Source organism: Oncorhynchus gorbuscha, linkage group LG12, assembly GCF_021184085.1.
Source record: "Oncorhynchus gorbuscha isolate QuinsamMale2020 ecotype Even-year linkage group LG12, OgorEven_v1.0, whole genome shotgun sequence".
Classification (NCBI taxonomy): domain Eukaryota; kingdom Metazoa; phylum Chordata; class Actinopteri; order Salmoniformes; family Salmonidae; genus Oncorhynchus; species Oncorhynchus gorbuscha.
The window spans coordinates 84,856,499-84,928,587 of record NC_060184.1 but is presented as its reverse complement, the minus strand read 5'-3'; the positions used below and the strand labels follow the sequence as shown (position 1 = coordinate 84,928,587).

General features: G+C 43.1%; 2 protein-coding genes and 1 long non-coding RNA gene across 3 annotated transcripts; 1 reads left to right on the top strand and 2 right to left on the bottom strand.

The window, feature by feature from the left end:
• Nucleotides 1–5,532: 5,532 nt before the first annotated feature.
• On the bottom strand, nt 5,533–11,714 carry LOC123991457. The gene is made up of 3 exons (XR_006830801.1): nt 11,653–11,714; nt 7,378–7,452; nt 5,533–5,618 (listed from the first exon to the last, which is right to left on the bottom strand). It is a non-coding gene; the product is annotated as an uncharacterized LOC123991457 (long non-coding RNA).
• A 32,689-nt stretch (nt 11,715–44,403) lies between these two features.
• On the bottom strand, nt 44,404–59,122 carry fam162a (family with sequence similarity 162 member A). The gene is made up of 5 exons (XM_046293067.1): nt 58,929–59,122; nt 55,583–55,720; nt 51,556–51,667; nt 48,667–48,775; nt 44,404–45,061 (listed from the first exon to the last, which is right to left on the bottom strand). The coding sequence occupies exons 1-5, from the start codon at nt 58,969–58,971 to the stop codon at nt 44,948–44,950; spliced, it is 516 nt and encodes a 171-aa protein (XP_046149023.1). The 5' UTR covers nt 58,972–59,122; the 3' UTR covers nt 44,404–44,947.
• Nucleotides 59,123–59,434: 312 nt separating this feature from the next.
• mix23 (mitochondrial matrix import factor 23) lies at nt 59,435–70,758 on the top strand. The gene is made up of 6 exons (XM_046290908.1): nt 59,435–59,506; nt 60,061–60,180; nt 64,612–64,737; nt 67,684–67,830; nt 70,265–70,324; nt 70,449–70,758. The coding sequence occupies exons 2-6, from the start codon at nt 60,130–60,132 to the stop codon at nt 70,497–70,499; spliced, it is 435 nt and encodes a 144-aa protein (XP_046146864.1). The 5' UTR covers nt 59,435–59,506; nt 60,061–60,129; the 3' UTR covers nt 70,500–70,758.
• Nucleotides 70,759–72,089: the final 1,331 nt, after the last annotated feature.

Sequence of the window (72,089 nt, the reverse complement as noted above, 5' to 3'; positions counted from 1 at the left end):
TTAGAGATACTTTTGTAACCCTTTCTAACTTTATGCAAGTGAGCAATTCTTGATCTTAGGTCTTCTGAGATCTCTTTTGTTTGAAGCATGGTTCACATCAGGCAATGCTTCTTGTAAATAGAAAACTCAAATTTTTTTTTTGAGTGTTTTGTATGGGGCAGGGAAACTCTAACCAACATCTCCAATCTCATCTCAATGATTGGACTCCAGGTTAGCTGACTCCAATTATCTTTTGGAGAAGTCATTAGCCTAGGTGTTCACATACTTTTTCAAACCTACGCTGTGAATGTTTAAATGTATTCAATATAGACAAGAAAACTACAATAATTAGGGTGTTTTTAGTTTAAGCACACTGTCTGTCTATTATTGAGACTTGGATCAAGTTCAGTTCAAGTTTTATAACCAATTTATGTAGAAATCCAGGTAATTCCAAAGGGTTCACATAATTTTTCTTGCCACTGTGGCTGTCTACGTACCATCACAGACCGATGCTGGCACTAAGACCGTACTCAATGAGCTGAAAACCGCCATAAGCAAACAAGAAACCGCTCTTCCAGAGGCGGCACTCCTAGTGGCCGGGGATTTTAACGCAGGGAAACTTAAATCCTTTTTAACAAAAGTCCACCAGCACGTAAAAAAAAAAAACTCAACCACCTCCACACACAGAGACTTGTACAAAGCTCTCCCTCACCCTCCATTTGGCAAATCTGACCATAATTACATCATCCTGATTCCTGCTTTCACGCAAAAAATTACAGCAGGAAGCACCAGTGATAAATAAAGAGATAAATAAAAATGTGGTGTGTGATGAAGCAGATGCGAAGCTACAGGCCTGTTTTGCTACCACAGAATATGTTCCGGGATTCCTCCGGTGGCATTGACACCACATCAGTCACTGGCTTCATCAATAAGTGCATCAATGTCGTCGTCCCTACAGTGACTGTACAAACACCCCAACCAGAAGTCATGAATTCCAGGCAACATCTGCACTGAGCTAAAAGGGTAGAGTTGCAGCATTCAAGGAGCGGGACTCTAGCCCAGAAGCTTATAAGAAATCCCGCAATGCCCTCCGACGAACCATCCAACAAGCAAAACATCAATACAGGACTAAGATCTAATCGTACTACAATGGCTCCGATGCTCATTGAATGTGGCAGGGCTTGCAAACCATTACAGACTACAAAAGGGAAGCACAGCCGAGAGCTGCCCAGTAACACGAGCCCAAAAGATGAGCTACATTACTTATGCTCACTTCGAGGCAAGTAACACTGAATCATGCATGAGAACATGAGAACATCAGCTGTTCCGGACGACTGTGTGACCACGCTCTCCGCAGCCGATGTGAGCAAGACCTTTAAACAGGTCAACATCCACAAGGCCTCAGGGCGAGACGGATTGCCAGGACATGTACTCAGAGCATGCGCTGACCAACTGGCAAGTTTTTTCACTGACATTTTCAACCTCTCCCTGTCTTAGTCTGCAATACCATGTTTCAAGCAGACCACCATAGTCCCTGGGCCCAAGAACACTATGGTAACCTGCCTAAATGACTACCATCCCGTAGCACTCACATCGGTAGCCATAAAGGCAGGTCATGGCTCACAACAACAACATTATCCCAGAAACACTAGACTCACTCAAATTTGCATACCACCCCAACAGATCCACAGACGATGCAATCTCTATTGCACTCCACACTGCCCTTTCACACCTGGACAAAAAGAACACCTATGTGAGATTGCTATTCTTTCACATTAGCTTTGCATGCCCTCAAAGCTCATCACTAACCTAAGGACCCTGGGCCACCCCCAGGTGGTAAGGGTAGGTAACAACACATCCGCCACACTGATCCTCAACATGGGGGCCCCTCAGGGGTGCGTGCTCAGTCCCCTCCTGTACTCCCTGTTCATCCATGACTGCACGGCCAGGCAAGATTCCAAACCATCATGAACTTCTTGGTGACAGGGGGCAGTATTTTCACGTCCGGATGAAATGCATGCCCAAATTCAACTGCCTGCTACTCATCCCCAGAAGATAAGATGTGCATATTAGTAGTAGATTTGGATAGAAAACACTCTGAAGTTTTCTAAAACTGTTTGAATCATGCCTGTGAGTATAACAGAACTTATGTAGCAGGCGAAACCCAGAGGAAAAACCATTCGGATCTTTTTTGAGGTCACTCTTTTTTCAATGGGATTTCATTGGGAATCCAGATTTCTAAGGGACCTTCTTGCAGTTCCTACAGCTTCCACTGGATGTCACCAGTCTTTAGAAATTGGTTGAGGTTTTCCCTTTGTGTAATGAAGAAGTACAGCCATCCAGAACGAAGGTAACTTGAAGTGTACTGTTTGATAGAGGCGCGTGACCAGAAAGCTAGTTTGTTTTCTTCCTGTATTGAACACAGATCCTCCAGTCTTCAATTTTATTGATTATTTACGTTAAAAAATACCTAAAGCTGCATTACAAAAGTAGTTTGAAATGTTTTGGCAAAGTTCACAGGTAACTTTTGAGATATTTTGTCGTGACGTTGAGCAAGTTGGAACTGGTGTTTTTCTGGATCAAACGCAAAAACAAGACATGGACATTTTGGATATATATGGACGGAATCAATCAAACAAAAAGGACCAATTGTGATGTTTATGGGACATATTGGAGTGCCAACAAAAGAAGCTCGTCAAAGGTAAGGCATGATTTATATTTTTATTTCTGCGTTTTGTGTCGCGCCTGCAGGGTTGAAATATGTTCTCTCTCTTTGTTTACAAAGGTGCTATCCTCAGATAATAGCATTGTTTGCTTTCGCCAAAAAGCCTTTTTGAAATCTGACATGTTGGCTGGATTCACAACACGTGTAGTTTAATTTGGTATCTTACATGTGTGATTTCATGAAAGTTTGATTTTTATAGTAATTTATTTGAATTTAGCACTCTGCATTTTCACTGGCTTTTGGCCAGGTGGGACGCTAGCGCCACACATATCCCAGAGAGGTTTAAGTTTGCCAATGACAACAGTCCGACAATGACGAGACAGCTTACAGGGAGGCGGTCAGAGAACTGGCGTGTGGTGCCAGGACATCAACCTCTCCCTCAACGTGATCAAGACAAAGGAGATAATTGTGGACTACAGGAACAGGAGGACCAAGCACGCCCCCATTCTCATCAACGGGAATGTTGTGGAGCAGGTTGAGAGCTTCAAGTTCCTTGGTGTCCACATGACCAACAAGCAAACATGGTCCAAGCACACCAAGACAGTTGTGAAGAGGGCACTACAAAACCTATTCCCCCTCAGGAGATTGAAAAGATTTGGCATGGGTCCTCAGATCCTCAAAAGGTTCTACAGCTGCACCATTGAGAGCATCCTGACTGGTTGCTTCACTGCCTGGTATGGCAACTGCTCAGCCTCCGACCACAAGACACTACAGAGGGTAGTGCATACGGCCCAGTACATCACTGGGGCCAAACTTCCTGCCATCCAGGACTTCTATACCAGGCAGTGTCAGAGGAAGGCCCTAAAAATTGTCAAAGACTCCAGCCACCCTAGTCATAGACTGTTCTCTCTGCTACCGCACGGCAAGCGGTACCGGAGTGCCAAGTCTTGGTCCAAGAGACTTCTAAACAGCTTCTACCCCCAAGCCATAAGACTCCTGAACATCTACTCAAATGGCTACCCAGACTATTTGCATTGTGTCCTGCCACCCACCAACCCCTCTTTTATGCTGCTGCTACTCTCTGCTTATCATATCAGCATAGTCACTTTAACCATATCTAAATGTACACCTACTATTTGCATTTCACCCCCCCCCTCTCTTTTACACTGCTGCTGCTGGTACTACTACTCTGTTATTATCTATGTATAGTCACTTTAATAACTCTACCTACATATACATGTTACCTAAATAAACACGACTAACCGGTTTCCTGCACATTGACTCTGTACCGGTACCCCCTGTATATGGCCTCGCTATTGTTATTTTACTGCTGCTCTTTAATTGTTACTTTTTCTTATTTTTTTTAACTGCATTGTTGGTTAGGACTTGTGAGTAAGCATTTCACGGTTGTATTTGGTGCATGTGAAAAAATGTAATTTGATTTGAATAAGACTATATTTTTGGGTGACCTGGAGACTCAGTTGAGGCTGAAACTGCAAATGACCTTGACTCTCCTCTCAGCCTTGAAGAAATGATTCCGTCTATTAAGTCAATGCAGAGCAGCAAGCCTCCAGGGCCTGATGGGTTTCCAACTGAGTTCTTTAAGAAATGATGTGCTTTTATCTATGTATAATAATTCACTTGAACATGGCTCATTCACACCTACCCTAAAACAGGCTTCAATAGCGCTTCTCCATATGAAGGGGAAAGACCGTGTTCTTCATTTAGGCCCTAAGCCTCCTTAATGTGGATGTCAAGGTGCTGGCGAAGGCGTCTGAAAGTAGTCTAACCAGGACTCATATCACAAGAACAAACCGGCTTCATAAAAAGGACAGATATTCATTTTTTAATATTCGGACGACAAATGTAGCTGATGAATCTGTTTCTTGCATACACCTCTCCAGTGTCTATACCGTTGGGATTATTCTGCACTGGTACGTGGGACACGCAGAGACTGTCCCCTTTATTATTTACAGCCGCCATTGAGCCCCGTCCAGTAGCTTTACAGGCAGAGACTGTCCCCTTTATTATTTACAGCCGCCATTGAGCCCCGTCCAGTAGCTTTACAGACAGACTGTCCTCTTTATTATTTACAGCCGCCATTGAGCCCCGTCCAGTAGCTTTACAGGCAGAGACTGTCCTCTTTATTATTTACAGCCGCCATTGAGCCCCGTCCAGTAGCTTTACAGGCAGAGACTGTCCTCTTTATTATTTACAGCCGCCATTGAGCCCCGTCCAGTAGCTTTACAGGCAGAGACTGTCCTCTTTATTATTTACAGCCGCCATTGAGCCCCGTCCAGTAGCTTTACAGGCAGAGACTGTCCTCTTTATTATTTACAGCCGCCATTGAGCCCCGTCCAGTAGCTTTACAGGCAGAGACTGTCCCCTTTATTATTTACAGCCGCCATTGAGCCCCGTCCAGTAGCTTTACAGACAGACTGTCCTCTTTATTATTTACAGCCGCCATTGAGCCCCGTCCAGTAGCTTTACAGGCAGAGACTGTCCCCTTTATTATTTACAGCCGCCATTGAGCCCCGTCCAGTAGCTTTACAGACAGACTGTCCTCTTTATTATTTACAGCCGCCATTGAGCCCCGTCCAGTAGCTTTACAGACAGACTGTCCTCTTTATTATTTACAGCCGCCATTGAGCCCCGTCCAGTAGCTTTACAGACAGACTGTCCTCTTTATTATTTACAGCCGCCATTGAGCCCCGTTCAGTAGCTTTACAGGCATCCTCCTCTTTCCAAGATGTAACAATGGAAGGAGTTGAACATAGGTTATCATTGTATGCAAATGATTTGTTACTCAATGTAAATAAGCCTGTAACCTGTTTACCTTCTATCCTTTCTATTCTGGAGAACTTTGGCTCCTTCTCCGGTTACAAGATGAATCTCCAGAATAGTGAGTGCTTTCCAATCAATACAGCAGCGCTAGAGATCCAGCAGACAGTCCTTTCAGCCGCTCTGGTTTCTCCTTGGAGTGAACATACCTCATTCATTACATGCACTCTTTTCTGAAAATTTCGCTCCCCTTCTTGCGCAAATGAAAACTAATTTAAAAAATTACGCTGTAAAAATGAACAGTTTACCCAAATTCCTTTATCTATTTCTATCTATCCTATTGTTTTTACCAGTGTTATTTTAAGTCAATCAGGCTGTTACCACATTTATCTGGAGAGGAAAGATAGATCTTTTGTTTAGTGGAGGGCTGGCACTACCCAAATTTTTATACTATTACTGGCCAGCCAAGTGGCAATTGCTGAAATTCTGGTTACATGCTCCAGATACCCCATGGTGCCACGTAAAGGCACACTCTTGTATTCCTGCTTTACTCTGCTCTTCTCCCCCAGCATCCCCCTCTCGCAATACTAGCAATCGTGTAGTGGTCACCACACTTAAGATCTGGTACCGGTTTCGACTGCGTTTTAAAATCTCCTCTGCTTCTACTATGGGACCTACTGATAAGTATCACTTATTTCCTGCTTCCTTAGTAGATCATTCTTTCCCTCACTGGACAAGGAAATGTATTAAGTTCTTCCAATACATATGTAAATTGTATTTTTCTACATTTCCCAACCAGGCCCCTAAATACTCTGTCTCCATCTTGTTTATTTGTTGTGATATAGATGTATAATTTTTGTTTTCTAGGAAGGCATTTAGGGAGGGTGTGGGGTGGGTATATGGGGTGAGTGGGAGGGAATCGAGGTGGGTGGACTGAGGTAGGGCGGAGGTAGGTAACGGACTTGGGGGGGTTGGGTGGAGGTGTGGGAGGGCAGTTGGGGTCAAATCTTTGTACATTGATGTAAATTTTGTCAAACTTGAATAAAATATATACAATAAAAAGTAGGGAAATATCCACGAGCTGCAGATTTGGAATAATAAATGTCTAGTTGAGGCTCCAATCTCCCTAAACCTAGGCAGGTTCCAACCCCTCTCCCTCCCTAAACTTAGGCAGGTTCCAACCCCTCTCCCTCCCTAAACTTAGGCAGGTTCCAACCCCTCTCCCTCCCTAAACTTAGGCAACCTCCACACTGAAATATGGAACAAAAACATTGTTTTGATGAAAGCAAACGGCATCTTCATTAGTCCAGGGGCATTCTTTGTTTCATGTTAACTAAAACCTGCCAACGAAAATTAAGCTCCCAAAATCAAGCAGGGAAAAGAAAACTTGTAGATATTTGGCCCAGGTTAACAAGGAGGTGAAGTGTCTCAAGTCCCATTATAAAGGGAATACCACCCTTTTAAAACAGGAGTAAATGAAGAGATGGGAAAGAGGAGTCCCGGCTAAAATGGTGCTTTTGTTTTGTATAAACGTTCACACCACCAGCCATGCCTGGTACATAAGTGAAAAATACACATGCCTAATACATACATTATACATGTAACTCAGACTGGTATGCCTTCATCCCGAAACACTATCTCAGATAGGGTCAGACTGTATGGCCATATCCTGCAGCAGCTCTTCCAACAGGGAGAGGTACTGTAGCTGTTACTGTCTCAGTACAGTGATGTTTCACCACATCCTGCAGCAGCTCTTCCTCCAGGGAGAGACGTCTTCATGGGATTGGAGGTAATGTCTAACTGGATGTTCATTATAGACTAGGTACATTTAATACATCTCATACGTGGAGGTTAAGATCGGCTTCATGTAATACTGTGTTGGAACTCTTCTCTGTGGGGGATACATAGACAGGATGAAACATCCAGACCTGCTGTGTCTGGTCAATACTCACCAGTGCACAAACTGAGGAAGTTTTTGCTAGTCTTGGGACAGACATCGGAGAACAGTTGATAGACTATACGTCCAACTGAAAAAGACAGAACAATTTGTTAGGCCTGACTGAGGAATCAATCTGAAACATATCGTGGGCTGACAGGTCTCTCTGGCCAATAAATATTTCTAATGGCAGTATGGCACCTGACCAATCATCTCAACATCGCAGTTATCACTAGGGCTGGGACGATACCAGTATCACACAATTTTTTCCATGGCAAAACTGAATACATAAAACCACTCTTTGGTCCTTAAAAACCTGCTGTATGTAAAATATTGTATATGCTATAGCTTGGAAAATGAATACATTTGACTCTGGGTGACAACCTGCTAGTTTCTACCATTGGGGCTGCTTTCCAAAAAAGTTCAATCCGCTTCCTGTTTTATTTCTTTGCTATGATACTAACGAGTATGGCGATACTGGTATGGTCCCGGACCTAGTTGTCACTGCCATTCTCGACACCTTGGAGCGCAAGTCGACACCTTGGAGCGCAAGTCGACACCTTGGAGCACAAGTCGACACCTTGGACCGCAAGTCGACACCTTGGACCGCAAGTCGACACCTTGGAGCGCAAGTCGACACCTTGGAGCGCAAGTCGACACCTTGGACCGCAAGTCGACACCTTGGACCGCAAGTCGACACCCTGGACATCATGTCGACACCCTGGACACCATGTCGACACCCTGGACACCATGTCGACACCCTGGACACCATGTCGACACCCTGGACACCATGTCGACACCCTGGACACCATGTCGACACCCTGGACACCATGTCGACACCCTGGACACCATGTCGACACCCTGGACATCATGTCGACACCCTGGACACAATGGCGACACCCTGGACACCATGGCGACACCCTGGAGACACCCTGGACACCATGGCGACACCCTGGAGACACCCTGGACACCATGTCGACACCCTGGACACCATGTCAACACCCTGGACATCATGTCAACACCATGTCAACACCCTGGACATCATGTCAACACCCTGGACATCATGTCAACACCCTGGACATCATGTCAACACCATGTCGACACCCTGGACATCATGTCGACACCCTGGACACCATGTCAACACCCTGGACACCATGTCAACACCATGTCAACACCCTGGACATCATGTCAACACCCTGGACATCATGTCAACACCCTGGACATCATGTCAGGACACCATGATGACACCCTGGACATCATGCTGCTGCTCCAGTTTCACCCTGGACACCATGTCCCAGGACACCCTGGACACCATGTCCCCAGTCCACACCCTGCTCAGTTTCAACACAACCTGGAACATCCATGTCACCCGGCACCCTGGACATCATGTCTCTCTACCCTGAGCCCTAGACACTACCTGACATGATGGCTCCTTGCTGTCCCCAGTCCACCTGACTGGACATCATGTGTTCTGCCACCTGGTGGAACATCTTGGTCATTTTCTGTTATAATCTCTACCCGGCACACCCTGGACATCATGTCGGTTCACCCTGGACACCATTTTGGCCTTTCTAGGGAGTTTTTCACCCTGGACACCATTGTTTGCTGTTTGGGGTTTTAGGCTGGGTTTCTGTACCCTGGACATCATGTCGACTACCCTGGACATCATGTCGACACCCTGGACACCATGTCGACACCCTGGACATCATGTCGACACCCTGGACACCATGTCGACACCCTGGACATCATGTCGACACCCTGGACATCATGTCGACACCCTGGACACCATGTCGACACCCTGGACATCATGTCGACACCCTGGACATCATGTCGACACCCTGGACATCATGTCGACACCCTGGACATCATGTCGACACCATGTCGACACCCTGGACACCATGTCGACACCCTGGACACCATGTCGACACCCTGGACATCATGTCGACACCCTGGACATCATGTCGACACCCTGGACACCATGTCGACACCCTGGACACCATGTCGACACCCTGGACACCATGTCGACACCCTGGACACCATGTCATCATGTCGACACCCTGACACCCTGGACACCATGTCGACACCCTGGACACCATGTCGACACCCTGGACACCATGTCGACACCCTGGACACCATGTCGACACCCTGGACACCATGTCGACACCCTGGACACCATGTCGACACCCTGGACACCATGTCGACACCCTGGACACCATGTCGACACCCTGGACACCATGTCGACACCCTGGACACCATGTCGACACCCTGGACACCATGTCGACACCCTGGACACCATGTCGACACCCTGGACACCATGTCGACACCCTGGACACCATGTCGACACCCTGGACACCATGTCGACACCCTGGACACCATGTCGACACCCTGGACACCATGTCGACACCCTGGACACCATGTCGACACCCTGGACACCATGTCGACACCCTGGACATCATGTCGACACCCTGGACACCATGTCGACACCCTGGACATCATGTCGACACCCTGGACACCATGTCGACACCCTGGACACCATGTCGACACCCTGGACATCATGTCGACACCCTGGACATCATGTCGACACCCTGGACATCATGTCGACACCATGGCGACACCCTGGACACCATGTCGACACCCTGGACACCACGTCGACACCCTGGACACCACGTCGACACCCTGGACACCACGTCGACACCCTGGACATCACGTCGACACCCTGGACATCACGTCGACACCCTGGACATCACGTCGACACCCTGGACATCACGTCGACACCCTGGACACCACGGTGACACCCTGGACACCATGTCGACACCCTGGACACCATGTCGACACCCTGGACACCATGTCGACACCCTGGACACCATGTCGACACCCTGGACACCCTGGAGACACCCTGGAAACACCCTGGACATCATGTCGACACCCTGGACCCCATGGCGACACCCTGGACATCATGTCAATACCCTGGACATCATGTCGACACCCTGGACACCATGTCGACACCCTGGACACCATGTCGACACCCTGGACACCATGTCGACACCCTGGACACCATGTCGACACCCTGGACACCATGTCGACACCCTGGACACCATGTCGACACCCTGGACACCATGTCGACACCCTGGACACCATGTCGACACCCTGGACACCATGTCGACACCCTGGACACCATGTCGACACCCTGGAGACACCCTGGAAACACCCTGGACACCATGTCGACACCCTGGACACAATGTCGACACCCTGGACACAATGTCGACACCCTGGACATCATGTCGACACCCTGGACATCATGGCGACACCCTGGACCCCATGGCGACACCCTGGACCCCATGGCGACACCCTGGACCCCATGGCGACACCCTGGACATCATGTCAATACCCTGGACATCATGTCGACACCCTGGACACCATGTCGACACCCCGGACACCATGTCGACACCCCGGACACCATGGCGACACCCCGGACACCATGGCGACACCCCGGACACCATGGCGACACCCTGGACACTATGTCAACACCCTGGACATCATGTCAACACCCTGGACATCATGTCAACACCCTGGACATCATGTCAACACCCTGGACATCATGTCAACACCCTGGACATCATGTCAACACCCTGGACACCATGGCAACACCCTGGACACCATGGCAACACCCTGGACACCATGGCAACACCCTGGACACCATGGCAACACCCTGGACATCATGTCGACACCCTGGACACCATGTCGACACCCTGGACACCATGGCGACACCCTGGACACCATGGCGACACCCTGGACATCATGTCGACACCCTGGACACCATGTCGACACCCTGGACACCATGTCGACACCCTGGACACCATGTCGACACCCTGGACACCATGTCGACACGCTGGACATCATGTTGACACCTGCCTAGCATGCTCCCCAGAGTATGGAAACACCCACCCAGCTCGCCCTGTATATATAGTGTTACTGTATGCAGTAAACGGTAAATGGGGCATCCAATCTGGAGCACAATAAAACAGTTACTGTTGATATTTAAAGCTCTGGCTTTATGATTTAATATCCTGTTGCATTTCAAATAAGAGTGTTGGGCCTGTCACCGAAAGACTGTTGGTTGAAATCCCAGAGCAGACTTGGTAAAAAAAAATCTGGTCTCAGCTTTCAATAGTGCAACAAGCCCAGGCTATAAGTAAAACGTGAATGAGAATGTCAGAGCAGCAAGGTCCTGTCTCAGCATTTTCTTAGTCTGGCAGTGAGCCATCACCGGGTGGTTGTTGACGAGTCTTACCTGGTTCTCTGTTGATCTCCACATCAAAGTAGCACTGAGGACGCTCCTTTACCCCCATCCTGACCACAGAGCAGACTGGGACACCTGCAAGGCAGAGAGCGAGAGAAGGGGGGAGTGAGAGCGAGCGAGAAAAGGGCATTACTACTATAGGCAGACCTTTACGTCAATAATATTTTTGCCACATTTGCACAGTTGAGGGAAATGTACGATCTCCCCGCATCTAACTTTCTTTGACATCTTCTGAAACTATGTGCCACTGAGGCAATTACACCTGCACGTGAATTGTATATTTTCATGTACCTCGCCCCTAGCTCCAAGAGTTTGATCTCTTTACAGCATATGACTCTGTATCCATACAACATTTGAAGGAGACCTGGGAGGAAGACCATGGTATGGAGATTACTGATGACTGTTGGGCTGATTGCCTTCGAGATATTCACTTGTGCTCCCGACACCAACTTATTCAATACAAAGTGACTCACAGACTCCTGTCATGTCTCTGGAATCATTAACCTGAAAACGTATTTTTATCAAAAGTTCTCTGTAGTTATTATTACGTGATTAAACTAACTTATGTAATTGTAATTAACTAGGAAGTCGGGGCACCAAAGAAAATATTCAGATTAAAGTTATAATTTTTCTAATATAACTTTCAGCTTTTTTAATATCAATCAATTAGTCTTCTAATTAATTAATTATTCTTTACCTCACGTTAGTCTCATTCGTAAATTGTTGGTTATCTGCACGAACCCAGTCTTCACTATGAGTTAGGGGAGTGGGGGGGGGGTCGACTGAGATACAAGACACTACCACGTGATAATTATAACAATTGAATGCTAATCCTTTGTACATGAACGCTCAATCATTCAGGAATAATTGCAATCAATCAATATATTTATGCTCAGTGTGTCGTCGTGATCTCTGTTGGAGAGTTTGTCCGCCCTCTAGCTCTCTGCCGTGGTTAGAATGGATAGTTCAGAGTAACATTCAGCAATGTTGTTATAGAATAGATGTTTCGGCGGTTGTTGGTCTTCGCGTTCAATGATACCGAATTCCTAGCTGCAGACTAGTAATTAGTATAAAGGATTTGTTCTTATTCTGTCGGTTCGATAGTCTAGTGTTTAACCACGTGGTATGGTTAGGAATTCAGCAATCGTCTGAAACCTTAGCCCTCTCGTAATTGAGAGAAGCATGGTCTCCAGATAAATTCCCATGGTGGGGGTTATATTCAGAAGAGCAGAAAGGGGCTTTCCCATGACGCCAGATCAATGTCTGTGCTCATGGGGCGGACCTATGATTTAGTTAAACTCCAAAGGGAAGTGGAGTTTCCTTCATTAAACAGTTTAAAATCACATTACATCATTTCACAAATATTTTAATTAATTAATTTTTCATTCATTCATTTTTATACAACAATTAGATGCGATCCTCACAACTGAGACGCATGTATAAACAGGGTTTTGGTAATGTGGCTGTACTGTCTCTGAGTTTCACAAAATTGTACCAAACGGACAAGTTCGTAGCTGGCTACTTCACCGACCGTTTATACATTCTCCAAAACATGAATATTGTTCAGTTCAACCATTTCTGTGAGGTGGAAGAAGTTACTTTGTTCGCTCTATGAAAACTCTCTCTCTAGACTGTCTGGCCATGAGGAAGAATCTCCTCCAGGAATGTATGACCTGCCTAACAGAGTCTGGTGTAGGGTGAAAGAGAGAGAGGGGTGGTGCAGAGAGAGGGGGATGGTGCTCACTGTACCCAAAGAGGGAAATGTCATGACACTCCACTATTCCTCTACCAAATTACACACGTTCTACTGAAAATCTGCAGAGGGTACCCTGGATCAACTCTTCTGGTCATGCCCCAAACTGCACACATTCTGGCAGGATATTTATATAAGTGTTTCTTATTAGTATACAGCTGTAACCTCATACCAGCCCCGGATACTGCTGTTTTAGGAAGGTCACAGCACCTAACAACTTTAACCAACTGAGAACAGAAAACATTACAATATGGCATGTTTATTGGAAAAATAACCATTTTGAGCCTTTGGAATAAGGAGACTGTACCGGTTTTTAATACCTGGTTAGCTGAAGTCACTAGCTTGCTACATGTAGAAAGGATTCGACATGGCAGATCTAATACATTTGTTAACTTCTCTAGGATAGGGAGCAGCATTCAGAATTTTGGATGAAAAGCAGCGGGCGGTTTTTTCACATCCGGATGAAAAGCATGCCCAAATTCAACTGCCTGCTACTCATCCCCAGAAGATAAGATATGCATATTATTAGTAGATTTGGATAGAAAACACTCTTTAGTTTCTAAAACTGTTTGAATCATGTCTGTGAGTATAACAGAACTTATGTAGCAGGCGAAACCCAGAGGACAAACCATTCAGATGTTTTTGTTTTTGAGGTCACTCTCTTTTCAATGGGAATCCAAATTTCTAAGGGATCTTCTTGCAGTTCCTACTGCTTCCACTGGATGTCAACAGTCTTTAGAAATTGGTTAAGAAAGCTAGAAACCAGAAAGCTAGCTACAGTTTGTTTTCTTCCTGTATAGAACACAAATAATCGATAAAATTGAAGACTGGAGGATCTACGTTAAAACATACCTAAAGTTGAATTACAAAAGTAGCTTGAAATGTTTTGGCAAAGTTTACAGGTAACTTTTGAGATATTTTGTAGTGACGTTGAGCAAGTTGGAACCGGTGTTTTTCTGGATCAATCGCACCAAATAAATGGACATTTTGGATATATATGGATGGAATTAATCAAACAAAAGGACCATTTGTGATGTTTATGGGACATATTGGAGTGCCAACAGAAGAAGCTCGTCAAAGGTAAGGCATGATTTATATTTTTATTTCTGCGTTTTGTGTCGCGCCTGCAGGGTTGAAATATGTTCTCTCTCTTTGTTTACAAAGGTGCTATCCTCAGATAATAGCATTGTTTGCTTTCGCCAAAAAGCCTTTTTGAAATCTGACAAGTTGGCTAGATTCACAACAAGTGCAGCTTTAATTTGGTATCTTGCATGTGTGATTTCATGAATGTTTGATTTTTATAGTAATTTATTTTAATTTGGCACTCTGCATTTTCACTGGCTTTTGGCCAGGTGCTAGCGTCCCACATATCCCAGAGAGGTTAAGAAATGGCAGCCGTTTATCACGCATCTTTCACGTGATGATGGGAAACAACATACAACCAACCCTGATCCACAGTAATTATTTTTAATGCAGAGCATAGTCCTTACACTATCAAATATCAATGAAGCAAGGTGCCAATCCCTTAATGCAGGCAAACTTAAATCAGTTTTACTAATAATTGAGACAGTAGATCTAGCTGGTCTGTCATTATATAATAGAGACAGTAGATCTAGCTGTCATATTACAGTTCGTAGAAACATGTCAAACGATGTATAGAATCAATCTTTAGGGTGTTTTATCATAAATCTTCAATAATGTTCCAACCAGATTTCCTTTGTCTTCAGAAATGCAATGGAACACAAGCTAACTCTCTCGTGAACGCGCGTGACCAGCTCATGCCACTCTGGCAGACCACTGACTCATTCAGCTCCCATTCCCCCCTTCTTCACAGTAGAAGCATCAAACAAAGTTCTAAAGACTGTTGACATCTAGTGGAAGCCGTATGTAGTGCAATTTGACCCCATAGACACTGTATTTGTGATAGAAATTAGTTGAAAAACTACAAACCTCAGATTTCCCACTTCCTGGTTTGATTTTTCTCAGGTTTTCGCTTGCAATATGAGTTCTGTTATACTCACAGACATCATTCAGTCTTAGAAACTTCAGTGTTTTCTACCCAAATCTACTAATAATATGCATATTTTAGCAACGGTGCCTGAATAGCAGGCATTTTACTCTGGGCACGCTTTTCATCCAAACGTGAAAATGCTGCCCCCTATCCCAAACAGGTTAAAGTCCCCGGCCACTAGACACGCCGCTTCTGGGTGAGCATTTTCGTCTTTGCTTATGGCCTTATAAAGTTGGTTGAGAGTGGTCTTAGTGCCAGCTTCGTTCTGTGGTGGTAAATAGACAACTACGAATAATATAGATGAGAGCACTTGGTAGATAGTGTGGTCTACAGCTTATCATACGGTACTCTACCTCAGTATGTCAAGAGTTCTTTAATATTAGATAACGCGCACGGGCTGTTATGACAAATAGACACACACCCCCACCCCTCATCTTACCAGAGGTAGTGTCTCTGTTCTGCCGGTGCATGGAAAATACTGCTAGCTCTATATTGTTCGTATCGTCGTTCAGCCACATCTCGGTAAAACATAAGACATTACAATTTTTGATGTCCCGTTGGTAGGATAATCTTAATCATAGGGCATCAACTTTATTTTCCAATGATTGCACGTTAGCAAGAAGAACTGATGGCAGTGCGAGCTTACTCTACGGATTCTCAGAAGGCTGTCCCATCTGTGGCCCCTTTTCCTGCGTATTTTCTTCACACAAAAGGTGTGGATCTGGGCCTGTTCCAGTGAAAGCAGGATATCTTTCTCGTCGGACTCATTAAAGGAAACAGTTTAATCCTAAATGACTTAAATGTAAATCCAGTCCGCAGTTGAAACCAATGCATTGAACGGTATTTTTTGCAAAACAGTGATTGCGTTAGGGTTAGTCTAAATCATGACTATCCAATCTACTCATCACAGTATGAATAGTAGGCTATCTTACATAGGTCTGCAAATGCAATGATGCATGGACTGCTTTATTATAAAGGTGCATTGTTATGGTGAAAATGTGCTTCCCCAAACTTGAAACTCACACACAGCCTATGCATAGGTTAGTGATTTTGCCATTTGTTACTTTTCTTATTGGCCGAAGAAAATTAAATGTGGGGGACCCCCACTGTAAGGGACACAGAACACAACACCAGCTTGGCTGTTTAGCTCACATTTTTTAACATGATTGACTGGGACACAGAGTGACACCCCACCCAAAATGGGCAGGGTTTGAGGACAAGGAAATTGATTTGAATACCAGGGAGGACCCACAGTGTCTACTAACTAGTCCATAGCCTATTGAAAGTCTGCTAGATTGGTAGGGAAAACACTTTGCCAAGTTACATGACACCATAGGCCCCTTTTGAACTGGGCAAATGTTTTTGATCAAATTGTCGACCCTAGCCCAATTAAGGAGTAACATTAGGCTCCTTTGGCAGCCAAAAACCCCATCTAAACACAAATGAATTCTCAATTGCTTTAAGGTTCATGAAGCCCTCTACTTTCATATTGTAGCAAAAAATAATTTCACAAACGCAAAATACATTTACTGTACATGGTTTTAACATTTGCAGCAGACGGTACATCAGTGACAACGCATTTGTGGCATCCATATTCCGCTTACACACATGTGTTCAGAGATGCAAGATGGTAATTGCCGTCTGTTTTCCGTGAACAAGCGCTGTAACATGAAAATATGGCCGTGTGGGAACCCCAACCCCGTAAAAAGCTGCAATAACCGAACCTTGTTTTTATTAGTTCTCGCTAATATCAACCACATGTTCCTTGTTTCCAAAACCGTAACGCGAGCGATGCGTTTAGATTTAGAGCAAACGTTGAGGCACTCAACGACCGGAAAATACCATCTTCATTAAACACTAAAGATAGTTACAGCCAAGCCCATTGTTGACCTACTTTCACTTTCAGTTAGGATATTGTCTGTAGCTACTGCTAAGTACTGAGCCATGGTTGCGAGGTTCATTTGTGTTGGAGTTTGAACAATTATAGTAACAGCACATAGTATGCCTGCTAAATCGACATATCCGCCGTGACGCACACATGACTGTAAGTCGCTTTGGATAAAAGCGTCTGCTAAATGGCATATTTTACATTACATTTAAGTCATTTAGCAGACGCTCTTATCCAGAGCGACTTACAAATTGGTGCATATATTATTATTATTATATTACTTGATATGCAATGTTTACTTGGCTGTGATCTGGCTGCTGTTGTTGACTGATCTGGCTGCTGTTGTTGACTGATCTGGCTGCTGCTGTTGTTGTTGACTGATCTGGCTGCTGCTGTTGTTGTTGACTGATCTGGCTGCTGTTGTTGACTGATCTGGCTGCTGTTGTTGACTGATCTGGCTGCTGTTGTTGTTGACTGATCTGGCTGTTGTTGTTGACTGATCTGGCTGCTGCTGTTGTTGTTGACTGATCTGGCTGCTGTTGTTGACTGATCTGGCTGCTGCTGTTGTTGTTGACTGATCTGGCTGCTGCTGTTGTTGTTGACTGATCTGGCTGCTGCTGTTGTTGACTGATCTGGCTGCTGTTGTTGACTGATCTGGCTGCTGTTGTTGACTGATCTGGCTGCTGTTGTTGACTGATCTGGCTGTTGTTGTTGACTGATCTGGCTGTTGTTGTTGACTGATCTGGCTGCTGTTGTTGACTGATCTGGCTGCTGTTGTTGACTGATCTGGCTGCTGTTGTTGACTGATCTGGCTGCTGTTGTTGACTGATCTGGCTGCTGTTGTTGACTGATCTGGCTGCTGTTGTTGACTGATCTGGCTGTTGTTGTTGACTGATCTGGCTGTTGTTGTTGACTGATCTGGCTGTTGTTGTTGACTGATCTGGCTGTTGTTGTTGACTGACTCCATGGCGTTTGTCACAGTTTGTTACCATCTAGCTCTCTTGGAAAGGCACAATACATATAATAATAATAATATATGCCATTTAGCAGACGCTTTTATCCAAAGCGACTTACAGTCATGTGTGCATACGTATGGGTGGTCCCCGGGATTGAACCTACTACCCTGGCGTTACAAGCGCCATGCTCTACCAACTGAGCTACAGTTGGTAGCTCAGTTGGTAGAATGTGTTTTATCAAGCTGCTTTTATACGCCAACAAGCTAAAGACTCCGTAGTAGGCTACTAGCACACGTTCATTAACTAGCTAACGTTAGCAATCTCAATTTAACACGTTAGTTAGCAAGCCAGCTAACCTTGCGATGTCCAGGCCGTTTGTTGAGCTAAACAAACAGCATCGGTTGTTTATTGATTCCCAGAGGTTGACAAGATGCCACCATTAATAAAAATAATTACAAAAATAATAACAATAATAAACAATATCGTTTCGATGAAGCAACCTACGCAGGCTTTACCTACCTGTGATCTTCGCACGGTAGCTGGGCGCTGTATGAATGCAACAGCCGTGTGCGAGGATCAAAACTGCAATGTATCATGGGTAATTTGTCTGACTTGATCAACAAATAATGAGCTGTTATTTGATGCAAGGTGATTTGTAGATCGACCGTCGCCTGTGTCATGTTAAAAAGGTCCGTGCTAAAAATCTTCCCAGCGTGAAATTAGTTCCGAGGCGTTCTGATCGTGACGGCATGTTGTAAACTTTTTACATGACAGCCGTTTCGATGCTTTCTAACACTGTATGGTGAATGCAGCTAAAATAAGATGTATTTCCCGCTCGAGTTCATTAGGGATGAGCCTTTCTAGTATTTTCTGTGAGCCGGCTCATTTGGTTAGTTCACATTAAAGAGCAGGGTCTTAGTTCAAAATGCTTCAAAATCGACCTAGAACAATGAACAAAATTGCAAATCTCCAATGTTAAACACAGAAGGTGGGCTACCATGATGTCAGATCATGAAAAAATACAAATACATTTTTACCTGGCCAAATTAATATAAAATAATAATACAGAAACGCACACACAAAAAAAGAATCAGCGTGGACGAGATTGAGGTGTTCTCCCCACCATTTATTCTTTCTTTAGATAGTTACTGTGTAACTTATCTGCAGAAAAACGTTGTTCTGAACTCAGAAAGCAGTACTAGCGGTATGCAAATCAGGGAGCCAAATGAACGGCTATTTGACCGACGAAATTCGGTTCCCGACTTTAACCAAAAATATCATTTAAAAAAGAGCCGTTCGTTCGCCATCAATAGATCCCGTAGGAACCCAACTCTTCACAGTTGAAAATAACAAATCAATCAAAGCGGCTACCAGCCTTTGGAATAAAAGTCTCAGAGGAAGCACTGTAAACTACTGAAGTACAGTATAAAAATAACTGAATAATGCGTCCAAGATGTCTGACCATTGTTTAAGGTGATCCACGCTCGCATACACCATTCATGTCTACATCCAGGTTGCAGCCGGTGTAAACATGCCAACTTCACATGTGTACTCAGGGAGCAGCGATGACGTCGTCCAAAAACATGGCAAACATTGGTTGAATATAAAATGTTAATATCCTCCTAACTGTGAGTCATTAAATAAATAAAAATAATCTGCTTCGCAGCAATTATGTGAATAATTTAATTTATGTTTTGAACACAAAGGTGATGACTAAAGTGTGTTAATAGGAACGATCCAAATCTGACTTCTCACCCATTACATTAGGAAAACTGTTGTAATGAACACTTATGAGAATAGTGGACTGAATTTTCTGGATTTTACTACTTTAAATAATACTTTCAAGATCAATTGGATAAAACAATTCCTAAGAAGACCCACTTCTATCTGGAATTTTATTCCTCATCATGTCTTCTCTACTTTTGGTGGCCTTAACTTTATGTTGTTTTGCAATTATAATATTGACAAAGTTCCAGTGAAACTTTCTGCTTTTCATCGGCAGGTTTTCTTGTCATGGTTCTTAATTTATAAAGACAATTTTTCTCCACACAGATATTATATATGTAATAATCGGGATATATTGTATAAAAATACCTCTCTGTTTTTAGAATATTGGTTCAGAAATAATATTCTATTGGTGAGCCAACTGGTAAATGCAGAGGGTCTTTTACTCAGCTATAAAGAATTCTTATCACTTTACAAGGTCCCTGTAACACCTAAAGATTTTGCAATTGTTTTAGATGACATTCCCTCAGGTGTTGCTCTGTTATTCAGGAACATGTCAAGACCTGACCCTCAGAGCCTACCTTCTATTGACCCTGTTGACTCATCAGTAGGAAAGATTTGTTTCTCTTTTGGTCCATTCAACAACAGAGTGATGCGAACCTTGTTTCAGCAGGATGCTGTATCTATACCTTATGTCATGCCTTATTGGAATGGATTTATTGATAATATATGTTGGAAAAAAGTTTGGATGTTGCCACACACATACCTACTTGTAAACAAAATGAAGGAAGTTTCCTTTAAAATGATTCATAAATATTATCCTGCCAACCACTATATGAAGAAGTTTAAGGAAAACATCAACTCAAATGGCTCCTTTTGTAATGACCACCCAGTAACAGTTGTGCATCTTTTTTTGGCATTGTATGCATGTAAGAAAACTGTGGCAAGACATCAGTAGGTTTATAATTGAACGCATTTATGAAGAATTTACACTATTGTGGAGAGATGTACTGTTTGGATTCTTTACATACAATAGAAATAAGCGGAATCATTTTTATGTAATTAATTTCATTATTCTTTTGGCCAAATTTCATATACACAAATGTAAATTTACAAACAGAAAACCACATTTTCGTATCCTACAAAAAGAAATTGAACTGTATTTTAAGACGGTTAAATGCTCCACTAACAAAAAAGCTGTTAGAATTGTAAGTATATACATGTCCCTTAAGGTCCTTGTGTAATTGTAATGTGATATTGTACCCCCTAGCTCGATTGTCTATTGTTTGTAATCTATGTATGCTTGTGTTCCCCCATGTGCTTTCTGTATTGATTTGTTGTTAATAAAAATTAAAATTAAAAATAAAAAAAATAATAATAATCATTTAAAAAATCTGACTTCTCTATGGAAATTGTCTTTCTGGGCCGGGCGTCAGTTAAACGGCAGTACCAAAGCAAAACTATAGGATCAGTCGAAACGGTGTTTGCTTGGAGACTGAAACCCTGGCCCCTTGCTGTAAAATCATTTATATACACACTAGATGACAAATAGGGAGTGCTATGTTGAAGCTGTAATGCCTCCATCTTGGCACTCCCCTCACCGTTGTAAATCATATTTTGGAAGCTATAGAAATTCATTTATTAATGTCTACATTTGTTTTATACCATGTGTATTATATTAATGCATAGTGTACTGAAACAGCAGGGAGCAGAACCCTCCACCTTCTAGCTTGAGGTCCGGCGCGCTATCGACTCTGCCGCAAAAGCGTGCTCGTGCGGCAGGGTCGATTTCCACGCTTATAAACCCAGGGTCGTTACAATACTTTGACATATTATGTGAGCTAAAAATAAAATACATCAAAACATTTTCTTAACATTTTTTTGACATTAGTAATGTTACTGGCCCCACTACAAAAAAAAATTAAATACATGTAATTTTGTCATTGAAACATTTAATTGAAATACTGTAGAATTCCATTCATTCCTATGGGGAGTGCCAATATGGCCGACATGTGGGTTCAAAGCCTCTCAATGGCCAATACATAGCATCAGCAATACAGGGTTTATATTCTGTATCATTTGTGTAAACATTGAAGCATTGAGTTTATAAAGAAGAGAAGGCTGGTAGCAGCAGCCAGAGTGTGGGTGAGTGGGTGAGTGGGTGTGTCGAACAGAAAATAGTGAGCGTGTGAAAAGTTGTGGGTGTGTGGAACAGGCTCTAGCAGTCAAACAAGGAAATGCTTCCAATCGTTTTTCCACCATTCATTTTTTTCCATAGGGGATTTTAGAAACATTAAATAAAAGGGTTAAATAAAAGCTGTGTTTTGTGTACACTAGGCAAAAGGTAATCTCTGGATTCACTAATGTTAGCTAAATTTAGTAATGAATAAATTGACTAAATGTCTTTGAATCGACAATTCTATGAACTGTATTGTGCTTTAAATTGCCACAATACCTGTTAGGTGTCAGCTAGAGATAACATGCAGGAGCATGCTGGGATTTGTAGTCTTGCATGATGCCTACTTTTCATTAGTATTTTCGAATCAGAGTAGAGCCTACACAAAACACAGCCCTTGTTTTAAGTGTTTCTAACATTTCCTATGGGAAAAACGATTGGAACAATTTCCCTGTTTGACCGCTAGGTTTTATGACACCTTCACTGTGGGGCTCTAGATGGTGTTGATCGAGCAGTGTTTTTTTATTTATTTTATTTACCACCCGACTACCACAGAGTTTATAAACCCAGAGGCGAAAAGTCACAAAACCTCCGGGAACGCTTGTGAAACAGACCAAGCAGACCAGGCTGAGGTTTGGGAAGTCAATGTGTTTGAGAGCATCAAATACATGATGCATTGTGGGCAAATGACTGAAGGATCGATCTACAAATAATAATAAAAATTTATGATCCAAAGTTATATGTAGATCGTCAGTCGCCTGCAATGTCGGCTGTAATGTCGAGCAAGCCCATTGAGAGAAGTAAAAAAAATAATCTGAAAATGTAAATGCATAACATAGATTTGAGCCAATTGGCGTGTGACTGACTGATCTACAAATAATATTGAGTAGTTATTTAGGAAGCAAGGTCATTTGAATATCAGTGAGTCTCAACTCGCCTTTGAAGTCAGGTGCAATGTCAAATGCGTCAAATGTCTTAAGTAGTTGAACATGTTATTACTCCAACCTAGTGAAAGTGACAAACTGACACTTTTTTAGTTGTTGTTAATAACAACTTTATACTTTATATCGGAGTGCCTTTGATTTGACGGCCCATACATTCGCAACTCGGTGCGAGATGACTGTTTCTGTGCATGAGTTTAGCTAGCCGTTGCCACATTCAAAACAACTGGGAACTCTGAAATCTTCAACTTCCAACTTTTGGACAATTGGGAACTTGAGGGGAAAAATAGTTTTGAACAGTCACCCAACTCAACTCGTTTTTTTCCCCAGTTGTCTTGAAAGCACCATTAGGCAAGGTTGGATAGCTAATCTCATGTGCAGAAACACATCATCGGGTCTAACGGTCATCTCACACCAAACTGCGCATGTGCAGGCCATCAAAATCACTTGTTCCAAATCAAGTCGTTTTTGACAAATTAAAACGTGTCAGTTTATCTCTTTCACGATGTTAGAATAATAACATGTTTAACTTCTTAAGACATTGGGCTCGTTTGAATAGTGAGGTAAAAGCAACCGACTGTTGACGAAAGTCTAGGTGAGAAGTTGGGGCTAGAGCAATATGACTAGGTCCCTGGTATACAGAAAAAAACCCGAGCCCTGAAGCTTGTCTTCATGCCTGCTTCACTGACTTGCCATATCGTTGCCGCTCTGCTTTAGCTGCCTCCAGTTCCTCCCTTGGACGGCGATACTCCCCAGCCTGTCTCCAGAGTCCCTTTCACCACGCTGCTTGGTGGTGGGAAGTTCTGTCACGGCCGTCGAAAGCAGTGTGGTGAGCGTACATTTTTCCTTAATTTAAAATGACGCCAATTAAACAATAAACCATACAAAAAGACGTGAAGCTTAAGGGCAAAAGTGACACAAACAAAGACAACTTCCCACACAGAAAGGAGGGAAAAGGGCTACCTAAGTATGGTTCCCAATCAGAGACAACGATAGACAGCTGTCCCTGATTGAGAACCATACCCGGCCAAAACAGAGAAATACAAAAACATAGAAAATAGAACATAGAATGCCCACCCAAATCACACCCTGACCAACCCCAAAATAGAGACATAAAAAGCTCTAAGGTCAGGGTGTGACAGTTACTGACTTTCCATTTGCATTCATTATCCAAAGTTGTTCTAACAAATGGTCTTGGTAGGGGTCATATTGCATTGTGCAGTGGTACTCTGATTTTGCTCTGCCAGCTTGAGGTATATGAGCCTGAATAAACCTACCCCACTTCCCTATGGTTCTATTCACTTCTTTCTCAATGTTCCCTAACTAATACCCATTTGCTGTCTCTCCTGTCATTATCTCCACCTACCGAAGGACGTCAGAGTACAAAAATCAGTTAACCACCTAACGGAGGAACTCAATTTAACCTTGCGCAATACTGTAGGTGCAGTCGCACCCCTAAAAACAAAAAAACATTTGTTATAAGAAACTAGCTCCCTGGTAAACAGAAAATACCCTAGCTCTGAAGCAAGCTTCCAGAAAATTGAAACAGAAATGGAGCTACACCAAACTGGAAGTCTTCCGACGATCTTGGAAAGACAGTACCATGCAGTATCGAAGATACTGCTGCTCGCTCATCCTATTTTCCCAACTTAGTTGAGGAGAATAAAGAACATTACAACATTTTATTTTTGATACTGTCGCAAAGCTAACTAAAAAGCAGCATTCCCCAAGAGAGGATGGTTTTCACTTCAACAGTGATAAATTCACGAAATTCTTTGACGGAAAGATCATGATCATTAGAAAGCAAATTACGGACTCCTCTTTAAATCTGCATATTTCTCCAAAGCTTAGCACAACACTGCCAGGACCTAGGATCAAGGGTGACACTCAAGTTTTGAAATACTAGATCACATTGATGAAAACAGTCTTAGCCTCTAAACCTTCAATCTGCATACGAGAGCTTATTCCAACTAAACTACTGAAAGAGCTGCTTCCTGTGACTGGCCCTCCTATGTTGAACAAAAATAAACGGCTCCCTATCCACTGGATGTGTGCCAAACTCACTAAAAGTGTCAGTAATAAAGCCTCTCTTGAAGAAGCCAAACATTGAAAATATTTTTTTTTAACTATTGGCCTATATCAAATCTCCCATTTCTCTCAAAATTCTTTGAAAAAGCTGTTGCTTCAGTCTGGTTTTAGACGCCCATCATAGTACTGAGACTGTACTCGTGAAGGTGGTAAATTACCTTTTAATGGCGTCAGACCGAGGCTCTGCATCTGTCCTCGTGCTCCTAGATCTTAGCGCTGCTTTTGATACCATCAATCACCACACTCTTTTGGAGAGATTGGAAGCCCAAATTGGTTGACACGGACAAGTTCTGGTCTGGTATAGATCTTATCTGTCAGAAAGATATCAGTTTGTCTCTATGGATGGTTTGTTCTCTGACAAATCAACTGTAAATTTCGGTGTTCCTCAAGGTTCCGTTTTAGGACCATTATTCTACTTCCCGCGCCGACAGAGATGGCCGCCTCGCTTCGCGTTTCTAGGAAACTATGCAGTTTTTTTTACGTGTTATTTCTTACATTAGTACCCCAGGTCATCTTAGGTTTCATTACATACAGTCGAGAAGAACTACTGAATATAAGATCAGCGTCAACTCACCATCAGTACGACCAAGAATATGATTTTCGCGAAGCGGATCCTGAGTTCTGCCTTTCAACCAGGACAACGGAATGGATCCCAGCCGGCGACCCAAAAAAACGACTCTGTAAAAGAGGGAAATGAGGCGGTCTTCTGGTCAGACTCCGGAGACGGGCACATTGTGCACCACTCCCTAGCATTCTTCTCACCAATGTCCAGTCTCTTGACAACAAGGTGGATGAAATCCGAGCAAGGGTAGCATTCCAGAGGGACATCAGAGACTGTAACATTCTTTGCTTCACGGAAACATGGCTCACTGGAGAGACGCTATCGGAGGCGGTGCAGCCAGCGGGTTTCTCCACGCATCGCGCCGACAGAAACAAACATCTTTCTGGTAAAAAGAGGGGCGGGGGCGTATGCCTTATGGCTAACGAGACGTGATCACAGAAACATACAGGAACTCAAATCCTTCTGTTCACCTGATTTAGAATTCCTCACAATCAAATTTCGACCGCATTATCTACCAAGAGAATTCTCTTCGATTATAATCACAGCCGTATATATTCCCCCCAAGCAGACACATCGATGGCTCTGAACGAACTTTATTTGACTCTTCGCAAACTGGAATCCATACATCCAGAGGCTGCATTCATTGTAGCTGGGGATTTTAACAAGGCTAATCTGAAAACAAGACTCCCTAAATTGTATCAGCATATCGATTGCGCAACCAGGGCTGGAAAAACCTTGGATCATTGTTATTCTAACTTCCGCGACGCATATAAGGCCCTGCCCCGCCCTCCTTTCGGAAAAGCTGACCACGACTCCATTTTGATGATCCCTGCCTACAGACAGAAACTAAAACAAGAAGCTCCCACGCTGAGGTCTGTCCAACACTGGTCCGACCAATCTGATTCCACACTCCAAAACTGCTTCCATCACGTGGACTGGGATATGTTTCGTATTGCGTCAGATAACAACATTGACGAATACGCTGATTCGGTGTGCGAGTTCATTAGAACATCGTTGAAGATGTCGTTCCCATAGCAACGATTAAAACATTCCCTAACCAGAAACCGTGGATTGATGGCAGCATTCGCGTGAAACTGAAAGCGCGAACCACTGCTTTTAATTAGGGCAAGGTTACTGGTAACATGACCGAATACAAACAGTGCAGCTGTTCCCTCCGCAAGGCTATCAGTTGGTAGAGCATGGCGCTTGTAACGCCAGGGTAGTGGGTTCGATCCCCGGGACCACCCATACGTAGAATGTATGCACACATGACTGTAAGTCGCTTTGGATAAAAGCGTCTGCTAAATGGCATATATTATTATTATATTATTATTATTATATATTAAACAAGCTAAGCGTCAGTATAGCGACAAAGTAGAATCTCAATTCAACGGCTCGGACACAAGAGGTATGTGGCAGGGTCTACAGTCAATCACGGACAACAAGAAGAAAACCAGCCCAGTCACGGACCAGGATGTCTTGCTCCCAGGCAGACTAAATAACTTTTTTGCCCGCTTTGAGGACAATACAGTGCCACTGACACGGCCTGCAACGAAAACATGTGGACTCTGCTTCACTGCAGCCGAGGTGAGTAAAACATTTAAACGTGTTAACCCTCGCAAGGCTGCAGGCCCAGACGGCATCCCCAGCCGTGCCCTCAGAGCATGCGCAGACCAGCTGGCCGGTGTGTTTACGGACATATTCAATCAATCCCTATACCAGTCTGCTGTTCCCACATGCTTCAAGAGGGCCACCATTGTTCCTGTTCCCAAGAAAGCTAAGGTAACTGAGCTAAACGACTACAGCCCCGTAGCACTCACTTCCGTCATCATGAAGTGCTTTGAGAGACTAGTCAAGGACCACATCACCTCCACCCTACCTGACACCCTAGACCCACTCCAATTTGCTTACCGCCCAAATAGGTCCACAGACGATGCAATCTCAACCACACTGCACACTGCCCTAACCCACCTGGACAAGAGGAATACCTATGTGAGAATGCTGTTCATCGACTACAGCTCGGCATTTAACACCATAGTACCCTCCAAGCTCGTCATCAAGCTCGAGACCCTGGGTCTCGACCCCGCCCTGTGCAACTGGGTACTGGACTTCCTGACGGGCCGCCCCCCCAGGTGGTGAGGGTAGGCAACAACATCTCCACCCCGCTGATCCTCAACACTGGGGCCCCACAAGGGTGCGTTCTGAGCCCTCTCCTGTACTCCCTGTTCACCCACGACTGCGTGGCCACGCACGCCTCCAACAGGCAAACTTAAATCAGTTTTACCAAATGTTTACCAGCATGTCACATGTGCAACCAGGAAAAATCCTAGACCATCTTTACTCCACACACAGAGATGCATACAAAGCTTTCCTCCTACCTCCATTTGTCTGATCATAATTATATCCTCCTGATTCCTGCTTACAATCCGGACGCTTATAAGAAATTCCCTCAGACTAACCATCATAAAAGCGTAAACCTCCTGTATTCCCTGTTCACCCACGACTGTGTGGCCAAACACGACTCCAACACCATCATTAAGTTTGCCGATGACACAACAGTGGTAGGCCTGATCACTGACTGGTGGTGCCAGGACCAACAACCTCACCTTCAATGTGAGCAAGAGAAAGGAGCTGATCGTGGACTACAGGAAAAGGCGGGCCAAACAGGCCCCCATTAACATCAACGGGCTGTAGTGGAGCGGGCCGAGAGTTTCAAGTTCCTTGGTGTCCACATCAACGAACTCTCGTGGTCCAAACATACCAAGACCGTATTGAAGAGAGCACAACAAAACCCCTTCCCCCTTCAGGAGACTGAAAATATTTGGCATGGGTCCTCAGAAGGTTCTACATCTGCACCATCGAGAGCATCCTGACCGGTTGCATCACCACCTGGTATGGCAACTGCTCGGCATCTGACCGTAAACCGCTACAGAGGGTATTGCGAATGGCCCAGTATATCACTGGGGCCAAGCTTCCTGCCATCCAAGACCTACAGTTGAAGTCGGAGGTTTACATACACTTAGGTTGGAGTCATTAAAACTCGTTTTTCAACCAATCCACATATTTCTTGTTGTTAAACTATAGTTTAGGCAAGTCGGTTAGGACATTTACTTTGTGCATGACACAAGTAACTTTTCCAACAATTGTTTACAGACAGATTATTTCACTGTATCACAATTTCAGCAGGTCAGAAGTTTACGTACAATCAGTTGACTGCGCCTTTAAACAGCTTGGAAAATTCCAAAAAATGATGTCATTGCATTAGAAGCTTCTGATAGGCTAATTGACATCATTTGAGTCAATAGGAAGTGTAACTGTGGATGTATTTCAAGGCCTACCTTCAAACTCAGTGCCTCTTTGCTTGACATCATGGGAAAATCAAAAGAAATCAGCCAAGACCTCAGAAAAAAAATTGTAGACCTCCACAAGTCTGGTTCATCCTTGGGAGTAATTTCGAAACTCCTGAAGGTACCACTTTCATCTGTACAAACAATAGTACGCAAGTATAAACACCATGGGACCACGCTACCGCTCAGGAAGGAGACGTGTTCGGTCTCCTAGAGATGAACCTACTTTGGTGCAAAAAGTGCATATCAATCCCAGAACAACAGCAAAGGACCTTGTGAAGATGCTGGAGGAAACGGGTACAAAAGTAGCTATATCCACAGTAAAACGAGTCCTATATCAAAATCAAATCAAATCAAATTGTATTTGTCACATACACATGGTTAGCAGATGTTAATGCGAGTGTAGCGAAATGCTTGTGCTTCTAGTTCCGACAATGCAGTAATAACCAACAAATAATCTAGCTAACAATTCCAAAACGACTACATTATAGACACAAGTGTAAGGGGATAAAGATATGTACATAAAGATATATGAATGAGTGCTGGTACAGAGCGGCATAGGCAAGATACAGTAGATGGTATTGAGTACAGTATATACATTTGAGATGAGTATGTAAACAAAGTGGCATAGTTAAAGTGGCTAGTGATAAATGTATTACAGAAAGATGCAGTAGATGATATAGAGTACAGTATATACGTATACATATGAGATGAATAATGTAGGGTATGTAAACATTACATTAGGTATCATTGTTTAAAGTGGCTAGTGATATATTTTACATCATTTCCCATCAATTCCCATATCGACATCATCATCATGAATCAAGTTGCCAATCTACTGGCAAATTATTTTCAATCCTTGTCATATATAGAGAAAATATAGATAAAACGTACCGGTGCTCATGTCGTGGAATTATCAGAATTTGTTGGTAACATTTGTAAGATGTTTAATATTCATCAAATGTGTGTAAGTTACTTCTCATAAGAATGTATTTTGTTGTACTATAGTGGTGGCCATTGGCAGTTATCTGTTCTATGTCAGGACTAAGTTGCATGGGCCACATGAGAGGGGAGAGGTCAAAGTGTCATCATGTGTAAACATATCTTATACTCCCTACCTTTCCCAAATCAAATCAAATCAAATTTATTTATATAGCCCTTCGTACATCAGCTGATATCTCAAAGTGCTGTACAGAAGCCCAGCCTAAAACCCCAAACAGCAAACAATGCAGGTGTAAAAGCACGGTGGCTAGGAAAAACTCCCTAGAAAGGCCAAAACCTAGGAAGAAACCTAGAGAGGAACCGGGCTATGTGGGGTGGCCAGTCCTCTTCTGGCTGTGCCGGGTAGAGATTATAACAGAACATGACCAAGATGTTCAAATGTTCATAAATGACCAGCATGGTCAAATAATAATAAGGCAGAACAGTTGAAACTGGAGCAGCAGCACAGTCAGGTGGACTGGGGACAGCAAGGAGCCATCATGTCAGGTAGTCCTGGGGCACGGTCCTAGGGCTCAGGTCCTCCGAGAGAGAGAAAGAAAGAGAGAATTAGAGAGAGCATATGTGGGGTGGCCAGTCCTCTTCTGGCTGTGCCGGGTGGAGATTATAACAGAACGTGGCCAGTGGGGAAAGGAGGGGTTGCAGTGTCTGGAATCATTCTATGCTCCCTCTTATTGTTGTTTCTATTTTAACCTATAGCCTAACCTCCTATCCGTGAATTTGTCCAGGAGTTTGTATTTAGAGTGGTTGTATCTAAATGACAATTTGATATATGTCTGTTGATTTGGAGGATTGGTTTATGGTTCTGGGGTTTTGGGAAAGGAGACAAAGATGAACGATGAATTATGTCTATGCTGTCTGACTATGGGTGTCTTTGCTATTAAAGGAACTCAGTTGCATTGTAAGGGACTCTCAGAGAATTCACTGGGGAGACACTGAATTTATCTGAGAGTCACAGGATTGTGATAAGAGCTCATATAATTAAAGATGGACTTTTATAACTAACTCTGACGTGTGTGTGTGTGGTTTGCTCCCATGATTTGGTAAATAGAGGAAATTTCCACGACACTCATCAGCCATAAACATTACACAAGTTGGAAATTGCAAATACAACAATAAGTGGTTTGGATGGAATCAGTGGCTAACTGCAAGCATTGCAATGCAAGCACTAGCCTGCTATTCAGTGGAGTGGGTGTGTGGTCCAAGTCTGCGTTTAAAGGTTTATTTTCCAAGCTTAAAAAGGATAGACAATCAACATTGGCCATGCTGTCAATCCAGCATGACTTCTGTGGTGGAAATTCAGAAATGGGAAATCTCAGACTTCAGTGAGTTCTTGACAAGTGGAAACTCCGAACAAAACAAGTTCCGAAAATACGTTTTGAATGGTCATCCAACTCAGAATTCCAAGTAAGGAACTTGGACAACCAAGCAGTGAAATTATATTTAAAAAACAGATAAAAAACAAAAACACCTGTGAAGCTGTGAAGCAACACAAACATTGGCACAGACACACGCGATAACATACGCACAATACATAGAGATGGATTTAGTTCTGTAGATCTGTGTTAGTGGTGGAGTAGGGGCCTGAAGGCACACAGTGAGCTGTAAATCTCTGAATGTATTGAAATGTTTTAAAATTGTATAACCTAATTTTGCTGGACACCAGGAAGAGTAGTTGCTGCTTTGGCAGCAGCTAATGAGGATCCAGAATAAATACAAATGAGGCTGAATTAACTGTTTCATTGCGATGCGGTAGCACAAAAAGGACTCTGAGGACACCTCCTTTGCCGGGTCCGTACACACCTTCACCACCGGCTCCGCCTCTTAAGTGGTTCGATGAGATACATTACGTTCACGTACCCAGATGAGAAAGAAGGCGAGTCATCGACAAAACAAGAAAAAGCTAAACCAAGAGTAGAATATGATTTGATGCAAGATTTGGGCTTAAAGGATGCATAGACACTGTCACTGTTGATAGTTTCACAGTGACATTTTCCCAGTGACAGCTTGCCGCATCTAAAAATGTGTCGGTGTGATGTGCCAGTGACATGTCAAACTGACCCTTTTCCAGGAAGAGCTAGCCGCAAGATTAGAATGTGCCTCAGAGCATTGGGTTGACTTGGTCCTGAAGAAAGAGTATATAGGAAGCATGCTTTCAATGGAAAGGTGTGATAGTGCTACTTGACTTATCACTGGCAGACAGCTCGTGATACTTCAACTATCATCAACCTAAAAGGTCATATTTGACTTTCATACTCTAGAACAATCGTAACTTTTGATTTCTGGATCTTGTAAAAGAGACGAACAGAGCCCATTACCCAGTACATTCCTATTGTCATGTTTTGTCTTATTTTATCTTGTCATTTTGCTTTTCCCTCTGTTCGTTTTCCCCCTGCTGGTCTTTTTAGGTTCGTTCCCCTCTTTCTCTCTTCCTCCCTCTCTCTCTTCTCTCTATCGCTCCGTTCCTGCTCCCAGCTGTTCCTATTCCCCTAATCAATCATTTAGTCTTCCCACACCTGTTCCCTATCTTTCCCCCTGATTAGAGTCCCTATTTCTCCCCTTGTTTTCCGTTTCTGCCCTGTCGGATCATTGTCTATTGTTCACCGTGCTGTGTCTGTGTATCGCCCTGTCGTGTCGTGTTTCCCTCAGATGCTGCGTGGTGAGCAGGTGTCTGAGTCTGCTACGTTCAAGTGCCTTCCCGAGGCAACCTGCAGTTCATGATCGAGTCTCCAGTCTGTTCTCGTCATTACGAGTGGAATTATGCTTTATGATTGTAGATTTACTTTACTGGATTAAAGACTCTGTTTTCGCCAAGTTGCTTTTGGGTCCTCATTCACCTGCATAACACCTATTGCCTACATAATCCACCCCGTAACTGGAGGAGATACACAGCATCAGTGGAGATACAAAGGGTATTGATCTCGACACAGAATTTTAACAAGATTCAGCGAATCATAGTTCAACTTCTAGTCGGAGAAACAGATACTGAGTGATTGGATAAGCCTCTGGAGAAACAGATACTGAGTGATTGGATAAGCCTCTGGAGAAACAGATACTGAGTGATTGGATAAGCCTCTGGAGAAACAGATACTGAGTGATTGGATAAGCCTCTGGAGAAACAGATACTGAGTGATTGGATAAGCCTCTGGAGAAACAGATACTGAGTGATTGGATAAGCCTCTGGAGAAACAGATACTGAGTGATTGGATAAGCCTCTGGAGAAACAGATACTGAGTGATTGGATAAGCCTCTGGAGAAATTGTGAGTGGAAGACCATACTCTGGGGACCAACCAGGTCAACCTGCGCTAAGGTAATTAACCGCTTGTTGTAATACGGCATTAATAGTAGTAAGTGTTTTGATGATTGTTGATGTTATAGATTAAGGACAAAGAGGAAACTGTAATAACGTGTACAACTATGTCAAATCAAATCAAATCAAATTTATTTATATAGCCTTTCGTACATCAGCTGATATCTCAAAGTGCTGTACAGAAGCCCAGCCTAAAACCCCAAACAGCAAACAATGCAGGTGTAAAAGCACGGTGGCTAGGAAAAACTCCCTAGAAAGGCCAAAACCTAGGAAGAAACCTAGAGAGGAACCGGGCTATGTGGGGTGGCCAGTCCTCTTCTGGCTGTGCCGGGTAGAGATTATAACAGAACATGACCAAGATGTTCAAATGTTCATAAATGACCAGCATGGTCAAATAATAATAAGGCAGAACAGTTGAAACTGGAGCAGCAGCACAGTCAGGTGGACTGGGGACAGCAAGGAGCCATCATGTCAGGTAGTCCTGGGGTACGGTCCTAGGGCTCAGGTCCTCCGAGAGAGAGAAAGAAAGAGAGAATTAGAGAGAGCATATGTGGGGTGGCCAGTCCTCTTCTGGCTGTGCCGGGTGGAGATTATAACAGAACGTGGCCAAGATGTTCAAATGTTCATAAATGACCAGCATGGTTGAATAATAGTAAGGCAGAACAGTTGAAACTGGAGCAGGAGCATGGCCAGGTGGACTGGGGACAGCAAGGAGTCCTCATGTCAGGTAGTCCTGGGACATGGTCCTAGGGCCCAGGCCAGTTGAAACTGGAGCAGCAGCATGGCCAGGTGGACTGGGGACAGCAAGGAGTCATCATGTCAGGTAGTCCTGGGGCATGGTCCTAGGGCTCAGGTCCTCCGAGAGAGAGAAAGAAAGAGAGAAGGAGAGAATTAGAGAACGCACACTTAGATTTACACAGGACACCGAATAGGACAGGAGAAGTACTCCAGATAAACAAACTGACCCTAGCCCCCGACACATAAACTACTGCAGCATAAATACTGGAGGCTGAAACAGGAGGGGTCAGGAGACACTGTGGCCCCATCCGAGGACACCCCCGGATAGGGCCAAACAGGAAGGATATAACCCCACCCACTTTGCCAAAGCACAGCCCCCACACCACTAGAGGGAAATCTTCAACCACCAACTTACCATCCTGAGACAAGGCCGAGTATAGCCCACAAAGATCTCCGACACGGTACAACCCAAGGGGGGAGGAAACCCAGACAGGCCGACCACAACAGTGAATCAACCCACCCAGGTGACGCACCCCCCAGGGACGGCACGAGAGAGCCCCAGCAAGCCAGTGACTCAGCCCCCGTAACAGGGTTAGAGGCAGAGAATCCCAGTGGAAAAAGGGGAACCGGCCAGGCAGAGACAGCAAGGGCGGTTCGTTGCTCCAGAGCCTTTCCGTTCACCTTCCCACTCCTGGGCCAGACTACACTCAATCATATGACCCACTGAAGAGATGAGTCTTCAGTAAAGACTTAAAGGTTGAGACCGAGTTTGCGTCTCTGACATGGGTAGGCAGACCGTTCCATAAAAATGGAGCTCTATAGGAGAAAGCCCTGCCTCCAGCTGTTTGCTTAGAAATTCTAGGGACAATTAGGAGGCCTGCGTCTTGTGACCGTAGCGTACGTGTAGGTATGTACGGCAGGACCAAATCAGAGAGGTAGGTAGGAGCAAGCCCATGTAATGCTTTGTAGGTTAGCAGTAAAACCTTGAAATCAGCCCTTGCTTTGACAGGAAGCCAGTGTAGAGAGGCTAGCACTGGAGTAATATGATCAAATTTTTTGGTTCTAGTCAGGATTCTAGCAGCCGTATTTAGCACTAACTGAAGTTTATTTAGTGCTTTATCCGGGTAGCCGGAAAATAGAGCATTGCAGTAGTCTAACCTAGAAGTGACAAAAGCATGGATTAATTTTTCTGCATCATTTTTGGACAGAAAGTTTCTGATTTTTGCAATGTTACGTAGATGGAAAAAAGCTGTCCTCGAAATGGTCTTGATATGTTCTTCAAAAGAGAGATCAGGGTCCAGAGTAACGCCGAGGTCCTTCACAGTTTTATTTGAGACGACTGTACAACCATTAAGATTAATTGTCAGATTCAACAGAAGATCTCTTTGTTTCTTGGGACCTAGAACAAGCATCTCTGTTTTGTCCGAGTTTAATAGTAGAAAGTTTGCAGCCATCCACTTCCTTATGTCTGAAACACATGCTTCTAGCGAGGGCAATTTTGGTGCTTCACCATGTTTCATTGAAATGTACAGCTGTGTGTCATCCGCATAGCAGTGAAAGTTTACATTATGTTTTCGAATAACATCCCCAAGAGGTAAAATATATAGTGAAAACAATAGTGGTCCTAAAACAGAACCTTGAGGAACACCGAAATGTACAGTTGATTTGTCAGAGGACAAACCATTCACAGAGACAAACTGATATCTTTCCGACAGATAAGACCTAAACCAGGCCAGAACATGTCCGTGTAGACCAATTTGGGTTTCCAATCTCTCCAAAAGAATGTGGTGATCGATGGTATCAAAAGCAGCACTAAGGTCTAGGAGCACGAGGACAGATGCAGAGCCTCGGTCCGATGCCATCAAAATGTCATTTACCACCTTCACAAGTGCCGTCTCAGTGCTATGATGGGGTCTAAAACCAGACTGAAGCATTTCGTATACATTGTTTGTCTTCAGGTAGGCAGTGAGTTGCTGCGCAACAGCCTTCTCTAAAATCTTTGAGAGGAATGGAAGATTCGATATAGGCCGATAGTTTTTTGGCTTCCATATTTTCTGGGTCAAGGTTTGGCTTTTCAAGAGAGGCTTTATTACTGCCACTTTTAGTGAGAGAGGCTTTATTACTGCCACTTTTAGTGAGTTTGGTACACATCCAGTGGATAGAGAGCCGTTTATTATGTTCAACATAGGAGGGCCAAGCACAGGAAGCAGCTCTTTCAGTAGTTTAGTTGGAATAGGGTCCAGTATACAGCTTGAAGGTTTAGAGGCCATGATTATTTTCATCATTGTGTCAAGAGATATAAATGTAAATGTAAATGTAAATGTAAACTAAAACACTCTTTCAGTAGTTTAGTTGGAATAGGGTCCAGTCTTGAAGGTTTAGAGGCCATGATTATTTTCCTTGTGTCAGGTCCTGGCAGAGTCCTGTGCAGACTCAGGACAACTGAGGTTTGGAGGAATACGCAGGTTTAAAGAGGAGTCCGTCATTTGCTTTCTAATAATCATCTTTTCCTCAAAGAAGTTCATGAATTTATCACTGCTAAAGTGCAAGTCATCCTCTCTTGGGGAATGCTGCTTTTTAGTTAGCTTTGCCACAGTATCAAAAAGGAATTTCGGATTGTTCTTATTCTCCTCAATTAAGTTAGAAAAATAGGACGATCGAGCAGCAGTAAGGGCTCTTCGGTACTGCACGGTACCATCCTTCCAAGCTAGTCGAAGACTTCCAGTTTGGTGTGGCGCCATTTCCGTTCCAATTTTCTGGAAGCTTGCTTCAGAGCTCGGGTATTTTCTGTGTACCAGGGAGCTAGTTTCTTATGAGACATTTTTTTAGTTTTTAGGGGTGCAACTGCATCTAGGGTATTGCGCAAGGTTAAATTGAGATCCTCAGTTAGGTGGTTAACGGATTTTTGTCCTCTGGCGTCCTTGGGTAGGCAGAGGGAGTCTGGAAGGGCATCAAGGAATCTTTGTGTTGTCTGTGAATTTATAGCACGACTTTTGATGTTCCTTGGTTGGGGTCTGAGCAGATTATTTGTTGCAATTGCAAACGTAATAAAATGGTGGTCTGATAGTCCAGGATTATGAGGAAAAACATTAAGATCCACAACATTTATTCCATGGGACAAAACTAGGTCCAGCGTATGACTGTGAGAGTGAGTGGGTCCAGAGACATGTTGGACAAAACCCACTGAGTCGATGATGGCTCCAAAAGCCTTTTGGAGTGGGTCTGTGGACTTTTCCATGTGAATATTAAAGTCACCAAAGATTAGAATATTATCTGCAATGACTACAAGGTCTGATAGGAATTCAGGGAACTCAGTGAGAAACGCTGTATATGGCCCAGGAGGCCTGTAAACAGTAGCTATAAAAAGTGATTGAGTAGGCTGCATAGATTTCATGACTAGAAGCTCAAAAGACGAAAACGTCATTTTTTTTTTTTGTAAATTGAAATTTGCTATCGTAAATGTTAGCAACACCTCCGCCTTTGCGGGATGCACGGGGATATGGTCACTAGTGTAGCCAGGAGGTGAGGCCTCATTTAACACAGTAAATTCATCAGGCTTAAGCCATGTTTCAGTCAGGCCAATCACATCAAGATTATGATCAGTGATTAGTTCATTGACTATAATTGCCTTTGAAGTAAGGGATCTAACATTAAGTAGCCCTATTTTGAGATGTGAGGTATCATGATCTCTTTCAGTAATGACAGGAATGGAGGTGGTCTTTATCCTAGTGAGATTGCTAAGGCGAACACCGCCATGTTTAGTTTTGCCCAACCCAGGTCGAGGCACAGACACGGTCTCAATGGTGATAGCTGAGCTGACTACACTAACTATGCTAGTGGCAGACTCCACTATGCTGGCAGGCTGGCTAATAGCCTGCTGCCTGGCCTGCACCCTATTTCATTGTGGAGCTAGAGGAGTTAGAGCCCTGTCTATGTTGGCAGATAAGATGAGAGCACCCCTCCAGCTAGGATGGAGTCCGTCACTCCTCAGCAGGTCAGGCTTGGTCCTGTTTGTGGGCGAGTCCCAGAAAGAGGGCCAATTATCTACAAATTATATCTTTTGGGAGGGGCAGAAAACAGTTTTCAACCAGCGATTGAGTTGTGAGACTCTGCTGTAGAGCTCATCACTCCCCCTAACTGGGAGGGGGCCAGAGACAATTACTCGATGCCGACACATCTTTCTAGCTGATATGCACGCAGAAGCTGTTGCGCTTGGTGATCTCTGACTGTTTCATCCTAACATCGTTGGTGCCGACGTGGATAACAATATCTCTATACTCTCTACACTCGCCAGTTTTAGCTTTAGCCAGCACCATCTTCAGATTAGCCTTAACGTCGGTAGCCCTGCCCCCGGGTAAACAGTGTATGATCGCTGGATGATTCGCTTTAAGTCTAATACTGCGGGTAATGGAGTCGCCAATGACTAGAGTTTTCAATTTTCAGAGCTAATGGTGGGAAGCTTCGGCGTCTCAGACCCCGTAACGGGAGGAGTAGAGACCAGAGAAGACTCGGCCTCTGACACCGACCCGCTGCTTAATGGGGAGAACCGGTTGAAAGTTTCTGTCTGCTGAATGAACGACACCGGTTGAGCGTTCCTACAGCATTTCCTTCCAGAAACCGTGAGAAAGTTGTCCGGCTGCGGGGACTGTGCCAGGGGATTTATACTACTATCTGTACTTACTGGTGGCACAGACGCTGTTTCATCCTTTCCTACACTGAAATTACCCTTGCCTAACGATTGCGTCTGAAGCTGGGCTTGCAGTACAGCTATCCTCGCCGTAAGGCGAGCACAACGGCTGCAATTAGAAGGTATCATGTTAATGTTACTACTTAGCTTCGGCTGTTGGAGGTCCTGACGAATCGTGTCCAGATAAAGCGTCCGGAGTGAAAAAGTCGAGGAAAAAATAAATATATGAACGGTAATTAAAAAGTGAAACCCGTAAAGTTGTCAGGTAGCAAAATAGGTTGGCAACAAAACGCACAGCAATTCGAAAACAAGCCTGCAAGTTGTGACCGGAAATGTGTCAGCCAATGAGTGTCAACACATTTCCAATGAGTGTTATCTACCATATTAACTGTAGCAGCAGCAGTAGGTTATCTACCATATTAACTGTAGCAGCAGCAGTAGGTTATCTACCATATTAACTGTAGTAGCAGCAGTAGGTTATCTACTATGTGAATTGCAAACATTGAATAAAAAGTATAAACTAAACTAGAACACCTCTGACACTCCCAATCTAGGGGAACAAGTCTAGTTTCTACACTAAAGACAATATGATGGTTTGGACAGAATAATAATTTTATTGTAACACGTATCCTCTATATTAATACTCAAGTAGTATTAGTCGACGGACACTATAAATCATAACTGTGGTATAACTTGATATAAGAGCATTCAAAGGGAAAGCGGAAGTAAAGCAAGAGGTACTCTAAATCTGATTGATATTACCTAAGATCCAGAAACCAGCCTAACGGCATCACACAAGGCTAATCTCCGAATAAAAGGGCTACTATATATAATTCATAGATACTATAACTACTATATATAATTCATAGCTTCTATCACTACTATGTATAATTCATAGATACTATAACTACTATATATAATTCATAGCTTCTATCACTACTATGTATAATTCATAGATACTATAACTACTATATATAATACCTACCTACTATAACTACTATATATAATACATGGCTACTATAACTACTATATATAATTCATAGATACTATAACTACTATATATAATTCATAGCCTCTATCACTACTATGTATAATACATGGCTACTATAACTACTATATATAATTCATAGATACTATAACTACTATATATAATACCTACCTACTATAACTACTATATATAATACCTACCTACTATAACTACTATATATAATACATGGCTACTATAACTACTATATATAATTCAGATACTATAACTACTTATAATTCATAGCCTCTATCACTACTATGTATAATACATGGCTACTATAACTACTATATATAATTCATAGATACTATAACTACTATATATAATTCATAGATACTATAACTACTATATACAGTGGGGGAAAAAAGTATTTAGTCAGCCACCAATTGTGCAAGTTCTCCCACTTAAAAAGATGAGAGGCCTGTAATTTTCATCATAGGTACACTATGACAGACAAATGACAGACAAAATGAGGGGGAAAAAAATCCAGAAAATCACACTGTAGGATTTTTAATGAATTTATTTGCAAATTATGGTGGAAAATAAGTATTTGGTCAATAACAAAAGTTGATCTCAATACTTTGTTATATACCCTTTGTTGGCATTGACAGAGGTCAAACGTTTTCTGTAAGTCTTCACACACTGTTGCTGGTATTTTGGCCCATTCCTCCATGCAGATCTAACGAAAAACTTTTTTGCCCCACTGTGACCAGGCCAGTCCGGCGGGCCTGTGAGCTGTTAGCCGGGTGACATAAGAACTTGTATCACTCTCGACGGGGGTACCTTAACGGTCCTATAGCAAAATCCCCTACCGCGACAATGGCCAGACAAGGCTCCGCTGATAGCCAGGTGTAGCAGCAGTAAGGTGTTGGGACAGGTTTATTAGGCCCCTGGGCACTGTTTAATCGCACTATAACGGTGACACTGTATTGTTTAGTGGTTTTGCTGGCATGCATCTAAAAAAACAAACATGATTTACATGCTAAAATCGCCACTGTTGATCCATGGAGTTAAATATGTGTTCTTGTATTTATTTTCTCAGCTGCTCATATTAAACGCGTTCCGCTATAAAACCAAAGTAGCCTACAAAACGGACCATTGGGAAGAGCACAGCCTCCATTCGCTATTTGAGTGCATACAGATGACATTTTTCCCCTGCCCCTGTCCATTTGATAATGGGCCATTCTAAATCGAAACTAATTTGACATAGTAAAGACATGATTAAATTGAGAATAGTCTGATGGGTGAAAATATGCTCATATGATGAGAGAACAGCTGTGCAGCCTGAGGTAATGAACAGATGACAAGCTTTAGTTGCAATTTTCTCAGATCAATAGCTTATAGTCACACCACCTGTGGTAAGGACTGTTCAACGTTGGTCTGACCAATCTATGCTTCAAGATTGTGTGTACACACACACACACACACACACAACCCTAAAAACTACGGTCTATACACACACCATCCTGTCTATGCTCAGCAGGGGTGGCAGGTAGCCTAGTGGTTAGAGTGTAGAAGTGGCAGGTAGCCTAGTGGTTAGAGTGTAGAGGAGGCAGGTAGTCTAGTGGTTAGAGTGTAGAGGTGGCAGGTAGCCTAGTGGTTAGAGTGTAGAGGAGGCAGGTAGTCTAGTGGTTGGAGTGTAGAGGAGGCAGGTAGCCTAGTGGTTAGAGTGTAGAGGAGGCAGGTAGCCTAGTGGTTAGAGTGTAGAGGAGGCAGGTAGTCTAGTGGTTGGAGTGTAGAGGAGGCAGGTAGCCTAGTGGTTAGAGTGTTGGGCAAATAACCGAAAGGTTGCTGGATTGAATCCCTGAGCTGACAAGGTAAAAATCTGTCATTCTGCCCCTGAGCAAGACAGTTAACAGTAGCTTTATAGGATGGTGTCGATGTTGATTAAGGCAGAGGGGTTAAATGCAGAAGACACATTTCAGTTGAAGGCATTCAGTTGTGCAACTGACTAGGTTATCCCACTTTCCCTATATAACTACTGTCCACACACACACCATTCTACACTGCTCAAAAAAATAAAGGGAACACTTAAACAACACAATGTAACTCCAAGTCAATCACACTTCTGTGAAATCAAACTGTCCTCTTAGGAAGCAACACTGATGGAGTCCAGAGCCTGGAGGCGCTACCAGGAGACAGGCCAGTACATCAGGAGACGTGGAGGAGGCCGTAGGAGGGCAACAACCCAGCAGCAGGACCGCTACCTCCCCCTTTTGTGCACGAGGAGCACTGCCAGAGCCCTGCAAAATGACCTCCAGCAGGCCACAAATGTGCATGTGTCTGCTCAAACGGTCAGAAACAGTCTCAATGAGGGTGGTATGAGGGCCCGACGTCCACAGGTGGGTGTTGTGCTTACAGCCCAACACCGTGCAGGACGTTTGGCATTTGCCAGAGAACACCAAGATTGGCGAATTCACCACTGGCGCCCTGTGCTCTTCACAGATGAAAGCAGGTTCACACTGAGCACATATAACAGACGTGACAGATTCTGGAGACGCCGTGGAGAAAGTTCTGCTGTCTGCAACATCCTCCAGTATGACCGGTTTGGCGGAGGGTCAGTCATGGTGTGGGATGGCATTTCTTTGGGGAGCCGCACAGCCCTCCATGTGCTCGCCAGAGGTAGCCTGACTGCCATTAGGTACCGATATGAGATCCTCAGACCCCTTGTGAGACCATATGCTGGTGCAGTTGGCCCTGGGTTCCTCCTAATGCAAGACAATGCTAGACCTCATGTGGCTGGAGTGTGTCAGCAGTTCCTGCAAGAGGAAGGCATTGATGCTATGGACCGCCCGTTCCCCAGACCTGAATCCAATTGAGCACATCTGAGACATCATGTCTCGCTCCATCCACCAACGCCACGTTGCACCAGACTGTCCAGGAGTTGGTGGATGCATTAGTCTAGGTCTGGGAGGAGATCACTCAGGAGACCATCCGCCACCTCATCAGGAGCATGCCCAGGCGTTGTAGGGAGGTCATACAGGCACGTGGAGGCCACACACACACTACTGAGCCTCATTTTGACTTGTTTTAAGGACATTACATCAAAGTTGGATCAGCCTGCAGTGTGGTTTTCCACTTAAATTTTGAGTGAGTCTCCAAATCCAGACCTCCATGGGTTGATACATTTGATTTCCATTGATCATTTTTGTGTGATTTTGTTGTCAGCACATTCAACTATGTAAAGAAAAAAGTATTTAATAAGAATATTTCATTCAGATCTAGGATGTGTTATTTTAGTGTTCCCTTTATTTATTTTGAGCAGTGTATATAAATGTCTATAAACACCATCCTAAATACCTACTGTCCATTGTTTGTTTTTTTACTCAATTAGAAACTAAGTTTATTCTGCCCCCAGGACCAATACAGCTGCATTAGACAAAACATGTTTGAGGAGAGGATGGATGGGGCCATGTATCGCGAGATCTTGACCAACAACCTACTTCCCTCAGTAAGAGCATTGAAGATGGGTCGTGGCTGTGAGAGCCGGAATTCTTACTGGTTGGTAGATGATCAAATACTTATGTCATGCAATAAAATGCAAATTAATTAATTATCATATGTGATTCTGGATTTTTGTTTTAGATTCCATTTCACAGTTGAAGTGTACCTATGATAAAAATAACAGACCTCTACATGCTTTGTAAGTAGGAAAACCTGCAAAATCGGCAGTGTATCAAATACTTGTTCTCGAATTTAGGCACTCTTCTCCAATCCTTACAGGTTTCATGGTTCGACAGGAAGACAAAGCGATAAGGGTTTATTAGCCTAAGGTGATCTGACCTGACCGCAACCCCCTTGATGCCTAATCCAAAGACCTCCACCCGTGTATCCCCTCCAGCACTCCTATTCCAAAGACCTCCACCCGTGTATCCCCTCTAGCACTCATATTCCAAAGACCTCCACCCGTGTATCCCCTCTAGCAATCCTGCAACTTCCTCCCACCCACCCAATACATTCCAAAGCCATCAGGCCCCTACAGATTACTATTAACTTCTGGTGTAGACCCTCTTAAACCTCCATCAGTGACATGAATAAGTAGAAGTTCTGAGAATAGGATAACACCATCCTAAATAAACTACTGTCTACACACACAAGCTTATAGAACTAGTCTATACACACACCATTTATATTCTGGAAACTGATATCTCATTCTAATATTTCTTGATATTAAGTATTACTATTGGAGCCAAAAAAAAAAAAAAGGCATTTCGCTGCACCTGCAAAATATGGGTACGCGACATGGTTCGGACGGGTCAGTCTGTTTGAAAGGACCCAGAGGAGAAGAGTTCTCATCCTGACCAACCATTGGTCAAGACACTGTGCGCTGATGCACTTAGATCAAGAAAACAACTTGCAGGTACATTCTATTGTATAATGGGTTGGAAAGTCATCCAGAATCTCTCCCCGGTGTGTGAGACCCTCTTACCCAAGTGCAGCTTCTATTAAATATAGACTTGTGTCCATAGACTCAGTGTGCAGTTCCTTCCATCTCCTAACAGTACAGATCGGCTCCCTAAAAACACAGGACACCAGTTAAATGAGACATTTTGATATTTAATCCATTAATTTAAAAGGAAAAACAACTTTATCGGTTGGAGGTTATCTTAAGAAAACAAAGAACCAGACATATAAAATAAATACAGCTGCGAGCAATATGGGCTGTTAACTACTATACTGAAATCCTAATTACTGATCGGAGGAAATAGTCCTATGGTACTAGAGATCGAGGTTGAGTAGCTGGGTACAGCAGCTGCAGAACCACTGTTGGTCCAGTCGGGGAGTTCTTAGTGTGACCATAGAGGTAGATAGAGGACTCATCTTTGCATCTGTGCCATTATAGCGTATGTGACAGAATGAGCAGTGCCATTGAGGCCATTTCCATTTTAAAGTAGGACATTGTCTTATTGGCCAATTGCTCTCCACTCAGTTGACTACTTTAAAATGGTTTAAGCCCTCTATGGCAATGTCCATGCTAAAATGGGTTTCATCCACGAGGAGTCCTCTCTCTACCGAGTATGACAGACAGGAAGAGTCAAGTGCGGGAGCTTTTCCAGAGTGACACAGGAGGGTGTCTTCCTCAAGAAGTCTTCTCAACAGCAGCAGCCTCCTCCCTCTCCATCTTGGCCTCCTGCCTCCATCTTGCTTTCTTTTCCATGTTCTGAGCTGTTAGAGACTCATGCCTGCCGGCAGCCTGGGGAACACACACACACAATTGGTCAGTCGATCCTTCTCACCACACACACCTGGGGCAGCGAAACGATTGCCGGGATTCAATTCCAGGCGCATTATAGCAGACAATTTATGCATTTATGAAAACTCCGTGAACGTAAGGGAAATTACTTTTAGAAAGGGGCATTGCTGGCTGTCCAGTGTATTTATTACGGATTAGGGCTGTTGCAGTAACCATATTACCGCCACACTGGCAGTCACGAGTCATGAAGGCAGTATGATGCCACATGACCTTTCTAGTCACGGTAATTAGGCTTCTCCAAGCTCGGACGCTGCGGATGGGCATTTGTAGCCTACCAAATTTTCTGGTACTCAGCACTATACCGTCCCTCTAATCACTCTGATATCAATTGAAATGACAACAAGCTGAGTCCGATGATTCTGTGAAACACCGCCCCCGACCATGAGGGACCCTCCACCTCGATCCCGCTCCAGAGTACAGGCCTCAGTGTAATGCTCATTCCTTCAAAGATCCAGGTATTAACCTCTCCATGGTTGCAGGATCATGTCTATTTATACAAGTTTTCTATTGAAATTCATTGTGGAGAGCTTATTTATATATTTTGTGCTATGAATACCAAGTAGGTCTACTTCACCATCAGCCCATTTTATAGGTAAACTGCAGGGTAATGTAAAAGTTTAAGGATCCAATACGTATTATTGTACACTTACCATAATTAGGTTTTAGTCCAGAAAAGTTATCTAGATCTTCAAGGAGACATTGCAGGGATCTAGCTCATGGACTTAATATAAAACTAGAGTCATCGGCATACATGGACAACTCTGTTTTTAAGCCTTGGATTTAAAATCCTCTAATGTTATTGGATCTGATTTTAATAGCTATCATTTTGATGGCCATAACGATGGTGACAGCGGACACCCTTGTTTAACCTGTTGATCCTACCCCCTACTTTTTCGAACATTCTGTTAAAAAAAAAATCACGCAACATTTCAGCGTCTTGCTACTCACGCCAGGAATATAGTATATGCATATGATTAGTATGTGTGGATAGAAAACACTCTTGACATTTCTAAAACTGGTTAAATCACGGCTGTGACTATAACAGAACGTGCATTTCATCGAAAAGCGCAGGAAAATCTGATCACTGAAAATTGGAAAATATATCAATGCGCCACTTGCATGTATTGTTGAATGGAAACCAAATTACCTGGAGCCGAGATTCCAATTCCTATAGTTTCCACACGATGTCACCAGTCTTGTCATTTGCCTGGGCTTTGTTTCATGGTCAAACGAACAAGACACAGCCCATTTCTTCCGGTCTCCGACAGGATGTTTTGGTCTTGAAATATCCGGACATTATTTCAAGACGTGGAGTTATTGAATATACATCGCCCCGTGATCAATTCGATAGATTATTAACGTTTACTAATACCTAAAGTTGCATTACAAAAGTATTTCGAAGTGTTTTGTGAAAGTTTATCGTCAACTTTTTTTATTTTAAAAAATGACGTTGCGTTATAAAACGCTGTTTTTTTCTTGATCACACAGTCTTCATAGATCGATATTTATGGACCGATTTAATCGGAAAAAAAGACCCAATAGTGATTATGGGACATCTAGGAGTGCCAACAAAGAACATTGTATATATATAATATATATATAAAAAATATATGCCATTTAGCAGACGCTTTTATCCAAAGCGACTTACAGTCATGTGTGCATACATTCTACGTATGGGTGGTCCCGGGGATCGAACCCACTACCCTGGCGTTACAAGCGCCATGCTCTACCAACTGAGCTACAGAAGTAGGGTTAGGGTAATGAATGTTTTATATTTTATTTCTGCGTTTTGTGTAGCGCCGGCTACACTAATTATTCTGTTTACGTCTCCTTTTGGATATTTCGGGGTGTTGCATGCTATCAGATAATAGCTTCTCATGCTTTCGCCGAAAAGCATTTTAAAAATCTGACTTGTTGGCTGGATTCACAACGAGTGTAGCTTTAATTCAGTACCCTGCATGTGTGTTTTAATGAAAGTTTGTGTTTTAACGAGTGCTATTAGCATTTAGCGTAGTGCATTTGCATTTCCAGATGTCTAGATGGGACGCCTGCGTGTCGGGTGGACGTAAGAGGTTAACTCCTCTTGACAATTCAAAACTGAGAAGTAGACGTTATTTACCATTTTACACCTGGGATTGCTATACATCATTAATACCCATTTTAAAAAGAGAATTACCGACATTAAAAAATAAATTACAAATCAGGTATTTATAAATAACATGCAGTCTTACTTTATCAAATGCCTTTTCAAAATCCACTATAAATACCATTCCTGGCTTCTTATACGTTTCATGATGTTCTAGTAGTGGTCGTATATTATCTCCAATGTATCGACCATGTAAAAAACCTGTCTGATCAGGATGAACAATACCTGGTAAAACCATTTTAATTCTGAGTGCATTTTAGCATCACAACATGTGTAAGGGACCTCCAGTTTTTTAGATAGACTTCAAAATATGAATACTAGGCCTGGCTTAGATATTTCATGATGACTGGGTCTTTATATTTTCCATCTGGGTCTTGTTTTAATAGAGAAATCAGACCTTCCTGCTGAGTACCTGAGACTATCATTTCTATAGGAGTATATAAAAAATACTTGATATATTATCAAGTTTTTTCCCCCCAGTTTTTTTCCTCTAATTTGGCCTTCGCATCTTTCTGTACATTTTAGTTGATTTTCAATTTTAAAAATATTATTTGGAAAGAATTCCTGACCGTAATCTTCATTCAGTGGGAGGGGATGAAAGAGAACTACCTAAAATAATTAGCTTCCTCTTAAAACAATTCTGAGAATCATAGATGACTCAGTCTTCAGTAACGAGTTTCTGAAAATTATTTTTGTTAGCGTTCCTGTATTGGAGATTCAGGAAGAATTGTGAGCATTTTTCTCCATATTCCATCCAGTTTGCTTTATTTTTGTAATAGATTACATTAGATCATTCTTGAATAAGTTACTCAAGTTCTTTTTGTTTTTCTTCTACCTTATTTTGCATCTCTGTAGTATCGTTTTGTTGCTCTCTACCTGTACTATTAGTTCATTTCCCTTGTTAGTCTTGTCTCTTTAGCCAGAAACTGCTTTTTTATTATTGATGAATATTGAATTGAATGACCTCTGAAGGTACATTTAAAGGTATCCCAAACAATAAGGGGATTTTCTGAACCTATATTATAATGAAAAAAAATTAAGTTATAAATGATTTTGTCTTAGTTTACTGGATGACCACTTATTTTTAACTAAATTTCCCCCCGTCCACGTGGAACATATATAAGAGTTATAATTATATGATCCGATCGCATTGGATTGAATTCCGGGCTATATGTCCCACTATATAAATGTATATAGGATTCTAGTGACCAAAAGTATTTTTAGCATGGGCTGAAGTAGACAACTGGGTGGGACTTCCTATGGGTTAAGGAAGGATCACAATGAATTATACTGCTGAGCAAACATTCGTAACTCCAGGGGGCAGTAAATCACCAACCTTTGGTTTATACCCATTCTTCCCCAGGATGACAGTTAACAGGCAGGCTGTAATGATACTCACCCTCTTCCCCAGGATGACAGTTAACAGGCAGGCTGCAATGGTGGCAATAATCATCCCGTAACACGCTTTCACTCTCACCCTGTTCCTGGCTGCATCTAGCATCTCAAACCTGCAACACACAAACACGGTGAACTGAATTAATCATGAAGTGTATATGGGGAGGTTGTCCCCACAGACTATTGAAAAAAAACACAAAAAAAAGTTTGAGCAAAACAAAGGGCGAACCACAGCATTTAACCCCAGCAAAGTGACTGGGAATATGGTTGAATATAAACAGTGTAGCTATTCCTTCCGCAAGACAATCAAACAGGCACAATGTTTGTCTCTGTACTATGATGGACTACCAAGGGAAAACCACATCACAGACACCGAAGTCTTGCTCCCAGACAAGCTCAATACAGTCACCCTCTGAGGATAACCGTGCCACAGACACAGCCCTCCCTCGAAGACTGTGGGCTCTCGTTCTCCGCAGCCGACGTGAGTAAGACATTTAAGTGCGTTAACCCTTGCAAGGCTGCTGGCCCAGATCCCAAGCTGCTTTTAGATGTGTGCAAAATCAAATCAAATTTGTCACATACACATGGTTAGCAGATGTTAATGTGAGTGTAGCGAAATGCTTGTGCTTCTAGTTCCGACAACGCAGTAATAACCAACGAGTAATCTAACGTAACAATATCACAACAACTACCTTACACACACACAAGTGTAAAGGGATGAAGAATATGTACCTAAAGATATATGAATTAGTGATGGTACAGCACGGCGTAGGTAAGATGCAGTAGATGGTATCTAGTACAGTATATACACATGAGATGAGTAATGTAGGGTATGTAAACATTATATTAAGTGGCATTGTTTAAATTAGCTAGTGATACATTTATTACATCAATTTTCCATTATTAAAGTGGCTGGAGTTGAGTCAGTATGTTGGCAGCAGCCACTCAATGTTAGTGGTGGCTCTTTAACAGTCTGATGGCCTTGAGATAGAAGCTGTTTTTCCCGTCTCTCGGCCCCGGCTTTGATGCACCTGTACTGACCTCGCCTTCTGGATGATAGCGGGGTGAACAGGCAGTGGCTCGGGTGATTGTTGTCCTTGATTATCTTTTTGGCCTTCCTGTGACATCGGGTGGTGTAGGTGTCCTGGAGGGCAGGTAGTTTGTGGCCTGTCAGGAAGTCCAGTACCCAGTTGCACAGGGCGGGTTCGAGACCCAGGGTCTTGAGCTTGATGACGAGTTGAGGGTACTGTGGTGTTAAATGCTGAGCTGTAGTCGATGAATAGCATTCTCACATAGGTATTCCTCTTGTCCAGGTGGGTTAGGGCAGTGTGCAGTGTGGTTGAGATTGCGTCGTTTGTGGACCTATTTTGGCGGTAAGCAAATTGGAGTGGGTCTAGGGTGTCAGGTAGGGTGGAGGTGGTATGGTCCTTGACTAGTCTCTCAAAGCACTTCATGATGACGGAAGTGAGTGCTCCGGGGCGGTAGTCGTTTAGCTCAGTTACCTTAGCTTTCTTGGGAACAGGAAAAATGGTGGCCCTCGTGAAGCATGTGGGAACAGCAGACTGGGATAAGGCTTGATTAAATATGTCCGTAAACACACCAGCCAGCTGGTCTGCGCATGCTCTGAGGACGTGGCTGGAGATGCCACCTGGGCCTGCAGCCTTGCGAGGGTTAACACGTTTAAATGTTTTACTCACCTCGGCTGCAGTGAAGGAGAGTCCGCAGGTTTTTGTAGCGGGCCGTGTCAGTGGCACTGTATTGTCCTCAAAGCGAGCAAAGAAGTTGTTTAGTCTGCCTGGGAGCAAGACATCCTGATCCGCGACTGGGCTGGTTTTCTTTTTGTAATCTGCGATTGATGGAAGACCCTGCCACATAACTCTCGTGTCTGAGCCGTTGAATTGCGACGCTTAGCTTGTTTGATTGTTTTGGAGGGAATAGCTACACCCTATTCGGTCATATTTCTGGTCACCTTGCCCTGGTTAAAAGCAGTGGTTTGTGCTTTCAGTTTCACGCGAATGCTGCCATCAATCCACGGTTTCTGGTTGGGGAATGTTTTAATAGTTGCTGTGGGTACGACATCATCGATGCACTTGCTAATAAACTCACTAACTGAATCAGTGTATTCATCAATGTTATTTGACGCAATGCGGAACACATCCCAATCCACGTGATCGAAGCAATCTTGAAACGTGGAATCAGATTGGTCGGACCAGTATTGAACAGACCTGAGCGCGGGAGCTTGTTTTAGTTTCTGTCTATAGGCAGGGAGCAACCAAATGGAGTCGTGGTCAGCTTTTCTGAAAGGAGGGCAGGGGAGGGCCTTATATGCGTCACGGAAGATGGAATAACAATGATCCAGGGTTTTACCAGCCCTGGTTGCGCAATCGATATGTTGATACAATTTAGGGAGTCTTGTTTTTCCAGAGTAGCCTTGTTAAAATCCCCAGCTACAATGAATGCAGCCTCAGGATATGTAGTTTCCAGTTTACATTGAGTCAAATAAAGTTTGTTCAGGGCCATCGGTGTGTCTGCTTGGGGGGGAATATATATAACCAGGCAGGACATTTCAGGACATTTCAAAACTACATGAGTTTTCCTGTTGGAGTGACCATGTTAAAGAGGGATCCTTGTGAGGGTGATTAAGTGTATTGGACAGAGGGGTGTGTGTGCGTGCGTACGTGCCAGTGTGCTACTTCTGCTTCATATCAAACCAGCAGATCATTTCTCAGATGTCAGGAACCCAAACCACAGCAATTACTTAAAACATTACCTGCTACAGAGACACACACCTGAAAGAGTGAGAGAGGCAGAGAGACCTCATTTGAACTATTAAGAGCCAATCAGGGGCGGGTGTGTTGGGAGGTCTGTTTGTAAACAGGAAGTGTCCACTTACGACACTTGCTCTGGGATCTGGTCAGGGGTCTTGAAGCGTCCAGACCAGACCAGGATCCTCCGGTCCATGGGAGAGGGTCTGTAGCCAGGGAGTTTAAAGGCTGGACGGGGATCTGGGAAAGGACACAACAATCAATGCACAGACAAGGTCACGAAAACCATGTAATCCTGGATGGCCAGATAGCGAGCAACATGAAAAGAAACTGCCACGTGGGGAAACTAGGTGGCTCGTTTTAGCTTGTTCTTGATACCATGTCTTGTTTTGAGGTGTTTGACTGATGTCTATGCCAATATGGCTAAAATTCACTCATTATGCAAATGTATTAATGTTTCAATAAACATTGAAGAAATGTAGTTTACGTGTCGTCTATCTAAACCAACCTTGTCTGTTTTGCCCCAACCAACAAACTTCAGCAGTTTGGTTGTGCATCATGAATTCAGCATAGCTAGTTTGAATGAAGGTCTGGTTATTAAATGGGTAAATAGTTTAATCCATTCTCCGGAAGCCCTGTCCGAGCCAGAACAGCCCATAGGACAGGACCCCATCCCCTGTTTCTGTAGCAAGTCAGCTTGATGTACTGTATGTACACCTCCTGGACAGGGCTATAGTTAATTGTATAGAGACTAGAGGTCGACCGATTATGTTTTTTCAACGCAGATTCCGTTTATTGAAGGACCAAAAAAAGCCCATACCTATTAAACCGGCCTATATATATATATATATTTTGTAATAATGACAATTACAACACTAAATGAAAACTTATTTGAACTTAATACGTAAATAAAAATCTATTTAGCCTCAAATAAATAATATGTTCAATTTGAGTGTAAAATAATGCAAAAATAATGCAAAAAGTGTTGAAGAAGAAAGTAAAAGTCCAATATGTGCCATGTAAAAAGCTAATGTTTAAGTTCCTTGCTCAGAATATGTGAAAGCTGGTGGTTTCTTTTTACTTCTTGGATATAGGGGGCGCTCTTTTAATTTATGGATAAAAAACGTTCCCGTTTTAAACAAGATATTTTGTCACGAAAAGATGCTTGACTATGCATATAATTGACAACTTTGGAAAGAAAACACTGACGTTTCCAAATCTGCAAAGATATTATCTGTGAGTGCCACAGAACTGATGCTACAGGCGAAACCAATATGAAATTTCAAACAGGAAATGCCCCAGATTTTGAATGTGCTTTGTTCCAATGTCTCCTTATATGGCTGTGAATGCGCAAGGAATGAGCCTACACTTTCTGTCGTTTCCCCAAGGTGTCTGCAGCATTGTGACGTATTTGTAGGCATATCATTGGTAGATTGACCATAAGAGACTACATTTACCAGGTGCTCCGGTTGGTATCCTCCGTTGCAATTATTGCGTAATCTCCAGCTGTGTGTATTTTACCATTTGGTTCAGAGGAGAAACCAAACTGCCACGAATGACTTATCATCGAATAGATATGTGAAAAAAACCTTGAGGATTGATTCTAAACAACGTTTTCCATGTTTCTGTCGATATTATGGAGTTAATTTGGAAAAAAGTTCAGCGTTGTAATGACTGAATTTTAAGGGTTTTTTCTTAGCCAAACGTGATGAACAAAACGGAGCGATTTCTCCTACACAAATTATATTTTGGGAAAAACTGAACATTTGCTATCTAACTGAGTCTCCTCATTGAAAACATCTGAAGTTCTTCAAATGTAAATTATTTTATTTGAATGCTTTTCTTGTTTGTGAAAATGTTGCCTGCTGAATGCTAGGCTTAATGCTATGCTAGCTATCAATACTCTTACAAATGCTTGTGTAGCTATGGTTGAAAAGCATATTTTGAAAATCTGAGATGACAGTGTTAACAAAAGGCTAAGCTTGTGAGCCAATATTTATTTCATTTAATTTGCGATTTTCATGAATAGGTAACGTTGCGTTATGGTAATGAGCTTGAGGCTGTAAATACGCTCCCGGATACAGGATTGCTCGAAGCAACAGGTTAACACGAGTCTTCTATATTCCAGTTAAGAAGTTTTAGGTTGTAGTTATTATAGGACTATTTCTTTCTATATCATTTGTATTTCATATACCTTTGACTATTAGATATTCTTATAGGCACAATAGTATTGCAGCCTAATCTCAGGAGTTGATAGGCTTGAAGTCAAACAGAGCTGAGCTTCAAGCATTGCAAAGAGCTGCTGGCAAACGCAGGCAAGTGCTGTTTGAATGCATGCTTACGAGCCTGCTGTTGCCTACCACCGCTCAGTCAAACTGCTCTATCAAATAAGACTTAATTATAATAAGCACAGAAATACGAGCCTTTGGTAATTAATATGGTCAAATCCAGAAACTATCACTCTGAAAACAAAATGTAATAATAATAATAATAATATAATAATAATAATATCTATTCTGTCAGTGAAATATGGTTCCATATTTTAGCGAACGGGTGGCATCCATACGTCTAAATATTGCTGTTACATTGCACAACCTTCAATGTTGTCATAATTATGTAAAATTCTGGCAAATTAATTACGGTCTTTGTTAGGAAGAAATGGTCTTCACACAGTTCGCAACAAGCCAGGCGGCCTAAACTGCTGCATATACTCCACTCTGTTTGCACGGAACGCAAGAGAAGTGAATTTCTCTAGTTAATATTGCCTGCTAACATGAATTTCTTTTAACCTAACATGCAAGTTAAAAATATATACTTGCGTATTGATTTTAAGAAAGGCATTCATGTTTATGGTTAGGTACAATGACAGTGCTTTTTTCAAAAATACGCTTGTTAAATCATCCCCCGTTTGGCGGTAGGCTGTGATTCGATAAATTATCAGGCACAGTATTTATTATTTGCAAGAGGGACAAGCTAGTAAAACTAGTAATATCAACCATGTGTAGTTAATCATTAGTTATGTTAAGATTTATTGTTATAAGATATGTTTAATGCTAACTAGCAACTTACTTGGTCCCTTGCTGCACTCGCGTAACAGGTGGTCAAGCCTGCCACGCAGTCTCCTCGTGGAGTGCAATGTAATCGTCCATAATGGGCATCCAAAAATGCTGATTACCGATTTTCAAGTGTTCATTACATCGGCCCTAATTGAGTCGGCCATGCCGATTAATCATTCAACCTCTAATAGAGACAGTTAAGACTCAGATTTAGGAATCATTGCATTTCACACGCTCCGGCTGTTAGCGTCGACCTACGTGGTTACATCCCGTCCCTCATTCTCAGGAGTGAACTTTCTCCCAGTTTTTATGGCTACGAAATGTCAGGCACCCCTGTGGCTTAAGACTAGACTGAGAGATGATTAATGAAGATATTATTACTGAGATATGAATGAAGAGTTGGCTCAGTGATTTATTAACAGATAACTCCAGTACACAGCTGATGTTGACATGACGAGCTGTGGTATCTTGTGAAGGAACCTCTTCCGTCACATAAGTATTAATTTTTTTATGTACTGTGGGTCCAGTGGGAACAAAAAGACTCTGGAATGACTTCCTGACTGAGCACACAGCCCAAAGGCTGGAGAACAAAACAGACCGGGTCAGAGGCTGGAGAACAAAACAGACCGGGTCAGAGGCTGGAGAACAAAACAGACCGGGTCAGAGGCTGGAGAACAAAACAGACCGGGTCAGAGGCTGGAGAACAAAACAGACCGGGTCAGAGGCTGGAGAACAAAACAGACAGGGTCAGAGGCTGGAGAACAAAACAGACAGGGTCAGAGGCTGGAGAACAAAACAGACAGGGTCAGAGGCTGGAGAACAAAACAGACAGGGTCAGAGGCAAACAAAACAGACAGGGTCAGAGGCTGGAGAACAAAACAGACAGGGTCAGAGGCTGGAGAACAAAACAGACAGGGTCAGAGGCTGGAGAACAAAACAGACAGGGTCAGAGGCTGGAGAACAAAACAGACAGGGTCAGAGGCTGGAGAACAAAACAGACAGGGTCAGAGGCTAGAGGACAAAACAGACAGGGTCAGAGGCTAGAGAACAAAACAGACAGGGTCAGAGGCTGGAGAACAGAATCATTAAATCAGCTTACCATGTGCTGGGACTGCAGGTGTTGCAGGCGGAGGTTCTGGGTTTCCTGTCTGAGGTTTACTGCACATCCTCCTCTGTCCCCCCAGCTCAGCCAGAGCTCTGCTCCATCTCCCCATCTGTCCCTGTCTGCACCATTGACCTGTGAGAGAGACCACCAAATCAGTCAGAAGAGACCTTTAACCTCCACAACAGAAAGAGAGCAGCATCAGCTTCAATGAGAAGAGTAAGTCTAGAGTAGCTCAGCAGTCTAAAGCACTTCATCACTACAGAACCCAGTTCGAGCCCAGGCTGTGTCACAACCTCCCTTCACAGGGAGTCCTATAGGGCAGCGCACAATTGGCCTAGGGTTGTCTGGATTAAGGGAGGGTTTGGCCAGGAGGCTTTACTGGGCCCAACGCACTCCAGCTACTCCTTGTGGCGGGCCGGGCGCCAGCAGGCAGACTTCAGTCATCAGTTGACCGGTGTTTACTCCGACACATTGGTGTAGCTGGCTTCCAGGTTAAGCGGGCTGGTGTTAAGAAGAGCGGTTTGATGGGTCATGTTTCGAAGGACGCACGACTCGACCTTCACCTCTCCCGAGCCCGTTGGAGAGTTGCAGCGAAGAGACAAGATCGGAGGAAACACTGCCGAACTGACAACCAATACCAGTCCTCCTGAGTGGTGCCTCAGCACTGCCTTAGACCACAGCGCCACTCAGGAGGCCCGGATTACATTTTTTTTTAAATAGATAAATCAGGTATTAGCTAGGAACATCCAAACAGCAGGTGACAACATACCCAAACCCACAAATTGTGTCATATTTCTACTGAGCTCTGTGTTCACTAGTTTACCGACCTCTTGCACAGTTAAAAGTTGCTTTGAAATTCGATATTCCCATCTTCACATGTCAATAGCTCGCAAACAACTAAGTCCGGGTCTGAGGAGCCATTTGGCGTAGACACTAGCCTAGCTGCCCATCACCCTAGCAGGGTTTTCTTGATGGCATGAACACAGCCCTTGAGGCTGGGCCTGAGGATTGTCTCGGGTCAGTGGCTGTCTAGATCCCTGCTGTTTTCTTCTCTGACCTGCCCTGTCTGGAACTGAAGCCACTCCGACATCGTCTTAGCTGTGTGCTTAAGGTCGTTGTCTTGTTGGAAGGTGAACCTTAGGAATTCAGACTGGGGCTGAGTGCTCTGGAGCAGGTTATCATCAAGGATCTCTGTACTTTCTCTTTTATATTTCCCCTCGATCCTGACTAATTATAGAGTTACCAGCCTCAAATTGCAGCCCAAATAAATGCTTCAGCGTTCAAGTAAACAGACACATCAACTGTTCAGGCGTGACTCAGGTCTTCATGGTAAAATTACTGCAAAGAAAGGACACCAATAAAGAGACTTCCTTGGGCCAAGAAACACAAGCAATGGCCCGTTGGAAATTTGTCCTTTGGTCTGGAGGCACAATTGGAGATTTTTGGTTACAACCGCCGTGTCTTCGTGAGACGCAGAATAGGTGAACATATGATCTCCGCATGCGTGGTTCTCACCGTCTAAGCATGGAGGAGTAGTTGTGATGGTGCTCTGCTGGTGACAAGGTCTGATTTATTTAGAATTCAATGCACACTTAACCAGCATGGCTACCACACTATTCTGCAGCGATACACCATTCCATCTGGTTTGCGCTTCGTGGGAGTATCATTTGTTTTTCAACAGGACAATGACCCAAACACACCTCCAAGGCTGTGTAAGGGCCATTTGACGAAGGAGAGTAATAGAGTGCTGCATCAGATGACCTGGCCTCCACAATCCCCCAACCTCAACCAAATTGAGATGGTTTGGGATGAGTTGGGCCGCAGAGTGAAGGAAAAGCAGCCAACAAGTGCTCAGCATGTGGGAACACCTTCTAGAAACTGTTGGAAAAGCATTACAGGTGAAGCTGGTTGACAGAAAGCCAAGAGTGTGCAAAGCTGTCAAAGTCAAAGGTTGGCTACTCTGAAGAATCTCAAATATATTTCGATTTGTTTAACACTTTTTTGGTTACTATGATTCCATAGGTGTTATTTCATAGTTTTGATGTCTTCAATATTATTCTACAATGTAAAAAAAATAGTACAAATAAAAGGAAAACCCTTGAATGAGAAGGTGTTCTAAAGCTTTTGACCTGCATGTATACACACACACATATTGGAATAATTTTCTGTGCAGACTAAATTTTGTGCAACTTGCCTCCTTATCTAAGAGATAAGCACCAACATTCTACTCCCTTGGAGTCAATTTTTCCAAGGTAATGTACAGAACTGAGGCGTTTATCCCGCTTATACTACAGCTGCCAAAGAAAACAATATGAAAGCACACATTTAACGGTAGAAATGTATTTTCGCTGAGATCTTCATTTATAAGCAAATTTGATACTTTCTCATCTTTTGGTATATTATTGCATCATGATTGCAAGGTGCCCCAATATCTGGTTATAATGTCCATTCTAGAATGCCCTTCCAGCCAATCAGAAATTAGTATTCAACAATATCATGGTATAAGTAAGAGCTTAGAAGAGCTACAGAAATTGTAATGTTTCAAATATTTATATAAAAGTGTGCAAGCGCTTTATGGGAAACCAGAGGGTGTGCAATGCATTTCCCTAAGCTGTGAACAATCTAATGTTGGTTTGTTGTGCCTAGGTCATGTGATCAAGAAGCTGTTGAAATTAGTCAAACTAAAACTAACTAAATTAAGGTCAAAGACATTCATGCATTTTTCAGAACACCAAAGGTTATGTATTGTTTGTTCCTACCATTTGAACAGTTCAAAGTTGGTTTGGGTGTGTCACATGGTCAAGGAGATTAAAAAGGGGTGCGCAACATACTGAGGTTGCTAGGTCACATGGCTGAAGTGAAATTTTGAATGCCGAAATTGTAAAAAGTTCCAGATATAATTGTATAAGTGCTTTATGGGAAAACGAGAAGGTGTGCAGCATGTGTCCCTCCCTTCAGTTCAACAACAGTTTAAAGTTGTTTGAATTTTCTCGAAGTGGCCAGAGTGATTGAAATTTGAAAATTTTAATTATGCAATTTGTTGACGGTGCCTAACTAGTTGCATTAGACCGTGCCTACTCCATGCCGTGTGATACTGAAACTCAAGTCGGAATCGGGAAAATAAGAAATGTCCAATGTTGTACACCATTTGTTCTAACCTGAATACTGTACTTCAAATCGTTTACGAGCTATTTAAAGTTTGAAACTCCAAATGTCTGGTGAATATCTAATCTCAAACCAACTATCACGGTTCTCGACAGTCTGTCGTACGTGATAGTTGTCCCATAATGTTCTTCAAACCAGATATAGAACGGGTCAAACACCGACATGCCATACTCACCTATGGTGGTGCCAAGGGCATTGTAGGGTCTGATGAAGTTCATGTTAAAAGATCTTAAATAAGATGCGACCTTTTTATGCCATGAAAAAGTAACAAAAAATGTTATTCGACAGCTCTCTTCAGCTGTTGAAAGTCACGCAGCACCATACACGTACGACCCAAGATATATAACTGCGACCGCGAAGGGGGTGGAGAAGGCTCTTCACTAGTTACCACAACCACAAAGTCAGAATCATGTCTAAACCTCGCTTATTTCTACAATGTATCTCTTTAAAACCTGATTTTAAACCCAACCCTAAACATAACCACACTGCTAACATTATGCCCAACGTAGACCAAAAAGCAAATGTTAGTTTTCATGAAGTTTTACGATATTGCCAATTTGGACTTTGTGGCTGTGGTAACTAGGGACAAATGCGTCGCAGGGAAATAAGAAGGACCCTACATGAGCGCAGGGGGCCTTACTATCGCCTGCTCAATAAAACATGTTATACAAAGATATTGTAAGGACCCTGGGTTTATAAGCGCGGATATCGACTCTGCTGCTTTTGCGACTTTTGTGACTTCGGGCTTAAAAGGTCGAGGATTCGAGGCTCCCTGCCGGTTTCATTACAATACATATTTCAGAAATGTTATAAAAATTAAACAATGCTATTCAGTGTCTTTGATGGTACTTCAGACAGAGCTCAGCTGGTAACTTAGTATCTGTTCTGTTCTTCTTCTTCTGTGGATTTTATATGGTGGTTGGCAACCAATTTTAAGGTGCATTTACAGTCACCACTTTCAATGTAATATTTAGCGTTGTGTGTCTCAGCCGTGTGACTACACTACTCTCGGCCTGAGGACCTCCCTGTCCCCACTTTTTCCTGGATCTTATACAGGTGTCTTCACTTACTCTCCCTGTTCCACATCTCTTGCCACTTATTTTTAATCACGGTTCTACCTGTACTGTACATTGACATGGGGCTTGAAAGAGGCACCTTTCAGAATTAAGTGCCATGTTAATTCGGCGAATCTTTGGTGCAAAATTATGAACGAACATTTCTTTATCATATCGTAATACTGTATGTTAATTGGTTTGTTGTTTCAGTAAATATCGTTTTTATCATTTGGATGTGCTTATTATGTTCAGGCAATCGGACAGGGCACGTATTTCACGTGTTGCGCATGTAGGACCTGCGGGAGGACCTTGTAGTCCACAATGGCGGCGCCCGACGGAACTTTAAACTGTGAGGACTTTTCAATGTTTCAGGTAATACTCGTGTCATCTTTGTGTATTCCATGAATAGCATTTTAGTATGACATTCACGACAACCGATAAACACGGATAATTGTGAAGCTCTGTGTCGTGATCGGATTGAATGAGTGACACCCTGTATGGACCTCAAACTTGTGCAACCCCGTATTATCGGTATATTCAACAACTCTTAGGAAATATATTATTTTCATTATATTATCCTATTATCCTGCGATCAAAAAATGTTAGCTAACCGGTTAGAAATTAGCATGCTTGACATTTCAGTGGAAATACTAATATTATCTGCGGTTTAGCAAAGCAAATACATCCCGTATCGGCATACGGTCCCCAGTTATTGGCCACCATACAACTGTGTTCAATTACAATATCTATATAATTGTTTTAAAAAATGAGAGACTAACCTCGTCTCCGAAGTGTTTACTATACTGAATACAAATATTAACGTACCTGAGGGTGGTGGCGTGACAGGTTGCTGGTGGATGTTTTCCTTTTTCTGTGCTGCATGTTTTGTGCCCCTGAGAGCCAGCACCTTCTGCCTGTTTCGGTCGCTATGGCTGGGGATACAGGTTAGTCGAGGTAACTGAGGTAATATGTACACGTAGGTAGGGGTAAAGTGACTATGCAAAGATAAAACGGCGAGTAGCAGCAGCATGAAAAAAAAAAGGTTTGGGGTTAATGCAGATAGTTTGGGTTGCCATTTGATTAGCTGTTCAGCAGTATTACGGTTTGGGGGTAGAAGCTGTTCACAATTATTTTCTGAACAGCACTTTGAGATATCAGCTAATGTACGAAGGGCTTTATAAATACATTTGATTTGATTTTTGGACCTAGACTTGGCACTCTGGTACCGCTTGCCGTGTGGTAGCAGATAGAACAGTCTATGACTTGGGTGGCTGTAGTCTTTGGCAATTTTTAGGGACTTCCTCTGACACCAACTGGTATAGAGGCCCCAGTGATGTACTGGGCCCTACGTTCTACCCTCTGTAGCGGTCAGAGGCCGAGCAGTTGCCATACCAGGTGGTGATGCAACCAGTCAGGACGCTCTCGATGGTGCAGCTGTCAAACGTTTTGGGGATCTGAGGACCCAATCCAGATCTCTTAAGTTTCCTGAGGGGGAATAGGCTTTGTCGTGCCCTCTTCACGACTGTCTTGGTGTGTTTGGACCATGATGATTTGTTGGTGATGTGGACACCAAGGAACTTCAATATCTCAACCTGCTCCACTACAGCCCCATTGATGAGAATGGGGGCGTGCTCGTCCCTCCTTTTCCTGTAGTCCACAATCCTCTCCTATGTCTTGATCACGTTGTGGGAGAGGTTGTTGTCTTGGCACCACACTCCCAGGCCTCTGACCTCCTCCCTAGAGGCGGTCTCATCATTGTCAGTGATCAGGCCTACCACTGTTGTTGTCTACAAACCTAATGAGTCGTGCTTGGTCATGCAGTCATGGGTGAACAGGGAGTGCAGGAGGGTACTAAGCACGCACCCCTGAGGGGCCACCGTGTTGAGGATCTGTTAGGGCGGTATGCAAATAGGAATGGGTCTTGGGTTTCAGGGAAGATAGTGTTGTGAGCCATGTCCAGCCTTTCAAAGCACTTCATGGCTACAGATGTGAGCGCTTCGGGTTTAAAGTAATTTAGGCAGGTTACCTTGGTGTTCATGGGCACAGGGACTGTGGTGGTCTGCTTGAAACATGTAGGTATTAGAGACTCGGCCAGGGACAGGTTGAAAATGTCAGTGAAGACATTTGACAGATGGTCGGCTTCCACGTCCTGGTAATCCATTTGGCCTTGTGAATGATGACCTGTTTAAAGGTCTTACTCAAACTGGCAAGCATGTTCACACAGTCGTCTAGAACAGCTGGTGCTCTCATGCATGCCTCAATGTTGCTTGCCTCGAAGCGAGCATAGAAGTCATTTAGCTCGTCTGGTAGGCTTGTCACTGGGCAGCTCATGGCTGTTCTTCCCTTTGTAGTGCCCTCAATCTCACACAAGTTATCAAGGAACCCACCAGGTACAACCCTAAATCCATAAACATGGGCACCCTCAGACATTATCCTGACCAACTTGCCTTCCAAATACACCTCCGCTGTCTTCAATCAGAATCTCAGCGATCAATGCCTCATTGCCTGTATCCGCTATGGGTCCGCGGTCAAACGACCACCTCATTCTTTAAAAGTAACTTCCTCACCATCTTAGATAAGCATGCTCCGTTCAAAAAATGCAGAGGTACACTTCATAGGTACACTTCAACTATGACAGACAAAATGAGAAAAGAAAATCACATTGTAGGATTTTTAATGAATTTATTTGCAAATTATGTTGGAAAATAAAAATAAAAGTCCGTTATCGTTTGCAAGCCTTGCCACATCCGACGAGCATTGGAGCCAGTGTAGTAGTATTCAATCTTAGTCCTGAATTGACACCTGTTTGATGGTTCATCTGAGGGCATAGCATGATTTCTTATAAGCGTCTGGGTTAGTGTCCCGCTCCTTGAAAGCGCCACAGCTAGCTAGAAGGGGTGTATTTAGTCTTAGAACTTACTTATCTTTTCCAATGTTTAGCTTGAGGTGATTTAGTTTTCCAGTTGGGAGGAAATTAGCTAGACGGCATTCTGCCTTCCCCCTACAGTTCTCAGCCATTAGCTTCGCCCACGACGGCCTCATGTGAACTATAACCCAGACGCTGTGTTTTAACTTTTAGAAACGTGAATAATCATCGCTTGCGATATGGCCTTGATCTGTTATCAGCAAGAAAGAATCCTTCGAATAAACAAAAAGATACAGGTACAGATACATACAGCTATGGAGCCTCCATCTACACTTCCGCTACAGTTGGAGTTGCTTACGAACTGGTGTTCAGACCAGATTGCAGAATAATAGGGAAGACATCAAAACTATGAAATAACACATATGTAATCATATAGTAACCAAAAAAATGTTAAACAAATCTAAATATTTTATATTTGACATTCTTCAAAGTAGCCACACTCTGCCTTGATGACAGCTTTGCACACTCTTGGCATTCTCTCAACCAGCTTCATGAGGTAGTCACCTGGAATGGATTTCAGGTGACTACTGTCGGTGATGGAAACACATTGAACTTTAGATGAAAACTTAAGCAAAAAATAAAATGTTGTGTGCACTACATCATCGCGCACAGATTTTTATCCACAAGTCAGTTTGGTGGAAACACACCACTGTTGGGAAAATTTACATATTTTCTTTGTGGATTTTAGAATACTCGCATGAAAATCTGTCACGGATTGGATGGAAACCTAGCTAGTTATGCCAAATTCAATCTGCTTCTTCCATAGCCTGAATACCTGACTTGAATTTAATTCACGACCTCTAGAAGCCTGAATGTTGAAGAAAATTATATTTTAACGTACTTTACCGGTTGTCTGTGTGGTTGGTCCTTATGCAGGTAGGAATGTGAGACAATACTGTATATCCACAGGAAAGTATAATTACATCAACCTTTCAAAGCGCTGGTTGTGTGTTCAGATTTTTAATACATGCACACATACTTGACGAGCTGGTGCACGTGTTTACATGGTTCCGCACATGCTTTAGGTGTTAGAAATCAGAATGCACTACCAGGTTATTTAATTATACTTTCCTGTGGATATTTTCCTACCTGCAAAAGGACCAACCACACGGACAACCCGTAAAGTAAGTTCAAATGTAATTTAATTCTACATTCTGGCTTCTAGAGCTTGAGAGGAAATTTTGCAAAATAATGTATGGCTGTGAACCAGACATGCATAAACCAGAGGTGTAATCACAGTCTGATGTCAGGCAACATCTTCACTTGCATTGAATGCTGAATGTACTCTGCTGTTTTAGCAATCATGCTATTTCCCCTGGCTTAGATTGTGCAACGTGCATAACAGAATGGTCAGGTGACACCAAATTGTTTACGCACGTAATACTGTGTTACAGTTAGCTAACTAAATATGTAGCCTAATGTCTATGTCAGTTAGCTCTGAGTTCTACACATTCATTCATGCTTTTAAAGAAGATATAGCTACGGTCAATGGATGTTTCACACCCCATATGTAGTTAGCGCTTGACAACCTTTTGCTTGTGGTCTAAGCAGGGGTGGACTGGGACCAAAAATCAGCCCTAACACAACTTTTTTTTTCTTCTTTGAAGCCCCAAATTTTTTTGCCAGAAAATAATGATTTTTCACAACAAAAAACAAATTATACAGGCCCACTTAGCTAAAGATGCCCGAAGTACCAGATGGCCAGTCCGCCCCTGGGTCTAAGGACAGTGTCTCTGCCTCAGTTTGCCTCTCAGAAGATCTGCACTCTTCTATATTGTCAGTAGACTGTGTCTATTTTGTCAGGAAACTCTGTCAATAAACTGTCTGGGTCTGTCTGTCAGTAACGATCTGTCTGTCTGTCCCTCCCTAACCCCCAGGATGTTCTGAAGGTGATGCGTAACATAGATGACCGTATTGTCCATTCTCTCAACACCACCGTGCCGACTGTCTCCTTCTCAGGCAGAGTGGACGCCACCCAGACATGCAGACAGCTCTATGAGTCTGTGAGTCACAGCTTTAACCTTTAACCTCCCCCTCCACACCAGTATACCTTAAGCCTGTGATATCTGGCATGCTGTAGCCTTTGCATTGGATAGTGCTAGATTCTAAATAAACAAGAAAAGCTCAAACCAAGTTTATTCACTGTGTCAAACAACTGAAAAGACAAAGATATGTTTCCACAAGTATATATATTTATACCCTTGGAGTCAACTAGCCAATACATCTCTGTTGCTAGGCAGGAAATTAATATGGTCAAATCCGGAAACTATAATTTCGAAAACAAAACATTTTTTCTTTCAGTGACATACGGAACCGTTCCGTATTTTATCTAACGGGTGGCATCCATAAGTCTAAATATTCCTATTACATTGCACAACTTTCAATGTTATGTCATAATTACTAAAATTCTGGCAAATTAGTTCACAACGAGCCAGGCGGCCCAAACTGTTGCATATTTCCTGACTCTGCGTGCAATGAAAGCAAGAGAAGTGACACAATTTCCTTAGTTTAATATTGCTTGCTAACATTAATTTATGTTAACTAAATATGCAGGTTTAAAAAAATATACTTCTGTGTATTGATTTTAAGAAAGTCATTGATGTTTATGGTTAGGTACATTCGTGCAACGACTTTTTTTCACAAATGCGCTTCTGTTAAATCATCCCCCATTTGGAGAAGTTGGCTGTCTTTGTCAGGAAGAAATAGTCTTCACAGTTCGCAACGAGCCAGGCAGCCCAAACTGCTGCATATACCCTGACTCTGTTGCACAGAATGCAAGAGAAGTAACAACATTTCCCTAATTAAAATAAATTCACGTTAGCAGGCAATATGAACTAAATATGCAGGTTTAAAAATATATACTTGTGTATTGATTTAAGAAAGGTGTTGATGTTTGTTAGGTACACATTGGTGCAAGTACAGTGTTTTTTTTTGCGAATGCACTTGTTAAATCACCCGTTTGGCGAAGTAGGCTGTGATTCAATGATAAATGAACAGGCACAGCATCGATTTATATGCAACGCAGGACAAGCTAGATAAACTAGTAATAGCATCAACCATGTGTAGTTAACTAATGATTATGTTAAGATTGATAGTTTTTTACAAGATAAGTTTAATGCTAGCTAGCACCTTACCGTGGCTCCTTGCTGCACTCGCATAACAGGTAGTCAGCCTGCCACGCAGTCTCCTCGTGGAGTGCAATGTAATCGGCCATGATCGGTGTCCAAAAAAGCAGATTACCGATTGTTATGAGAACTTGAAATCAGCCCTAATTAATCGGCCATTCCGATTAATCGGTCGACCTCTGGTTTGTTGTGGTGTTTGTGGAGGGATGATTTTTGTTTTATGTTTGTTGTGTATTTGTGGTGTTGTGTACAGTTGAAGTCGGAAGTTTACATACACTTACTTAGGTTGGAGTCATTAAAACTCATTTTTCAACCACTCCATAAATTTCTTGTATACCGAATTGCCAAAATTATAGTTTGTTATGACATCTACTTTGTGCATGACAATTTTCCAACAATTGTTTACAGACAGATTATTTCACTTATAATTCACTGTATCACAATTCTAATAGGTTACAAGTTTACATACACTAAGTTGACTGTGCTTTTAAACAAAAAATAATATCCTGGCATTAGAAGCTTATGATAGTGCCTCTTTGCTTGACATCATGGGAAAATCAAAAGAAATCAGCCGAGACCTCAGAAAAAAACAATTATAGACATCCACAAGTCTGGTTCATCCTTTAGAGCAATTTCCAAATGCCTGAAGGTACCACGTTCATCTGTACAAACAATAGTACGCAAGTATAAACACCATGGGACCACGCAGCCGTCATACCACTCAGGAAGGAGACTCATTCCGTTTCCTAGAGATGAACGTACTTTGGTGCGAGCAGTGCAAATCAATCCCAGAACAACAGCAAAGGACCTTGTGAAGATGCTGGAGGAAACAGGTACAAAAATATCTATATCCACAGTAAAACGAGTCCTATATCGACATAATCTGAAAGACCGCTCAGCAAGGAAGAAGCCACTGCTCCAAAACTGCATAAAAAAGCCAGACTACAGTTTGCAATTGCACATGGGGACAAAGATCATACTTTTTGGAGAAATGTCCTCTGGTCTGATGAAACAAAAATAGAACTGTTTGGCCATAATGACCATCGTTATGTTTGAAGGAAAAAGGAGGAGGCTTGCAAGCCGAAGAACATCATCATTGCTTCACGAGGATGGAAAATTATGTGGATATATTGAAGCAACATCTCAAGACATCAGTCAAAGTTAAAGCTTAGTCACAAATGGGTCTTCCAAATGGACAATGAACCAAAGCATACTTCCAAAGTTGTGGCAAAATGGCTTAAGGACAACAAAGTCAAGGTATTGGAGTGGCTATCACAAAGCCCTGACCTCAGTTCTATGGAAAATATGTGGGCAGAACTGAAAACGTGTGTGTGTGTGTGTGTGTGTGTTCAAGGAGGCCGACAAACCTGACTGTTACACTAGCTTTGTCAGGAGGAATGGGCCGAAATTCACCCAACTTATTGTGGGAAGCTTGTGGAAGGCTTCCCGAAACACTTGACCCAAGTTTAACAATTTAAAGGCAATGCTACCAAATACTAATTGAGTGTATGTAAACTTCTGACCCACTGGGAATGTGATGAAAGAAAGAAAAGCTGAATAAATAATTCTCTCTACTACTATTCTGACATTTCGCATTCTTAAATTAGAATCGCCACTTTAACTGACCTAAGACAGGGAATTTTTACTAGGAGTAAATGTCAGAAATTGTGAAAAACTGAGTTTAAAATGTATTTGGCTAAGGTGTATGTACATTTCCGACTTCAACTGTATGTGGTGACTGTTGTATTTGATGTTGTGTATATGTGGTGTCATGTTTGGTGTTTTTGTGTGTGTTTGTGTTATGTTTGTGGTATTGTGTTGCAGCTGATGGAGGCCCACCTGAGCAGAGACCGAGCCATTAAGACGTGTATAGCCCAGACCTCTGAGGTGGTGGGCCAGCTGAGAGAGCAGAGGGCCAAGGACGGAGACAACATGACAACTGTCAAACTACTCAGGAAGGAACAGACTAAGGTACTACACTATGATCCACACTGTACCAAGGTAACACATGACCTATACTGCACTATGATCCACACCACACTGTACCAAGGTAATACATGACCTATACTACACTATACTAAGCTACAGCCCTTCACGTAGCTGCCCCCACCACCAAACATCTTCCCGCTGCTATACCCCTCCATGGTGATGTCGGTAGACCGCCGCTATACCCCTCCATGGTGATGTCGGTAGACCGCCGCTATACCCCTCCATGGTGATGTTGGTAGACCGCCGCTATACCCCTCCATGGTGATGTCGGTAGACCGCCGCTATACCCCTCCATGGTGATGTCGGTAGACCGCCGCTATACCCCTCCATGGTGATGTCGGTAGACCGCCGCTATACCCCTCCATGGTGATGTCGGTAGACCGCCGCTATACCCCTCCATGGTGATGTCGGTAGACCGCCGCTATACCCCTCCATGGTGATGTCGGTAGACCGCCGCTATACCCCTCCATGGTAATGTCGGTAGACCGCCGCTATACCCCTCCATGGTGATGTCGGTGGACCGCCGCTATACCCCTCCATGGTAATGTCGGTAGACCGCCGCTATACCCCTCCATGGTGATGTCGGTAGACCGCCGCTATACCCCTCCATGGTGATGTCGGTAGACCGCCGCTATACCCCTCCATGGTGATGTCGGTAGACCGCCGCTATACCCCTCCATGGTGATGTCGGTAGACCGCCGCTATACCCCTCCATGGTGATGTCGGTAGACCGCCGCTATACCCCTCCATGGTGATGTCGGTAGACCGCCGCTATACCCCTCCATGGTGATGTCGGTAGACCGCCGCTATACCCCTCCATGGTGATGTCGGTAGACCGCCGCTATACCCCTCCATGGTGATGTCGGTAGACCGCTGACATTTTTTGGACAACACAAGTTTATTTATCACGTACGCTGAATATAACCTTACAGTTACTTACTTACTTACAGGCTCTAACCAATAGGGCAAAACAGGTATTAGGTGCAACACTATGATGAAGCCAGCTAGCCAGGCTAGGTTTATAAGATTCTCTACATATTTTATAGATAAAAATGATATATGCATACAATGTTGTTTTCATTGTTGTTTGAACAGTCGCTAAGATTATTTGCTTTTGATCCTTGCAAAATCCCTTTTGGATGCAGCAGATGTTGGCTAAAATGCCGACGCCAGACCACGACTAACGTGGAAAAGACACACCAGGAAAGACACAGGCTAAGTCAGGCTACATGCTAAATACATTACACAGTAGATTGAGGCGTCACAAAGGTTATAAATGGCTATAAACTTAACCAAATAGAATAATATATATCTTAAACGTCACACAGCATAAATGAGCTGGCACGTTGCGTTAATTCAAATCTGGTATCAGGATAAATGTAACAATGAGTCACCGATTTTATACTATGTATTTTTTATTAGCTAAGTAATAAATGGCAAATGCAACTTTCGTATATACGGGCTCACTGTAATACCACGCAGGGCAGAACAGAGAACTGACAAGACGTATGTAAAACAGTATTCTTTATACTGTGATAGACATTGTCCCAACCCGTCTGTTGGCCTATCACAGTAGAGACTGGGCGTGGTTTAAACTTGCCCAGCCTATTGCAGGCGCTCAGGGGGGTCCCTGCCTCTTGGCGCTTCTTGGAGTCCCCCCACCGTCGATGTATAGATTCTTACTGTTCTGGTATCGCAGCCTAGTTAGAACAGTTGCTCAGTTCCTGCTATTGTGTTGTTCAGTATTTTTCCATCTCAGTTAAACCTCGTGATGACCACCCCTCCCTATCACAACTTTGTAAGATACAGCAAGTCACACCATGAGCTCAATATTGTTACATACAAACACAAGGACAAAGCATCTGCTGGGCTGTTATCTACAGTTTTGCAACATGCAGGTCACACCATGTTACTCAGTTCTTGTCACACACAAACAGGCAAAGAGCAAGCAGTTGTTTAATCTCATAATGATGCTCCAGTGCACAAATGCAGACACCTCACACAACCAACATCAGATAATATTTAATCATATATATCTAATGACTATAATGTAAAATACAGAATCCAACAGTACTGACACTTCGATGCCCTAAAACACAGGTCAAACAGTCAGTCCATTCTGTCCACGATCAGCAGCGAGGTTCAGTGAGGCACACTGGGAATGGCGAACTGTGATTGGCTGATACAAGTGAGGTGACTTGTAGGTACCACTAATAAGAAAATAAGTAGTGATGGACAAGCAGAACGAAATACCAGTTCAGGGTTGCTAAAACTGCTAACTAGGAGCTGGAATTCTTAACACTAGTCCTCAATAGTCTCCAGGTTTCTGTTGTTGGCAGTATTTGACTGTATTAGAAGCAGGGTTCAGTGTTACCTTGTAGTGTGTCTGAGTGTCTGTCTGTCTTTTCTCCTCCAGTTAAAACTCATGCGGTCGGAGCTGAATGTTGAAGAGGTTGTTAATGACAGAAGTCTGAAGGTAAGAACATCACTCTGACCTCATCTCATGGCCTGTTTGACCTCTCAAGCTCAAACTCCCAGGATCTCTCACACAGACACAGATATATGCACTTCAATGACCTCCTGTGCTGTTCCTTCCTCAGGTGTTCAGTGAACGGTGCCGGACCCACTACACGCCTCCTACGGTCAAGTGACTATCTGAGCTGCTCTGGTGAGAATAGCTGCAGATCCAGGTGGCTGCGTCAGGATCAGAACCAGACCGAGCCATTGAGTCATCCGTGGACTTGACCTGAGGGACCCCTGCCCTCCAGCCGACCACACTGTTATCATCCATGGGGACCGCTGCGTTGCCTCACAACAAGGCCACCTCTGTCAAGCAATCTGCTCTGTTTATTTTCATGATTGTAGTTTTTATTTGAATTTTTTTTTTTAAATGAAGTGTTTCCCAATGGCCCTCTGGTGTCTGACTTCTTTTTTTAAACAATTAAGTGTTTTCCAATGCCCCCCTCCCCAGTTGAGGCGTAACTTAATGAAGTGTTTTCCAATGCCCCCCCTCCCCAGTTGAGGCGTAACTTAATGTCCTGCTACACTAGACGTGCTGAGCGTGAGACGCTCCTATTAATTTCAATGAAACCTGGGTGGAAATGTCTGCTCAATCTAAAATTACAACCAACTGATTGCATCATTACTGCAAAAATTGAGAAGGAAAGGGGAGAAGGTAAGGAACTTCTGTCGGCATTAAAGACCAAAATTGGCTAAAGATAATTGTGATGAATGGAGTACACCAGTTGAATTTTTTTAAATTGACAACCATACATGTTGCAAAATAGTTGGGAGGAGATTTTCGATGTACTGATTACTGGTTTATGGGGTGGTGATGAGTCTATCATTACATTAGAGGGTGGTGATGAGTCTTTCAGTATATTAGGGGTGATGATGAGTCTATCAGTGTATTAGGGGGTGGTGATGAGTCTCAGTGTATTAGGGGGTGGTGATGAGTCTATTTTCGATGTACTGGTTTATGAACTGATACACAAAACGACGCCGGATTGAAATGATTCTTGCAACTGATAGAATATATACTGTACAGTTGAGGTCGGAAGTTTACATACACTCAGGTTGGGGTCAATAAAACTTGTTTTTCAACCACTCCACAAATTTCTTGTTAACACACTATAGTTTTGTCAAGTCGGTTAGGACATCTACTTTGTGCATGACACAAGTCATTTTATCAACAATTGTTTACAGACAGATTATTTCACTTATAATTCACTGTATCACAATTCCAGTGGGTCAGAAGCTTACATACACTAAGTTGACTTTGCCTTTTAAACAGCTTGGAAAATTTCAGAAAAGTATGTCATGGCTTTAGAAGCTTCTGATAGGCTAATTGACATCATTTGAGTCAGTTGGAGGTGTACCTGTGGATGTATTTCACAGCCTACCTTCAAACTCAGAACCTCTGCTTGACATCATGGGAAAATCAAAAGAAAGACCTCAGAACAAAAATTGTAGACCTCAAGTCTGGTTCATTCTTGGGAGCATTTTCCAAATGCCTGAAGGTAGCGTGTTTATCTGAATGAACAATAGTACGCAAGTATAAACATCATGGGACCAAGCAGCCGTCATACCACTCAGGAAGGAGATGCGTTCTGTCTCTTAGAGATTAACATACTTTGGTGCGAAAAGTGCAAATCAATCCCAGAACAACAGCAAAGGACCCTGTGAAGATGCTGGAGGAAACGGGTACAAAAGCATCTATCCACAGTAAAACGAGTCCTACA

What these genes read in the sequence shown, in the direction of transcription:
- fam162a (XM_046293067.1), bottom strand. Translation starts at nt 58,971, where the DNA reads ATGAACTTCATCAGACCCTACAATGCCCTTGGCACCACCATAG. An exon ending in TGCCCTTGGCACCACCATAG is followed by an intron (nt 55,721 to 58,928) that starts GTGAGTATGGCA and finishes TCTCTCTCACAG; the next exon opens with GTCAATGGTGCAGACAGGGA. An exon ending in ACCTGCAGTCCCAGCACATG is followed by an intron (nt 51,668 to 55,582) that starts GTAAGCTGATTT and finishes GTCCTTTCCCAG; the next exon opens with ATCCCCGTCCAGCCTTTAAA.
- mix23 (XM_046290908.1), top strand. Translation starts at nt 60,130, where the DNA reads ATGGCGGCGCCCGACGGAACTTTAAACTGTGAGGACTTTTCAATGTTT. An exon ending in TCAGGAAGGAACAGACTAAG is followed by an intron (nt 67,831 to 70,264) that starts GTACTACACTAT and finishes TTTCTCCTCCAG; the next exon opens with TTAAAACTCATGCGGTCGGA. An exon ending in TTAATGACAGAAGTCTGAAG is followed by an intron (nt 70,325 to 70,448) that starts GTAAGAACATCA and finishes TTCCTTCCTCAG; the next exon opens with GTGTTCAGTGAACGGTGCCG.